Source organism: Homalodisca vitripennis, unplaced genomic scaffold (assembly GCF_021130785.1).
Source record: "Homalodisca vitripennis isolate AUS2020 unplaced genomic scaffold, UT_GWSS_2.1 ScUCBcl_52;HRSCAF=833, whole genome shotgun sequence".
In the NCBI taxonomy this organism is placed as follows: domain Eukaryota; kingdom Metazoa; phylum Arthropoda; class Insecta; order Hemiptera; family Cicadellidae; genus Homalodisca; species Homalodisca vitripennis.
In genome coordinates, this window is record NW_025776188.1 from 215,506 (window position 1) to 287,594 (window position 72,089).

General features: G+C 38.2%; 2 protein-coding genes across 2 annotated transcripts; one reads left to right on the forward strand and one right to left on the reverse strand.

Moving 5' to 3' along the window:
* The first annotated feature begins 29,816 nt into the window (after positions 1-29,816).
* LOC124370233 lies at positions 29,817-32,464 on the forward strand. The gene is made up of 2 exons (XM_046828522.1): positions 29,817-31,183; positions 32,449-32,464. Exons 1-2 carry the CDS (start codon positions 29,817-29,819, stop codon positions 32,462-32,464), a joined length of 1,383 nt encoding a protein of 460 aa, XP_046684478.1.
* A 9,833-nt stretch (positions 32,465-42,297) lies between these two features.
* LOC124370234 (transcription factor Adf-1-like) lies at positions 42,298-44,677 on the reverse strand. The gene is made up of 2 exons (XM_046828523.1): positions 44,536-44,677; positions 42,298-42,632 (listed from the first exon to the last, which is right to left on the reverse strand). The coding sequence occupies exons 1-2, from the start codon at positions 44,675-44,677 to the stop codon at positions 42,298-42,300; spliced, it is 477 nt and encodes a 158-aa protein (XP_046684479.1).
* Between the last annotated feature and the right edge of the window lie 27,412 nt (positions 44,678-72,089).

The following is a 72,089-nucleotide window of genomic DNA, read 5'->3' on the forward strand; positions in this document are numbered from 1 at the left end:
TGAAAATATTGTTCACAATCAGCTTATGGCATTTTTAGAGGAACATAATCTATTAGACGATAACCAGCATGGTAGATCGACATTAAGTGCAGCAGTAGAATATTTAGAGTTGATAATAGATTCTGTTGAGAAAGGGGAATATGCGCTAGGTATTTTTATGTCCTATTATTTTTCAATTGTTTTGGAATAAATTTAAAATGGTTATCTATTACCTTACTAATAGATTTCAATATGTAGAAATTCCTTTGATATCCTTACAAAATAAAATCTCGAGAGTATCCTCCGAAATTAAAACTATAATTTTTGTAGTTCCGCAAGGATCAATTTTAGGACTATTGCTATTCTTGTGTTCCTTGAAAGATATGCACCTAAGTTTAAAACACATTCCCCAGGAAAACCTTTGTTTTGCAGATATCCAAACCTCAAACTATCATCTGTCAGTAGAAAAAAAATGATAATTTTTCAGTTACGAAACTATGTCTCTTGTACGACGATATTACAAATTGATTTCACCATGTCTTTTAGCTTTGTGTACCAAAATTAAGTGCAAAGTGCATTGTGGTCTTGCAAAGTGTTTTTTTGTTCACAGTGGCAGTCTTTTGTGGTGAAAGTTGCAAAATTTGTGTAGTTTGTTCTGATACCAAGAATAAAGACTAAGACACTTTTTTTGTTTTTTTAGACTTCTTTTGCAAGGGAATTGTCAAAGACGATCCAGAAATTTTAGAAGAAGTCATTTAGAATGGTGGTCCTTCTTCAAAATTTAAGAACAAATTCATGGTGAAGACATTACAGCTACTTGCTAAAAAAACACAAACGAACTTTTACATGTAAATCTCATGGTAACGGTGTAGTGGAAGGAGTGGGTGGAAATGTCATATGCTAGGTGCGAATAAAAAAATGATAGTCCAAGGAGAAAATGAGTGCCCAATACAATTGGCTATGTAACTCCACTGAACCAGCTTAAAGAATTAATCAGAACTTCCGATGCTTTTGACTCAGGTAAAAGAACTACTCACGTGGCCATTGGATTTGATTAAATAAGTTTACTTTCGAATCTTTACTCACTAATACAATCGGTCTTTAAATTCATGCTATAAAATAATACAAGAAATACTTTAGAAGCAAACTAAATTTAGAAAATGATTTTAACCAATGTTACATTAACTACAGAGGGAGAGAGGACGCGGACCGAGATGTTAACTACCTATAATTTTATTTTGAACGCGACTGACGATCACCGACTCAGCAGATCAAGCAGCGGTCATCGCCTCAGCTGCTGTGGCCAATCAAAAAGGACTAGGGCCTGTGTGAGAGGCTAGCTATCCCTGGAGTTGAGCAATTTGTATCAGCAGTGCACAAGGCTAGGTGCACAATTTCAGCTCCATAACTTTTTTCTATTTCTATTGTAATAATATTCGATTCCAGTTTCTGGGCTCAAACCTTAAATTACTTAGTTGGTGACGGGTCAAATTAACTATTAATATTTAGAAAATGGATTTCTTTTAAAATGGAAAAATTAGGTGACCAATAAATATATAGTATATTAATTTTGAAATCATAGTTAACATATATTTTGTCTGTCGGTAACGATTTACCAATGGGGCGTTACACTCCCCCCTTCTTTAGTCCATGCTGGCCTCAGCATGTTGTTGACAGCAACAGGCGGCTTCAAGAACCTTCAAGTTATGTGTATGGGATGACTTGACAGCAGGATCAAAGTCCCTTGATGGTTAATTAAAGTTTGGTTAAAATTTATAATTTGGCAATGAAATTCTAAATTCTAATAATTAGTTAGTGTCTCATAAAAGGAATAAATTGTTCAGTACCGGTAGAATTAGAACGCTACTACCTTGGTCTGGTTAAGCCGCACACAAGCGTTTACTTGGAGCCACCGTCGGTCTGTCACTCCTCGTGCGTGTCAAGTCCTCAGTTCAGATTGTAGGTCACCGCTATCAGCTGGATACTACGTCAGCAAACACCCCGCACAGTGGAACCTACAGTACACTGTGTCAAACCTCTACAACATAACCTATGCATATCTAGTTTAAATTAAATATCATACTTATAACAATGCTCTTACATTGCATTGACCTATTATTATAGCTTTCCATTCTACAAACTTGACAAAGTACACAATCCTTACACGATAACTTTACAACATTTATTTTCTAAGAACTCATTCAGAAAAAAACTGTATTCTTTTGGATCCCTCAATATTAACATGCTTAACTCAACTGGACTTAATTTACTATAGTAAAACACTTATAACAATGCAAGGGCAAAACAGGTCTGGTAATCTTAATTCAGCTGTCTTGCTGATGGGGTCCGGAATATCCCTCCAGCAAGGCATTTAACACTCACTTTCTCGTGATCATCCGCAAAACTAGTTTCTTACCTTTTTTTTATCGGGTTCGCTTCTAGACACCCTCAGTCCAGTCTTGTGGAGTCGAAAGGATAGGGTATTAGGGTTGGGGGTTGGCCATACCTTCCTGAGGATATCAGATGTGACCTCATTAGTCAAATATTAACTTTATCATTATTTGCTCCCTTTTTTTACCGTCCAAAAATCTAACTTTTCAAATTAATGTGAAACCAAATAGAAAATCCTCCATTACCAGCCTTTACTTGTACTTTACACATGGAATAGCGATATTATAATTCAAAATTACTATTAATATTATTAATGATTAATATTACAACCACGTTACAACTAATATAACTGAACTAAAATCATCCACAGTTCCCGAGTCCATTCAGTACGTCTTCACACATACTACTACTCAAACTTCACAGTTTTCCAACTCTTGTGAGAATCTTGTCATCTCAATGACATATGCAGGGCGTCCCCCACCGCTCATCTCCTAGTGCGCGGTTCGGTCTTGGCACAATGTCCTTTGCTTTTATTTAGTTTAACCCGTATATGTTAATTAAAAATTTGTTCTGTCCACTCTGTCTCTCGTTAGGTTAGTCCACTCACGACGCTCCTGGTATCCAAATCTATGGTTCACCAGCGGTAGTTACTTCCGGGCTGCAGTCCCCAATTCGTCAGTTGTCTGGGCTCCACCACCCATCTCAACATCAGGCATCGCCGCCTCGCTCATCGCCAGCACACTAGTCAAGAGTCGCTGCTTTCCGCTCTCGTATACGGAGTCTGGAGCTCTGGCACCAGGTTGCAAGTCTCGCCCAGTGTCTTTAAAACACACACAGCAGGATCAGGCTCAAAACAATACAGGTTCCTATCACTGCTACTACTGACATTTTCTGTACCCTGCGCCTATAGTCTTGGTGGGACCGCAAATGAAAAAAGAGCCCATTCTAAGGGATATTCCCTAACAACCACGGAACCCAGCTCATCGTCCAGGACCTCTAGAGTGGCGTTCACATCAACAGTGATAAAATTCGTCTTATCGTCAGAGAACATCGATCTTAGGTCTGGGATCACCATTTTCCCTAACTGTCTCACATGAGTACTGCTGCCGTACATACGGGCAGGCACTTTGAACTCATCCGTGATAACATCACATTTGTACGATTCCGTAATTCCAACGCCACTCATCAGCAGGGAAGTCACGTTTATTTTACCGTTGCTCTCATAACAATTTAGGGTTACTCGGTGTGGTTCAGAGGTGCTGTACACCCACTGGTTGGGTGTCTTCAATAGTACAGGGGATCTTAATCCAGTTATTAACTTTCGTTCATAGCAAGAGGACATTTTTCTGATAAACAGCTCGGACACACAGCTCGGTCGTTTGGCCACACTCAGAACATGCTCCAACGGACACACAATGAGTCGCCCGTTTAGGCATTCTTGACTGAATTTTGTCTCATCATACAAAGTATATTGCAATCTATCTTTACTAACAAAAAATTTTGTCTTCTCATATCCCACTGGGACCATTTTTTGAGTGTGTGGTCGTATATCGGATAAGTGTAAACATTATATACCTGAAACAATTTATCGTCACTTTTTAGCGGCAACTGCAGCACAACCCTGAGGGTTTGCTCTATTACGTAGCTACGGACAATGACAACCGAATAATACTCATGCATATTTTCCAGCTTTACTGGCAAATGCAATTTGGACGACTTTTCCACTTCCTGCAGAATCTTTAGAAACTCTAGCGGCGAAAGTAAGTCACTGCTTAACTTTCTCCCTTCCTATTTTTCGATTCCATTATGAAACTGATTTATTTGACGAATTGCCTCTAGGATTGTATTCTTGGTTTCTGTAACTGCCAAATTTAATTTCACAACTGAACAAATTTTTTAACTGGTGTTACATTATTTGGTCATTTTTGAAAAGTCTACTAAGTGTTTGATGCATTACCGCGTGGTAAGCTTTTACGGTTGATAATATGGAATTTATTGTTTTAGAATGACTCACTAATTCTGACTGAACGTTGGACAGAATAGTTATTTGTTCCTGACTATTATGGATTATACTGTCAGAAGCGGCATACAGATGTTTTACATCGCTGTTAATTTCTTCCAAATCGCTACTACCTAAAGTACCAAAAAGATATCTTAGGACGTGACCGCCCGCGTCCACTAGACCACGTTTGCACGTCGTCTAGGAAGTAAATTTACTAACTCACTCACTTCCCGTAAATACTCTTTTATATTCTGTTGGATACCGGTAAATTCGTATCTGAAACCTGCCTCGAGTTGAGGTAGTGGGGAATGCATACTTACGTTATCCCTCAAAAGTTGGTTGTAGAATTGGTCCAGATACTCTTTTACCTCTATCACCAGACCACTCAGATTTTGGCCTTGTACTTGAAGTTCTGTTAGGTTGTACCTCAATGATATCTTCCAGTGGCTATCCGTCAAGAGGACCTCCTGCCCTCCTTCGAAGATTATACCTTGGTGGAAGCAGCTCACCAAACGGCACACTGCCCCCAATGCTAACAAAATGATTCATATAACAGATTTTTCAAAGTTACATTCAATTTTTAAATTGTTCCTCTATCTTCACCCTGGATTCCCCCAAGCGCCCATACACCTCCCATGCCTAGCTAGTGTAATCAAGGAGATATCCCGGCCTCATTCGGACCCTTTTTGAACTCATCGGGACGGGTTCCGTTGTCTCTAGTGAGACAGGAAGCTCGTCCTTCTCGACTACATTTTGTTCATCGACCTCCGTCGTATGTGGGCCCTTCCACAATTTCGACAGTTTTTTAACCCTGTGACGTCCTATACTCGGTACATGCAACACGACCATCTGACCTCCACGGTACTCGACTTTATCCGTCTTTTTGTTATACTGACGTTCGTACCGTTTACGAGCAGCACTTTTAAGCCGTGTCCACACTATGCCGCGGCTGGCTTTTGGCAATGCCGCGTTGGCAAAGCCAACGCGGCAAACCTAATTTTGGCTTGTCGTCTACACGTGAGTTGGCATTCAGTCGCAAAATGTCTGACGAGGGAGGAATGTACTAGTTGCTTTAGGCGCGTTTGTAATTATCAATCACGAAAAATTGCGTAAAACGACGGTTTTGGGTGCGTCCAAGCCTTCAAAGTAGAAGAAAATACGGAACTAGTGAGTTGATGAAAGGATTTGGTATTGGATGATGAAGACGAATTAAATCTCGAGTACAGATATGGATGTGGTTTCAAAAACTTTTTTTCGAATGAAAAGTAGTGACTTTGAAGATCTTCTAAATAAGAAAGCTCGTATCATCCAGAAACGAGACACGTCCTTCAGAAGTGCTATTCCTCCACATGAACGCCTTGCAGTTACTCTGCGGTTTTTGGCAACGGGAGACTCTTACCACTCGTTAAGTACACATTCAAGATTTCAAAGCAAATAATATCAACCATCATCCCGACTGTTTTGTGAAAGCAATTGTCAGTGTATTACAGGATTACATCAAGGTAAGAAAAAATTGTTATTAGAAAAAAAAAACCTTTATTTGGTAGACATGCGTCTCAAGTATTCCGAACAAAACACTCTCCATTACAAATGAAACCCTTATTTACTTAGTTAAAATGAGTATTAAGTTAATTACAATAACAAAAATGAACAAAAGTCTTAACTCAAATTTTGAATTTTGAAGAGATGAGGTGTAAAATTCTCTTTTATTTAAATTTGTAAAATTATTATTACAGGTGCATCAATATAGATTGTCGATAGAGTCATTGTCCGTATGGGTTGATAGCGAGGAGCTTATGACTGAATCTGAGAGTTTGCCTGTGTGATTCCGTGAAAAGACAGCTGCTCACTACATGGGTTTGGATTGGGACAAGCTGGTGGCATCGGGACAGAAATCGGTTGTTGTACGTAGTTCGGTGTTGGGTAAATGGCTGTGAGTAACTTCCGCCGATTGGGTTGCCATAGTCGTACTTGCCCATTTCGCTTCAAACAGAATATTACTAATAAGGTGTTTATGTTTTGCAATTTTCTGAGCATTTGATGATGGAGGTCTTTAATACGCAGTCCTACTTGCTCTCCAAAAGATTTGAACTGATCCATACCTTTATGCCGACCTTCGGATACTTCTCATAATTGACAGAGCTTCTTCTGTAGCTGTAGTCTTTTTTTTCTTTTGTGGGCCTCCGCCTGGCCGATCAACTGTTCCTTTGGCAAACTTACACGTTTTCGAGGCGTTTCTTTCTCCACTTGGTCCCAGCAACTTGGTCCTGGTTGACAGTTTGCGATTGGTTTGCAGTATCTCCATCTTTATTTGTATGCTCGTCCTAAAAAAAAGGAAAAGATTAATGATTGGATAATGAATATTGCTATATTGTTGTCATTTGTTTCAGATGCCAAAAACAAAGCAGAGTGGAAAGTTATTTCAAAAGAGTTCAATGATAAGTGGAATTTCCCAAACTGTGTGTGGGGGCCTTTGATGGGAAGCATATTGAGTTGCAAGCACCTATCCATAGTGGCACAGAATATTTCAACTACAAGGGGTTTTTCAGTATAGTTCTATTTGCGGTGGTAGATGCGCACTACAACTTTATCTACGCAAGTGTGTTGGTTGTCAAGGAAGAATATCAGACGGAGGTGTGTTTTAGTCACACAACATTCAGAGATTGTCTGAGGAACAACACAATGCATCTTCCTCCTCCTACACTCCTCTTCCTGGAAGAACAGATAAAACACCGTAATGTTTTTGTGGCCGATGATGCTTTTCCTTTATCGAAGCACATCATGAAACCATATCCAGGTATTCAAAAAAAGGACTCTAAAGAAAGAGTGTTCAACTATCGGTTAAGTAGAGCACGTAGAGTTTCTGAGAATGCATTCGGCATAATATCCTCTGTGTAAACCGCATACTACAAAGACCTATGCTATTAAAACCAGAATGGGCTACGCTGGTGGTGTTGGCAGTACTTTATCTGCACAACTACTTGAGGAAAAGTAATTCCAAATCAGTGTACAACCCCGTGGAACATTCGACTCTGAGTGCTCAACTACAGGTGAGATCAATCCAGGACATTGGAGACAATCCCCTTCAAATCAAGCTTTGGTCAACATTCCTCGAACTTCAAGAAGAAGCACTGATGAGGCACAAGCCACTAGAAAAGAATTTGCAGACTTCTTCGCTTCCCCGGCTGGAAAATTATCCTTTCAACAAGACAAATAATTAGCCCTAACTATGTAATAATGTGTTTTGATATGAACGTAAAAATATAATTACTAATACTTACTGTGTCAATATATATTTACCTGCGTGATTGTGTCCGTCGTTTCGTTAGGTGTATTTCGATCCTGGAGAAATAGCAATGTTGTTATAGCAAAACCATTTACTCTTGTACACATCAGAATTTCCCGCACCAGACTTACTTGAGTCTCTCTCCTTTTTTATTTCACGTAAAAAATGGCACACTAGGTTTTTAATTTTCTTTTCCACTACTGCTTTGTCAACACCAAAAACATCTGCTATTTCTTGAAGAGCATCTTGTTTCTTGTTTGTGTCTTTGTACCCTTTCAAGCGACAGTCCCACAGAACAGGTTTATCACGGTAGAGCTCAATAAGTTGACACACTTTATCGTTCGTCCACTCCATGACTGTACTCGGCACTGTCTCAGCCACAACTGAACCACGTGCATGCCGCGTGAAGCCAACGGTTGGCTCGTCCCCACTACCGGCTCTCACCGGCTTTCCTTTGATGGAGACCCGACACTAGAGCGATTTTCGTTGGCAAAACCATTGGCTCAGCGGCATATGCCAACGGCCCACGTCTACATTGCATTGGCTTTGCCAACGCGGCATTGCCAAAAGCCAACCGCGGCATAGTGTGGACACGGCTTTACGCTTCTCCGCTAGTTCAAAAGTCTCCTTTACTCATCAGGTCCTCCACGTGTTTATATACAAATCGCTGGCCTTTGTAATGGTCAAATCAGCCTCCATAGGAATCTCCATTTTTCGACCGAATACCATCTCGTACAGGGAGAACCCTGTAGTCTCATGGGCCTGAGAGTTGTAAGCCATCGTCACGTAGGGAATGTACTCATCCCAGTCAGTTTGATGTCTGTTAACGAAATGGCTAAGCATACGTGCAATCGTTGAGTGCACTCTTTCCAGTCGGCAACTTTACTGTGGGTGAAACCCAGTAGTTTGAATTTTGCGTATATGTAAGAATTTACAGAGATGACATATTAAATCAGAAGTGAAATTTTTACCCTGATCTGTGATTAGTGATTTTGGGACTCAAAACTTTGTAATCACGCGCTGTACAACTGCTCGCGGTACACTTTCTGCCGCGAGTAGGGGAACGAACTCACAGTACCTCGTGAAATTGTCCATCACACTCAGAATGTACACATTTCCCGACGCACTAGTAGGCAAAGGGCCCACCATATATGCAGCGATTACTTCAAATGGAGCCTTTGGCTCGTTGAAGATGGTCCCTAGGGGAGCCTTTGTTTTTCCATAGTCTGTGCGTTGACTACAACTCCTGCAAGTCCGTACATAATCCAAAACGTCTTTGTCCATCCCCTTCCACCAGAATTTCTCTTTAACACGTTTCTAGGGTTTTTGCTACGCCGGCGTGTCGGCTGTAGGCAAATCGTGGTTTAATTGAATCACTTCACTAGTTAAATTGATTGGTACCACTAGACTTTTCTTTCCACCATTTACTCGATATAAGATTTTTTCAGGGCTCATCTTGAAACTCTTTGCTTTTCTAAGCTCTTGGCATTGAGGATCATTATTCTGGCACTCGCGAAGCGTGGCTAGGTCGATCACAGGGACTCGTCCCTGCGAACCGCTGCGCACATAGTTCTGCTGAGCCCATCAGCATTCGTGTTTCTTGCCAGGTTTATGCTCTACTGTGTAGGTAAACTCTGCTAGTCGCAAAGCCCATCTCATCAACCTACTACTTGGATCTTTCAACGACAGCATCCATTTGAGAGCTGCATGGTCTGTGATGACCGTAAACGACCTAGGAGGTAGCATCTGAAGTACTTGGTACTCCACACTAAACTAAGAAGCTCTAACTCTGTCGTCGAATAATTATTTTCGGCTGGAAAAAGTGTCCTTGAACAGTATGCGACGGGGTGTTCTTGCCCGTCCACTACCTGGGATAAGGCAGCGCCCAGAGCTTGTGTGCTTGCGTCCGTGGATAAAATAAACTGTTTAGTGAAATCTGGGAAAACCAAGACAGGCGCGGAGATCAGCATATGCCTTAGCTCGTCAAAAGCTTTCTGGCATTCTGGTGTCCATATAAATTCACATCCTTGTTTTGTTAAGTCAAATAGAGGCTTGCTAATGGTCGCAAAGCCCGCTACGAATCGCCGGTAATATCCCGCTAGCCCTAGGAATGATCGGACATTTTTAACAGTTTTCGGCACGGGAAAATCACGCACAGCAGACACTTTGTTCGGGTCTGACTCCGCTCCTCTTTTAGTAATTACATGACCCAGATAATTCACTTCGGCAGACATGAAATTACATTTACTGAGTTATTATACACTGAGATTAGTTTCTCTTAATTTTTTCTAAAACCTCCTTAAGCGCTGCCAGGTGAGATGGCATGTCTTTGGAAAATATGATTATATCGTCCAAATAGACCAAGCACTTTTCGCCCTTAAGGCCCATCATTACCGAGTCCATTAAACGCTGAAATGTAGCCGGGGCGGTACTAAGACCGAAAGGCATACGCTGGTATTCGTAATGTCCACCAGGCACGTTAAGGGCAGTTTTAGCCTTACTTTCTTCATCAACTTGAATCTGATGGTACCCAGCGCGAAGATCAAGCATCAACATCCTCCGAGAGAATCCAATGTTTCGGTGATATTTGGTAGGGAATACACGTCCATTAACGGCGGCACGGTAATCCACACAAAAGCGGTATTTCGATGTTTCATCTGGAGATTTTTTTTGGAACTATCACTACCGGAGAAGCCCACTCACTGTGACTGGGGACTATGATCCCCTTATCCAGCTGATCATGAATCAATTTATCCAGAACAGCTCTCTGATGGTAAGGTACGCGATATGCTTTCTTATATACAGGAGCTGCGTCTCCGGTGCGTATACATGGTTTACCGCAGATGTACACCCTCAGGGTTGGTCGTCGCTATGCGCGAATACACTCTTATACTCACGGAGGATAGACTTCACCCGCTCTCTATCTTCCCGCGGAAGGTGGTTTAACTTCGCATCTAAACAAGATTCAAAGTCTTCATTGTTAATTTTTTCCACCCTGCCAACCCTAGCGACACGTTCTTTCTGCCCTACTAAAATAATTTCACGTATAATCTGAGCCAATTTAATCTTGCCTTGCTCATTTAGATGTAGTCCGTGTTTGGTATACATTGCCTTGGTTAATTGTTTCTGGATGCCGTAAAACGCGATGTCTCTCTGTTCTTGTGTTGCTGCTCTTTGGACAAGCTCCTTGACAAGCTTATTTGCATCCTTCAGCAGGCCCGGCGACAGGATTCTCGGGCCCCTATGCAATTCATGAAGACCGGGCCCCCCCCCCCCCAAAGATTCAACAGCAACCAACCTAATTACATTAAAATTCACACCCCCCCCCCCCAACGTTAGAACAAAATTCCCATATTGGTTATATTAACATAGCAAGCATTATTTTATTCCAAAACTTACTACTCCATTACTTGATTTACTTATTTGTTAAATGATTCACTTCTTCAAAATTATGCCAAATCCGTGATTTTTCCTGTATTTACTTCAATTTAAGTTTATATAAATAAATGTTGCTAAACAAATGGAAAGAATTGAGGTTTATAATTATGTAGTGATTATTTTTTTACTATTAAATCAATACAAAACAAAACTCACTGAACTTAATTAAAATCAAAAACACCATCCTTAAAAAATATACACTTAATGAACTAAATGGACAAAACATAATTAACAAAGAATAAAATCATTAAAATTAAAGTTCAACTCGTGTCGCTCTCCTTTTTAGTAGAAAACAAAACTTAATGATAGGTTCCTGGAAACCTAATGAAACATAAAACTAAATATCATTGAACAATTCACTTAACGAACAAAACTAAAAAAAAATTAAATGAACAAAACCTAATGAACATTGTACAAAACATAAATTGAAAATTAATAAAGAAACATTGGGCTATGTTACTCACTAACATTAAACATGACTAAAACACAACTCGTCGGGCCTTCTTCCCAGCAAAGTCTTCTATAATGTCGTCATATTTCAAACTACGTGCCAAATCTGACTCCATGGCTAGAATACTCAGGTCATTCATGCGGTCTTGCGTCATCGTAGAAACGATTTGCACTTTTAATTCTTTTCATCAAACTGAAGCTCCTCTCCCCTTGGCTGACAGATACAGGTATGCAACAGAACAACCGGATCGCTGTAGTGATATTTGGAAATAAACTATCTAGTTTGTTCTTCCTTAGAGCGTTTATTAGACTTAATGGTTGAAGAGTTTGTTCCCCCAAGTTAGTGCGATGAATCGATTTCAAATGTTTAAATTCATTTAAAATTTCCCATCTCAATATCCTCTTTGTATGTTTTGACACAGACTCAAACATTGCTGCTCAATAAAACTGTCGTCTTCCTCAATATATTTCCAAAGACATTGGAAAAGGTTGCTGATTTTTCCAGCAAAACTCGAATCTCTGAGACAGTCCCCCTAAGACTGAGTCTAAGATCTTGAAGAAGACATCAATCCTAAAACGTTCCTCTTCGTTTTTTAATTGATGTTCCGTGCCGTCCCTTGTTTCGTCATGAAAAATCTTTCTTTTCTTTAATCTTTTTTCCTTAAAATCAGTTTCGCAATCTACACTCTCAGCCATGTTGCCTGCCACTAGCTTGGCCTCAGTGTAGAGATTGCTCCATCTGTCTCTCAGTACTTTTAGTTCCTCTATTAAATCATTCAGATTTTTTGTTTCAACGTCTAGAGTTGTTGATCGGGCTTGTAATACTTTATTTTTGTTGTCTATTGCAACAAGCACCTTTAGCCATATTGTCGACATCATGATACATTCGAACGATTGTAGATATTTCAATAGCCCTTTCAGATCTGTCTTGCATTCTGCAGATAGATTCAGTTCTTTACAATCATTGAGGGCATTGATGATGAGAGGCAAATGCTTTACGAAAGGGCGCACACTATCTACTCGGGCTGACCATCTCGTTTGAGAAATACTGTGCAGAGAAGAGCCTATTCTTGTTTTCTAAGTACTCCCATCTTTGAGGGCTTCTAGAAAAGAAGTTATACGTCTTTTGCAGCATGCCAAAAAATGTTGTAGCTTCCTCGCAGCATTCAGCAGCATTAACCCCACACAGGTTGAGGCTATGTGCGGCACAGTTATTATAAAAAGCCAAATTGTTGGTCTCCATTATGATGGCTTGGGCACCTTTTGTATATTCCAGCCATATTGGATCCATTGTCGTACCCCTGGCCTCTGCATTCCTTCAACGGAATTGAGTGTTTGTTTGAGCTCGCTAATAATCAACTTAGCCACATCCATTCCAGTTTTTTTTGTTACAGTCAACAAAATTTAAAAATCGTTCGCAAAATTTTAAATTCTGATTCACAATCTAAGAGATATCTCAAGATCAACGTTGTTTGCTCAGTATGTGAGTGCATCGGGGGTAGAGTCAGCAATAATAGCATAATATTTTGATTTCTTCCTTTCTTCCAATACCTTCTGTCGAACTCTTTTTCCCCCACAAACTTGAATGAATTCATTTTGAGAGTCTTTAGACAGATAATGAGCTTGAACACGTTTTCCCTCTTCTTGGGCCTTTTTTACTTTTGCAATATGTTCTCTTAGTAAAGGGTCATATTCCGCTAACAGCTCTATCAGACCCAGAAAGTTTCCATTGTTGGGATCCCCAATTTTTTTCAGAGGTCCCTCTGAGAGCTAATCCTCGCTCTCCAAGGAACATGACCACGGAGAGCAATCTTTGAAATATATCCCTCCAATATTTGGTTCTTGAAGCCAGATCTGAGTCGAGTTGAGAATGTATGTCTGATCCATCACTTAGCCTCCTTTCTAACTCTCTCCATTGGATGTAGCAATTTTTGTGGGAAGCGCTGGTTTCATGCAAAGGTAGCTTGTTGTAAAGCTTCCGCCATCCATATTCCTTTTTCCATCCATCGTTACTTAACAAAACTGACTTATTTGAATCGTGTTTTTCACCCCCACTATTATTATTGAAAAGTCTACATGGAAAACAAAATAAGGACTCAGCAGTCCTCACTCCATACAAGCCAATTCTCTTCTGACGCTCTCTCCGTTCGGCCTTTTTGAAAAAAGAACCGTTTTTTGGAAACGCTCTTTTTCCATCACTTGGCAGATCTGACGGCATCAAAGATGGACCCATTTTCACTAAAGTCTCAATCACACTGTCAGTCACCACCTTGTTTTTCAGAAGTCCCAAATCTGAAACTGGTAATTTATAGTTCCTAACCCCGAATCTACATTAGCATTTAGAATGTCACGATTGTGATCTTCCAAAACAATATCATCTTTAGGATCAGGTTCTGAGGTAAAGCTATCTACCATTGTTTTTCTCCTTCATCAGCATTAGGCCTACAGCTTTCAAGATCTTCGCTGTCTTCAGTATTAGGGTGTTCATGAAAACTGTGAGAAACTTCGCAAAGTTTCTCCCTGGCGGCGCCAGGGTCGTTAGGGCGCTGTTAGAACTAGTTGTAGCTACGTCTACTTTGATTCCAACGTCAAATAATGTCCTGGATCCTTTATTTGAACTTTTCAATTTTCTTTTGCCTTTCTTTACGTTTTTTGAGCACCAGATTTATGTTTTGTAAGTGTCCATTTTGAGATATAACGGTGTGGTTTTTTTATGCGAAATGATGATAAAATACTGTGAATGGATCCTAAAAATAATTATCTTGGATTAGTCAAGAATAATAAATTGATGTGGGCAGATCATAAAATAATATTTGAAATAGAATTTTAGAACCTAAATATCAAAATACAAATTTAAAAATGTATCAAATTGATCATAAACACTATTAGACAATTTAAAAATTAGTATTGATTACTAGGCCTAAACCGAGCAGTTGCTAAAATAAATACGGAATGTAAATTATCAAACGCTGCGTTTAAAGTAGTAATGTATCTCAAACTGGGCTAAACTAATCAAAAAACCGACAGGTGCAATCACAGGACACGTGAGGGGATGTGATGAGTCATTGAGCTATTTTCGGATACTGTATCGCTTGCTGCGCTCTCACTCAGATTTCCAAGGTCAAGTTTTTTTTAAGACGTTCACCCAGCGATCTCTATTGTTTACCTGTCTTGCAACATATTGGGGGTTTACTTCCTGTTTCTCTCTCTGTTTATCCTGTCCTCACTCCCCATTCCCTCTCGTAAACTGCGCAACTAGTGATGCGATGCGTCGCCTCAAGTTGGGTTGTCATAACAACCAATATATCAGCCAACGAGCCAACCACGAAACAATACCAAACTATGTCGTCATTGAATAATATTTTCTACGTGCTAACGTGCATACTGCATACAAGCATGTGAACAACCACAAAAGAGTGAGCGATGAGCCGTCGTTCTCTCTGATTTAATAGGATAAACTTGATTAATTGAAACTTAAAAAACGACGTTCAGTAGCAGTAGCAAACCGAATTTATGTGTTGTTTTTTTAATTTTTAACCATCCTACTCCTCATATGTTTTAGTTTAGATTTAGATACACAGTAACGTCAGTAACATTTATAATTTCACGTCTTATTACATAGGTACGTTTATAAGACGATTACAACGTCTCAAATTTTGCAGCCCAGTAATAATTAAGTTTATTTGTATTTTTTGCTGTTATGGAACCTTGTTGATCGTCTTAAAGGTTAACCAGCCCTTGGATAATCGGGAGTTAACTGTAGCCTAATTTATTTTATGAAACTGATTACTGTATAATTCAAATTTATAATGAGGGGTAAAAATCATGGCTCCACATGGGTTGGGCTGGTGGACCCCTGGTCCCAGGCCTGGGCCCCTGGGGCCCGGCTCTGTCCCTAATTTTTATATTTTTACAATTTTTATTTTATTATGTTTATATTATAATCATCAGTTAAAATAAAAATCTGCGTTACATTAAAATTAAAAATCTCATGTTTTAATTATGCCCTACAGCATGACAAGTGAACAGAAGGAGCGGGCCCTGAGCCTGATCCTGGTAACAGGGCCCGCAATCAAATGTGGGATCCATGGTAAAATTTATTCAGTTTTTTAATTTTTTTTCGGAAATTTGGAACTTATTTTCTAAAAATTAAATGATAAAAATATTTATACTAACTCACCTGTATGTTTCTTTAATTCACGGTTAAATCAATCTCAATCTCCTTACAACAACAACAACAACAACAAACCTAATTAAGCACGACAACAAACTAAAACTAGAAGTGTACAAAACAACCAATCACGATAACTTAATAAAAACCATTACCACCAGCAACCAGCATAGAAATGCAAGATTGAAAGAAACATTAGTTTATTATCGTGTCGGTATCACTGTCATCCGACGCTCAGGTTGCAACTTGTAGTGAGCAAGGAGGGGAGGGGCCGGGAGGGGAGGGGGTGGAGAAGAGTCACTGCCTTCGCGTCTGGGCGATGCGGACCCCGGGCCCGACGTCTGACAGCCACAACCACAACGGTTCGCGCCACCTCAGTGTTTACAATTTTTAATTGGTTTAAATCGGAGCAAAGAAAGTAGTTTAAATTAACATTGCATGTTATTTCCTGAATATTTTCACCGCACAGGCCCTGGGCCGATGGTAATGGGCAATGATAAAAAAAATAAAAATACATATTTTAGTCGGCCCGGGCCCCCTGTGGCCCCGGCCCCTATGCATTTGCCCCCCTTGCCCCCCCCTGTCGCCGGGCCTGTCCTTCAGCTCTTCACTGATATTCACATCATGTCGGTCAAAGATAGAAAACACAGCTATCCTCGGCCTCCACGAGTCAGGCAAGGAACGGAAAGCCTGATGTAGCGTTAGAGCATAAGGTGCAGACTTGTCAACGTCATTAGTTCCTCCAATTATAACAACTAGGTCATTATCAGTTAACTGTAGAATCTCTTTTTGTAAATTAGATACCACATGTTTTAATTTTCCGTTGGGCCTAAACACCACACGTACTTTAACATCACTCGGTAACCGTTCGGACAATATTTCCTGTAGTCCACGCCCGTGGCTATCAGCTAAAATCAACACCTTGCTTCGTGTTTTCTTTGCCTCATCTAACTCGACAAGATCATTATCCAGTAGGCCTACTTTGATATTTTTAGAAAATAATAATTCCTCCTCGCTGACGTTCACTACTTTGACCCAACAGCGGTTTTTTACTACTTTCGTGAGAGTTCTAGCCAGGTATACACCATGAATTGCGAGCGCTACTGGCTCAATTACAACTTCCCGCCCTTCCAATTCGTTAGTGTTGGCCGAAATCTTGTTTAATTTCACTTGAATACGTTTTTTTGCATCGGAGAGGAATTTTAGTGTCTTGGCAGCAATAAACATAACTCTCTTTCGTTTCCACAGTCAAGTTTACGTTGGGGGCTGACAGAGGGTGGGACAGGGGCTGGTTCCATCTCGTGGACAGGTGCCTGTGCCCTCCGCCTCGGATCAGGCACGCTTTCGCCTTTATTTAAACGGTTTAGCCAAATTTCTTTTCCAAACAGTCTCATTACACCTTTTTCAACATCGATTGCTGCAAACCCGTCGTGGAGTATATCACAACCGAGAACAGCTATGTAACCTTTCGGGAGATTACTTACCACATAATCGCCAGGCACTTGCACTCCGGGTTTCAGTGACAACGACACTTTTTGGCGTCCATACACCTTCAGAGTGCGCCCTGAGATACCTCTTAGTATCACGTCGGGTTTGACCATTGGGGCAGAAGATGAACCTCGTTTTTGAGGGATACTTGAGCACCGGTGTCTACCAACACCTTGCCTTCACATGCTTCTATACGCCCTATTGCTACTAATTCCTGAGGCAAGTTTTTTACTTCAGGGACCACTCTGACAGATTTTTCGACCATTCTACAATCTGATTGTTTCGCCTTGGAGACACCCTTAACTGGTTCTCTTATTGGTTGGACCCGGCTGTGGCGACTCGGCTGGGCCCGGTCCCGTTTCCCGCCGTCTGTCCAGAGGAATACCAAGGCTTTTAGGAGCGGCAGTCCCTCCTCACATGCCCTAGTTTGCCACAACCCCAACACTTCAAGCTTCCTCCTTGTAACGGTGGAGGTTTTGCGTTGTTTTCACCCCTACATTCTCGCGAAAAATGACCCTTCTTATGGAACTTAAAGCAAACAGTCTCGCTGTTCGTTTCCGAACGAAACATGCGTCGTTCAGGGGTGGACCGAGTAACGTCATGGGTTGGCCTTGCTATGTTTTCAATAGCGAAAGCTAGTGTTATCGCTTCTCGCAACGAGGTAGGGAGCTTTAGCCTCGTTTGCTCACCAACGCTACCCATCAGACCCCTCACGAACGCATCCAGCGCACGACGGTCAGCTCTGAGAGCTTTGTTAACCTCGTTGTCGGTGACGCGAATTTTTTTTTTCATTTAACACACGGACTCGGTCAGCAAACGCCTCAATGGTTTCGCCTCGCCTTTGTTGTATCACTGCCAGTTGCTGGAAGTAGCAGTGACTCGGCGCCTTGTCGCTGAATCTGCCAGTTAAATAAAGAAGCCCTAAGGTTAGCGTATGTCGTTAAATTTGTTTGGTCTTCTGTCCGAATAAATTGCAAGGCCGCTCCGGTCAATTTTAATTTCGCAATTCGCAGCTTATCACCCTCGTCCCAGTGACATAAGTCACTGACATTGTCTATACTTACAAAGAAATGCGACAATGATTCTGGCCTTTCACCGCTGAAGGATTCGATCGATGTTACTAAGTCGAGACTTTTTCTCGGAGGAGCCGGTTCCGCGGCCCCCCTAATAGTTTGGTTCAGTTCGTCCAGCGTCACCGCTATTGCCTCGCGGCGAGACTGACGAAGCTCAGTTTCCAGAAGCGTAAGGGCTTCCTGGAGTTCCATGTCCGTTCCACCGAGGCTAACACGGCGTGCCATATCTGCGGTGTCGAATTATTGAAATAAATTTATAAAAAAAATAATTTATGGTCCACGCCTCCTTTTACTTAATTCTTAATTAAATGTTGACAAACCACAGTTATCTGACACAATTGGCCGGTTAGCGTCGAAAATCGAAGATAAAGATCTTCGATAAAAATTTTCAAAGGCAAGACAGAGTAATTCACAGTATTACTCCAGTTCAATATTATTCACACAAAAAAATACTATTATCAATCAAGTCTATCTGTGTTTTCTCCTTAGATAAACCATTAAAATAACAGTTATTACTTATATTAATTTCCTACTTAATATTTCCAAAGTTCGATTCCCGCCATATATTACAAAAATAAAACTACGGCTAAGTGAAACAAATACCCTGGAGTTGGTGACCAGAGCTTGAAGGTATGGCACAAAATGATCGCAAAATTTCATGCAATCTCTTTCTAGTAAATTGATTTAATATTACTATATTTTTTCATGAATTTACGTGCCTCCCTTCAAACACGCTTCCAACTATTCACCCAGCGTACTTAGAATCACTCTTAACTTACTTTAAAGTAATGTTAATCAGCCCCAAGCAATTTGTCTTGTTAGTAAAAAGTACAACTATAAATATATTCTAAGGTTTTATCTAGTAAAATTGATTCAGATATGAGATTAGTTCAATTTAAAATATTTCTCAACTGTCGATATAGTTAGCTAATTAAGAAATTTCATCAGAATTCTATATCACATTAAATTAGGATACTACACAAAGTTACAACAATAACAATCTAGATGGCAGTGACGGCCATCTTAATCTACAAGATTACAAGATAAAGGATTTGTATAACACTACTCGTTGTAGAGGGGGATAGACGCTATCTTTAAGCTTTAATAATGGCGGACATCCGTCCTTCTTCAACTCATATTTATATTTAAAATTCCAGAATAATTCAGAGAATAGAAATTTTATCTCGAGAGTCAAAATTAATTTGTTTGGTTAAACCAATTAAATAATTGCAATAAACTTTTATTTATTTATTTACTTTACGTTACTTGTATGAAACTTGTAAAAGATTGCACCACGTGTTCAAACAATTTGGTACTTACCTTTATCCAAAGACATCTCAGGTTCAGCGCAGATTTCACGATTTCTGACGATTTGTCCCGATTCTTGCACAGGACCCCACACCTGACACCACTGTAACTCCACTGAACCCGCTTAAAGAATTAATCAGAACTTCCGATGCTTTTGACTCAGGTAAAAGAACTACTCACATGGCGATTGGATTTGATTAAATAAGTTTACTTTCGAATCTTTACTCACTAATACAATCGGTCTTTAAATTCATGCTATAAAATAATACAAGAAATACTTTACTTGATGAGGCATTTAACAAATTTTCAAATGATAATTTTTAAAAACCAACTTTTAGATTTAAACCTGTGACTGCTAGGGATGTCAGTAATGTATTAAGCTCACTGAAAAAGAATTATTCAAGTGGAATAGATGAAATACCAGTTATACTTTTGCAATCTTTTAGAGAACATTTGTGTGAAATACTGGCAGACTTAGTAAATACATCCTTTATATCTGGCATCCTCCATGATAAATCAAAAATAGCCAAAATTTGTCTGATACATAAAAAGGATGACAAAAAAGAAATGTCCAATTACCGTCCTGTATCTCTACTTCCCTCAACATCAAAAATATATGAAAATATTGTTCACTGTCAGCTTATGGCATTTTTAGAGGAACATAATCTATTAGACGATAACCAGCATGGTAGATCGATATTAAGTGCAGCAGTAGAATATTTAGAGTTGATAATAGATTCTGTTGAGAAAGGGGAATATGCGCTAGGTATTTTTATGTCCTATTATTTTTCAATTGTTTTGGAATAAATTTAAAATGGTTTCAATATTACCTTACTAATAGATTTCAATATGTAGAAATTCCTTTGATATCCTTCCAAAATAAACCTCGAGAGTATCCTCCGAAATTAAAACTATAATTTTTGTAGTTCCGCAAGGATCAATTTTAGGACTATTGCTATTCTTGTGTTCCTTGAAAGATATGCCCCTTAGTTTAAAACACATTCCCCAGGAAAACCTTTGTTTTGCAGATATGCAAACCTCAAACTATCATCTGTCAGTAGAAAAAAATGATAATTTTTCAGTTACGAAACTATGTCTCTTGTACGATGATATTACAAATTGATTTCACCATGTCTTTTAGCTTTGTGTACCAAAATTAAGTGCAAAGTGCATTGTGGTCTTGCAAAGTGTTTTTTTGTTCACAGTGGCAGTCTTTTGTGGTGAAAGTTGCAAAATTTGTGTAGTTTGTTCTGATACCAAGAATAAAGACTAAGACACATTTTTTGTTTTTTTAGACTTCTTTTGCAAGGGAATTGTCAAATACGATCCAGAAATTTTAGAAGAAGTAATTTAGAATGGTGGTCCATCTTCAAAATTTAAGAACAAATTCATGGTGAAGACATTACAGCTACTTGCTAAAAAAACACAAACGAACTTTTACATGTAAATCTCATGGTAACGGTGTATTGGAAGGAGTGGGTGGAAATGTCATATGCTAGGTGCGAATAAAAAAAATTATAGTCCAAGGAGAAAATGAGTGCCCAATACAATTGGCTATGTAACTCCACTGAACCAGCTTAAAGAATTAATCAGAACTTCCGATGCTTTTGACTCAGGTAAAAGAACTACTCACGTGGCCATTGGATTTGATTAAATAAGTTTACTTTCGAATCTTTACTCACTAATACAATCGGTCTTTAAATTCATGCTATAAAATAATACAAGAAATACTTTAGAAGCAAACTAAATTTAGAAGATGATTTTAACCAATGTTACATTAACTACAGAGGGAGAGAGGACGCGGACCGAGATGTTAACTACCTATAATTTTGAACGCGACTGACGATCACCTACACAACAGGTCAAGCGGCGGTCATCGCCTCAGCTGCTGTGGCCAATCAAAAAGGACTATTGCCTGTGTGAGAGGCTAGCTATCCCTGGAGTCGAGCAATTTGTATCAGCAGTGCACGAGGCTGGCTGCACAATTCCAGCTCCATAACTTTTTTCTATTTCTATTGTAATAATATTCGATTCCAGTTTCTGGGCTCAAACCTTAAATTACTTAGTTGGTGACGGGTCAAATTAACTATTAATATTTAGAAAATTGATTTCTTTTAAAATGGAAAAATTAGGTGACCAATAAATATAATAGTATATTAATTCTGAAATCATAGTTAACATATATTTTGTCTGTCGGTTACGATTTACCAACGGGGCGTTACAGCTTGATACTTTGCTGCTGCAGACGCAGCACAAAGTGCACAAAGAATGCAGTGTGGTTTATAGGAGAGGACAATATAAAGGAAAAAATCCTTACAAATGCTGCATTTTAAGTTTACAAATAATTGTAAAACATACTAAGCTTAGTATCTTTTAGATCACACTAGCTTTTTTATGTTTGCAGTTTATTTAAGTTAATTGAAATACTACCCATTGCAAGTACCTAAAAGTATTGTAATAACACACACATTATACTTGCATAAACATTTGACCAACTTTTATTGATTTACTTTTGGTAATAACTTTCACACAGCAATTATGTTTTTACTTATACAGGGTGTTGAAAATGTGCGGAACCACCATTTCATTTGTTGTTAAAGAAAAAATTGAGATTTTGTATATGGGTATACTACGGTTTTACCTATCTTTAGGTGTTTTATGTAATTTTTTTATAACATCTTGAGGAGGATGCAGTAAAAAGTTCTTATGGAAGCCTATAGTACGGTAAATGAAACATCATATTAAAGGCCATTTTTTTATGAGTAGCCACAAGTTTCGTCTCAAAAGGACCGCCTTAGCAAATATGACGACTGTTTGAAATTAAAACACATTGGAATCTTATTTGGCATTTCTGTTTAAACCAAGTTAGTAAAATAACACAAATAATACATTAATTTAGTCAAATGTTTTTTTCCAGTAAGTGTTTATTTAATGCACAGCAATACAATGGTGCTTACTGGTATAATCAATTTTCCATATTTGTAAGTGGATTGCGTAACTTTTAGAATGGCAATAACATGTCGAAGTTCCTGTTAACTAGCAGCCACTTTCTCTTAGCGAAAATGTTTGCTTGTTTTGGAATGTTGGGTTTTCCAAGGTCGTTAGATGAACAATAAACTCTTCAGTCTGTTACTAAGTGGATTACAGACCAGGTAGTATGTTGGAATGTAGAACTGTGTTGTTGTATTCCACAATGAAATTAACTGAAACATGAACGAGTGACGCTATTAATGATGCAAGGCTATGGTGACCATAACAATTTTGTGGAGTCGCCTGATGAGGAAACCTTCGGTTTCTAAAGGCCTTGCCCAAAAAATAAATAAATTGGAAATGTTATGTATTCTTTACATTTAGTAATACTCTGTATATTAATAACAACAATTGTGTAACAGTCCTTTACGTGACAGGTGTATAAACATTTTTTTTTCTTACTTATTTACAGTATTTATAAATATGTTCATAAATAAATATGTTGCCAGTACTTGTGATTTCTTTTACAAAAATTACACTTAGTGTAATTTTTATTATTTTTATTAGTGCATTTTTTATTTTTAGTGTAATTATTTGAGCTGAAATTCAGCAATGTGTAGGTAGTAATTTTTTTTTTTTCGAGAAAGGGAAGTTCCAGAATTAATATTTTATAAGACAGCTCAAAAATACATCTTGAATGTCTTTTCAATGAGATTCTACTTCATATATAAATATGTTACTCTAAATGTGCATAATTAAACATTTAAATGTTTAAAAAAGTATGCAAACGTCCCGTACGTGACAATGGAATTGCCCTGTAATGATATGTCAACTACTGTCCCTTGGACACCAGTTTTACTAGCGAACTGCAATGTCGGGTAAAATGGAGACATCCCCATTTTATACATCTCATTTGGATGGCTCTGTGTTAATTTCTTCAATAGCATTCTGTGTTGGGTTTAAAAGATAGTTTGAGAGGTTACACGTATTTTCCAGGTATTTAAAGTTTTTTTATATATTTGTTGAGAATCCAAAATATATTATAACTTCTTAGAAGGTAGTAACAGTAATTATTTATTTTTTTGCAGATGTCAACATGAGTCGGTACTTGAGGGAGAACAATAGGCAGAGCTGATCTAAAGAAAGTATTGCTGTAAAACTTCAAGCTATATTAGATGGAGAAATGGGATACAGAAAGGCCTTTTAATGTACATCAAACCACACTTGTGAGGAAAGTGGAGGAGGCAGAAGAACTCGGAATCCCGTCGGTGGAAGCTGCTGGAAAAACTTAAGATTCAAGATACAAGAATACAAGATACACGTTCTTGAAGATACAAGACTGTGTTTTCGGAGGCTCAGGGAAGAACTCCCACAACATGTACTAATTTTGAAGGAAAGGCTGTATGGTCTCACTCTGACTTATTTACGAAAATTAGCATTTCAATTGGCTGAAGAAAACAAAATAGATCATTCTTTTAACAAAGAGAGACAGACTGCTGGTAAGGACTGGCTATATGATTTTCTTAAAAGGCATCCTTTGCTTTCATTGTGCGATCCAGAGAAAACATCGAGGGCACGAGCAAAGGAATTTAACCATGCTGTCGTAAGCAAATTTTTTGATTTAGTAGAGTATCTTATTGAGAAGCACAAATTCTACTCCAAATGATATTGTGGTGATATAAAATGATATGAGACTGGCATTATGAAAGTACCCAATAAGCCGTCGAAAGTATTTGCTCTTCGTGGTAAGAAACAGGTCTGCACTCTTCCTTCAGTGGAAATAGTAGTGTTAGTGACTGCTGAGACTTGTATGACGGCAGGACATTTTATGCCCGTGATGTTTGTTTTTTCCCATAAAGAGGGAAACCCCTCTGTTAATGGATGATGCCCCTCCATGATCTATCGATGTGTATCATGAAAGTGGTGGGATTAATAAGGATTCTTTCTTGGTTTGGTTCAAGAAATTTATAGAATATTCAAACACATCACCTGGAAAGCCTGTCTTATCAATACTTGATGGACACAGCTCTCATGCAAGGAACCTAGAGGTCATCCAACTAGTCCTTTTAACAGGAATATACGTATTTCCAGACCACTTGTTTGCTCCATCTGAAACCACAGAAAGGCCAAGCAATGCCATCTACTAATAGTAACTCTCAAACATAAATGACAGAGCGGATGTTTCTAAATTAGTTACTACTGAGTCTGCACTATACCAAACCACAACTGTAGAGGGGTTTATACCTACTTCATTAACTTCCAGGCCATCAACTTCAGAGCTTGAACCTCAACCAACACAATCTGGTTCTAGATCTCTGTTTGACTCTTCTTTCAATATTTCACTGAAAACCCTAATGTCTCCACCTCAAGTGTGTGAAAGAAAACAGAGAATAAATGACATGAGAAGGGACAAAAGAGCTATTCTGATGTCATCGCCTTATAAAATTGAACTAGACGCGGAAAGAGAGGGAGGAAAAAAGTAAAGTAAAATAAAAAAGAAGATGTTTGATTTCCTGGAAAAACCTCTCATTAGTAAATCTAAGGAATTAAAAAAAACTGTAAAGCGAACAACTAGGCCTACTTCACCCAATGGGTGAAATGAATAAAACCTAGCATTTGCTAAGTCTAAGAGATTTTTTAAGCTACTGCTTGGTTTGGTGTGAATAAAAAGCTAGCAGTTGCTAGGGGGTAGGAGTTTGCTAGGATTTTTCCGGAAACCTAGCACTTGCTTACAATACCGAGTGAATAAAAACACAACTTCTCAATTTAAAAGCTAGCAACTGCTAGGCTTTTGTTAAGTCAGCACCGAGGCATGCTAGCTTTTTACTTAGTTGTTTGTTGGACATCAGCCATGGCGGAGTTTATGCAAGTTCGACAGCATAAACATTATGGTGCTCGACGAGAGATAAATAAGTGTAAGGAACTGTTAAGGTTTGAGTCCGAAAGTATTGTGATTTTTTAGCCGCGGAGTTTTTGAATGAAACTGACACTCGTGGCGGTGGACTTTCTCCAAGGAAACAAATGGAGGTTTTCTTACGTTTCGTAGCCGATCCTGGTTTTCCAGTCTGGCATAGCCGAGGGACGTTGGCGTTCACAGAAACTACAGCATGCAAAACTGTAAGCTATGTTATGGATAAGATTATTGATAGAGCTAATTTTTGGATACATTTTCCAGCAACAGTCGAAGAAATTAATGAAGCAAAAATTCAATGGCAGAGAAATTTCCGTTTTACCAACTGTGATCGGGGCGCTAGATTGCACTCACGTACAAATTAAAAAGCTTAATCTGCATGGGGACGAATATGTAAATAGAAAAGGGTGTATTACAATAAATGTACAGGGTACATGTGACGCTCTTGAAAGATTTACTAGCATAAGTGCAGAGTGGCCAGGGAGTGTGCATGACGGACGAATTTGGCGCAGAAGTCCCAGTTAGGGAGATCATGTCACGTTTTGATGTAGTAGAGTATGTCTTCTTGGCGATCCCGGGTACGGAATATCACCATGGTTAATAACCCCTTTCAAACCACCAACAAATGAAGCAGAAAGGCGGTTTAATTTGTGTCATTCTAGGGAAAGAGTTGTGATCGAAAGGTGTTTTGGACAGATAAAAAGAAGATTTCCGATACTGGGTAACTGTGTTCGTGTGGCTTCGGAAAAAAGTGCCTAAAGTAATCGTCTGTTGTGCAGTCCTACATAATATTGCCAAATATCTTGGTGATGTTTATGATGACAATTTTGAGATCAATGGTGACGATGAAATTGAAGAAATAGACGTACAACATGAGAATCCAGGAAACTACTGGTCGAGGTGCTGACAAGCGAAGAGAAATGATGTTGTTTGTAAATCAATAAAGTGAGTATTTACTCGAATTACCCATGTCTTGTGACCGTTTTACAAAATACACAAATGGGAAAAAGTTGGGCCAGTTAGCTGGTACTGTTTAATTTTTTTTGGTTTTTTTTTTGGTTTTTTTGTTTGTTTTTTTTTTAGGGATTAGGGATAAAGGTTGAGTGGTATATTTATTTATTATTTCGATAACAATTTTTACTACTTAGCTAGGAAATATTAATTTATAAGTTTAGGTAAACATGAAAAATCTTCATTATCAGTTTGAGAAGCAACATCTTGAGAAGAAACTTTTCTTCTCATTTTCAAGTTTATTTTTTTCTCTTTTCAGTTTCAATTTGTTCAACTGCATTTGCTGCAGCAAAACAATCCGTTGAAGTTGAGGTATAGAGAGGTCCTTTGTTTCATCACTTTCATAGGCCATAACGGTTTTGGCACTTTTTCTCACTTTAGTCACAGTTTTTTTTTTTCCGCCACAAACAGTTCCTTCATTGCTAAGGTTCTCGTCGTCGGACTGCTCAACTTCAGCTAGGGTTTTCGTCGCTGATGTTGTAGGATTGCTTGATGTTCCAATATAAATACTCCCTGGTACTTTAGAAAATACAGGGTTGTTTCCTTGACTTAAAAAATCATGAAATTCGGTTTCCCATGATTTCATCTTTATTGGCTTGTTCCCAGTTTATTTTTTGTCTGTTTTTATTTTGATATTCGACTTCATATTACTCAACAGCTTATTTAGTTGAACAACTGTTACAACTTTCCCTGTAGCTGATGAGTAATCCTTCACTGACAATTTTCCAGGCATCTTTTTTGGCCTTAACAGCAGATGGAGTTTTGCATTTTTCAATTATTACTGGGTGTTGAGTCACCAGTTTGACAAACAAAGCCCTGTCTAAATATTTATCGTCACCAACATCTTCGTCGCTGGATGACATGACTGCTGTGATGGTAACTAATTTCCAATCAAACAGTCGAAATAATTATCCTGAACACAAAGCGAACTACAAGCGAACTGACTAGTGAGTAGTGACAAGAGACAAGACTGCATCGAAAACGGAGCGGCGCGGCGCGGCGCTGCGGCGGAGGAGAGAGGAGGGGGGAACAAGTCACAACATGAAACCTAGTTGTTGCTAGGCTTAGCAAGTGCTATGCCTAGCAGTTGCTCAAGTTTTTTCCGGTTACTTCTTAAACTAGGGTAGATGTTTCTACCTAGACCTAGCATTTGTTTATTCACTCCGATTTGAGGAAGAGCTAGGACTAGGGGCTAGGTGCTAACCAGTAGATTCTAGGTTTTATTCACTCCACCCAATAGATCACATAAAATCCCAAAAGAATAAAAGATGAAAAATCCAAAAGAAGCAAAGTCATCATCATCAGATGAAAATAACTGATCTAAACCAGCTCTCTTATAACAGTTTTGTTACCATCACACACGTCAGTAAACTATACATTATTATCTTTTTATTCATGAAAAAGAAACTGAAAACGAAAATTCTTTAAATTTATAGAGCTTGCAAATGACTCTAAAAAACATGAGAATTTCTAAGACATAACTACCTAAATGAAATAGATCTTATATAAGTCTTGTAACAGTTCTCTAGTAATGCTTACTTGCATCGGACTAGACTGTATACATGTGACAAGAAATTTAAAAAAGTCATTTGATGGGATACTGGACAAACAGCAACAAAACCAGAGAAAAATAGCACGCTTAGTAGTGAATAACAACTCTGAAATTTTCAACACCTGGATAACAAAAGCCTCTTATGTCATCTGGGTAAAAGAGCAAAAATGTCACAGAATATGGTCCAGTCCAATAATTTAAACTATAAGGCCTGCAATGGTAGAACAAAAGAAATTGTTAAGAATGAAAGAGGAACTACTCCTTCATAGATACTCTAAATCTTTACCAGGAATACAATCTAGGTCAAAGAGGCAAAATTACCCAAGAAACAAAACTATTTTGTCCAGTTTCAAAGAAAACTATGGCCTTCTCGATGGCTTTGATGGGGCACACTTCATAGAATTAATAAAACACAATAACACTAAATACTCTGATGCCCCTAACACTTTAATCACTTATTATATTATTTTGGTATCTGACAATAAACAATTAATGAACGATTTAAGATCGTTTAACAGTGTAAATAATGTTAGAATTGAGGACATACCTGCCCTTGTTACTAAGTTTAACCTAGTACAAGGTATGCCAGGATGTTGAAAAAAATATTTTATTTTGAAGAAAGTGACGTAGTTCTGTATCCAGCCAAAGAAGGAGCAGCAGATTTCTTAGATCGCCTAAAAGCAGCATCCTGAACTTCGTGGTGACCCAAAGAATTATTGCAGAACAATTCATTCTCTACTAATTAACTCAACTAAACATGAAAGAAGGAGGAGTTTATAAACGACTGACTGTAAATGAAGCACTCATGCTACATGCAGGTGAAATTTTGTTTGATGTTGAACATTCACAGACTAAGGAAGTCATGATGATAGGTGACATGCATGAAGTAAATACCCTACAATAACAGAATTAAGAACTGCACAACAAAAGTTGATGACATCACTAAAATATCAAACATTTCTCAACAATTAAACCACTCATATTAAAGGCCCATAAAGACTCATATAGGTGTACATTGAGCACTGCCTGTATTCTATATAAATACTGCAGTGAGGAGATGACCACTAGCAGCCTTGTGAATAGAGAGCTTGTTAAACTTCCTTTTGATAACATTGACCAATTATTTACATGGAAGGATGACATAAAACGGCTGTTCTTCAAACAAACCGAAAAACTACAACTTGCAAAATTAGGTCACAATGTGTCAACTATACATGAATATCAGGGTAAACAAGCACCACATGTTGTTAGGTTGTCAACTTGTGAGGAAGACATTTTACAACTCACTCCCATACTTCCTCGTTGCAATTTCCCGATATACGCCGTCCTGGGTATGACGTTAAACTGCCTCTTCCCACCTAACCATTTCCCAATTTCTACCAAATCCCCCTCCAGGGTCTTATAAGTACCCGTCCTCTGACCGTTCCAGTACATGGCTCGCTGGGAGTGCTCAAGCCGGTGCAATATGCCCTATCTGATGTCGGTGGGAGCTGATATGAGTTTGTCTCTGCCGAGGCGTAAGTCATGTGCTGGTTCAGAAGCCAGCCACTTCGATGTCCTTGGTCAGGAAGTGTGTATTGAGCAGGAGTGTCGGAGCTCCTGCTGCAACGTGCGAGCCCAGGCCGTGCGAGCATACCCAGCCTGGTTAAACGAGTCAACACCGGACCCCGGGGATCTGGGGTAGATTAACCTGGGCTCCCACGGGACCCAGTTTTATCGAGGGCGTGCCCGTTCCCGGTGTATCTCGGCCTGCACCCTTACACACGATGCGCTGGTTAAAATACCTATGGAAACCGAAACCACCCCAAAACTAGGGCAAAGCGTTGTAAAAAGAGATCACAGTGATCTGGAGAAGAAACGGCATTTGTCTGACTCAGAATGTGAGCTTCATCAAAACAAGCAAAGAAGAATGGAAAAAGAACAAACTGACGATGAGATAAATATTCCTACACCTTTATTTCTTGTGCTAAGTCATAAGGAAGATGGAAAAACGACTAAGGTGAGCCCGTTCCTTATCCACAAATCTTTAGTAGCCTGTGGAGGGCAACCTAAATCTATAAGGAAGCTGAGGAATGGAACTATCCTGTTGGAGGCTGCAAATTGCATCCAATCCAAGAAGTTCCTTAAAATGACGAGCTTTTTCGACCAGGTAGCGATTACTGTCCAGTCTCATGCCTCTCTGAACTCTTCCAAGGGAATCGTTTTCTGTCGAGACCTTATGGACTGCAGTGAAGAGGAAATAAAGGATGAGCTGCAGTGCGAGATGGTGACTGATGTGGTCAGGATTGTTCGGACCGAAAACGGGGTAAAGGTTCCTACCCCGGGTCTTATTATAACTTTTGCAAAACCCCATCCGCCAGAAACCATCAAGGCCGGTTATTTGTCTCTGTCTGTGCGGCCGTACTTTAAAAACCCCCAGCGGTGTTTCCGCTGTCAGAGGTTCGGGCACTCCAGTAAAGTGTGTTCGAACCCGGAGACATGTTCCCGCTGTGGTGATGAAGGACACCAAGAGGAGGGATGCAAAAATGAGACGCGATGCATCAATTGCAAGGGAAAACATCCGGCATACTCAAGAGAGTGTAATATATCTAAAGAAGAAAAAGAAATATTAAAAATTATGACTATCGAAAAGCTTTCATTTAACGAGGCGCGTAAAGAGTACAGGAGGAGGGTCGCCCCAACTCCAAAAAAAGGAGTTTCCTACTCTGAAGCTGTATCTGTCCCTGTTCAGACCGCACAGTGTTCCTCATGTACAGTCTTGGAGGGTATGGTGCGTGCATTAACTGAGCAGGTGGCTGCTCTGGTTCAGCACCTCGCCGCAGGTGCTGGGGAACAGTCTGTGGTCTTGCCCAGTAAATCTCCCCGAGACGTTCAGACCTCCTCTAAACCTAATGCACAGTCTTATGTTAAACCTTCACCAGGAGGTCTAACGTATAGAGATAAAGTTCAGCAAAATTTCAAACCTGCCTTAAGTTTAGAAGAGAGAAAGAAATTGTCAGAAAAGCTTAAGAAGAATATTCAAAGTAAAGTCGATAACAGGTCAAAAGCGCCTGTTAGGAACCCTAACACGTCTTCATCTAAGTCATCTCAACTGTCCATCAATGATGATGACACAGCTGAGGATCCTTTGAAGTTCCGGACGGAGTTCCAAACGTTAGGTGGAACTTTCCGCCCTGTAACAAAACAAAGAAAAAAAATCACTATGTAGTAAAGAAGTAAAATATTGTATGCATTATAATCTATATATATATAAAAATGAATGTTTGTATGTTTGTCCTTTATGGAATCGTGAACTATTGGACCGATCATGATGAAAATTTGTTCGTATATGTATTTTTCCACGGAGAAGGTTTGTAAGCTATGCCCATCCCTTTCCCGATTCAGGATTCCGCCCCACTGGTTACAGAAATACCCATAAGAAATGCATTGCAGCAAACATATGTTAACGTCTTTTCAAATTTTTAATCAGCTGTTCTTTGTAAACATATATTACACTTATAGTTTTAAAGCATAGAGTAAGCTTAAGAGAAACGACAAATTTTGTTTAAACTGTTTCTGCAATCACTGTTAAACATAGACTTTACTATCCAGATAATACAATTCAAATTTGACGTAAAAATTCACCTTTAACTGCAATATTTATTTAATATAAACGATGCTCATGCTTGATCAGAAGAGCAATGCAGATATCATAATTACTATCTTACGTTGGCTACAAATATAAAGAATGTTATAAAATCAACCTTAGTTGTTTTTTTTGACAGAAGTATGGTTCTCAAAACTCCGTGTGTACATATTCTCTCGATCGAGACAACAAAGCAAGCTCAATCGTGGCATCGGAGATATAACTAATTTAATCTAAAATTTATTATAGTAAAAAAAAAAATTTACTAAGTAATATAAGGACTTCGGTTCTTAAGATTTGCGTGCGAAGCCGTGGGTAACAGCTAGATAGAGGCAGGAATATGGTACATACCTTCATAATACGCCCAAGAGGCTCACGATGGAACGACTATCAATTATCTCAGCAATGTTTAGAATGTGATAGAAAAAGAATAAGTGAATATAGTGTACTGTTTTCAACGGGAAATTGCGTGCGAAGCCGCGGGCAACTTTTGCAAAAAATTATTGAAATGCGCAGCAAAGCGCGCCGGGCCCGCTAGTACTAAAATAAAAACATGCTTATTCAATGGATAAACGCTGATAAACAAAATATAGTATTGTGTTAAGTTTATCTATTCCGATTCTTAACTGTTGTTAATATTTATTAATTTTATTATTTAATTTTTATTTATGACAGCTGCCAAATTAGCCCCTTTACAGCTACCTCGGTGGCAGTAAAATTTGTTAAGTTTTTACAGTTTATTTAATTAATGTTATGTACCTTGTCCTTATTTATGTTCTATTTATATTTTTAGCTCCTATATGGGTTAATACCTCTCTACAGTCTTTCCCTTGTTAGGGGAACCCGGGGCGGAATGGGGTACTTAGTAAATATATATTTTTTTCATGTAAAAAGGGTTGATTAAAAAGTTTGAAATATTTTATACATGTTTATTGAACATTAGCACACAACAAGAAAATATTCATATCTTAACTAAACATCAATAATTTTTTTTATATTTTGAAAATTACACCTATTACAATTTCCCGTTCTGCCCCGGGTATCGGGGCAGAATGGGGTGGTCATTAAATACATGTCAACATTTTTGAAAAACTTCCCTCCAAACGTATATTGTTAATTATAACTACTAAAACGTGTTTTGTCATAGCTTTTTTTCCTAAGGCTACTTAAACTAACATCAATTGTTTTCAAATCCTATTCTCAGTCCTCATCGTCACATAATTCACATAACAATACAGCTTCATCGTCCTCACTGTCTATGCCTGCGCATGAATTGTGAGCCCACTTTTTGCACCTACAGCACGATACCCACCCTTCTACTGATTTTGAATAGAACTCTCCACAATACAAACAGGCACAGTCTGCATCATCATCATCATCACTGTCATCATTGTCTTCATTTTTCTGCTCCTTCTTTTTTTCAAGTTTCTTCAGGTTTTTTTTCTTTAGTTTCCTTACTCTTCGATTTGTTCTCCTTCTTAAACAACCTCATTCTTGCTTTTTCTTGCTTGATACGATTTTTTTCTTCCCTTTCATTTATAGCCTCCATAAGTTCTCTTTTGTATGGCGATTCTGTTAAGATCGCAGTCTTCCCTTTTTTCCGATTTGACCTCTTTGTGGTGGCCTTAACTTTGGGAATTGGCATCACAACTTCGGGTGAGACTACAAATTTGGATGTTTCCCCTAATTGAGAGGCCTGGTTACCATCTACCCAATGAGAGCATCCAGGGACACTCAATCCATCATTGAGCCGGGGTTTCTTTGCCGGTGTTTGCTCCTTATCAGTGCAAAAAACTTCATCAACATCATTTGAGCTTGCTGATTGGCATTTTTTAACTGGAATGTTCGGAGAAGGCTCTTGGATAAGTTCTTCACCTCCTTGGTTAAGATCTTCACCTCCTTGGTTAAGATCTTCACCTCCTTGGATAAGTTCTTCGCCTCCTTGGATCAGTTCTTCTCCTGGTGATAAGACAGCCTCTTGGGAAGGAGGTATTTCAACAGGAATGTCGGTTACGTCTGCTGGGAGAAAATCTTCCTCTTTGAAGATGGAGGGATCAGTAGGCCATATTCCTGTAGCTTTAAACGCACTTATGGCAGTTCTCATATTGGCGCATTGAATATAGGCTGCCCCAAAAATAGTCGATATCTGGAATAAAGTTACCACTTTTCCTGGATTGCTCCGAAGCCATTTTCGGAGCTCCTCGCTGTAGTATCGACTTAAGGGGTTCATAAATGCAACATCAAGAGGCTGAAGCCTCTGGGAGCAATGCGGTGGAATACATAGCATGGAAACTCCATTGTCCCTAGCATAGTCAATAACGTTCAGGTTTTTAGTGTGTGTCGAGTGGCCGTCAAGGATAAGAAGAACAGGCGATGTTTTAGATGCATTAGAGAATGTAACAAACTTCTTGAACCATGCAAAAAAAGTATCTAATGTAATCCACCCCGAGCTGTGTACCTCTGCCCAACCCCCAGGAGGCAATCCCATCTCAAACTCCTGCTGCATTCTTTTCCTAGGAAATATCAGCATAGGAGGCATGTACGCTCCACTTGCTGACATGCAAAGGAGGGCAGTTACAGTTTCTCCTCTGTCTGCCGAAGTTAACAACCCAACCTGACGCTTTCCTTTTAGGGCAATGATTTTTGAATTGCTCTTTGGGTTAACTGTAATTCCAGTTTCGTCGCAGTTATATATTTGGGAGGCAGTTAGTTTGTGCTTGTCCACTACTTTTGTGAGTAACAAAAAAAATTTGTCAACAGACACTTTGTTGAACCCCATAGCTCGTGCACCAGATGTTGACTCAGGTGTCCGAAGAGTTAAAGTAGGATGTCTCTTAAGGAAGCCTGAGACCCAATCTTGTCCTGCGGTTTGATTATTAAATCTATGGCCAATGCCATTCCTTACAGCTAATTGATAAGCTAATTCCCGCAAGTCTTTCATTGACAAACCAAATAACCTAGCCTCCATAGATTTTAAGTAGGTTACTAGCTCTTGTTCCTGCTCATCACTAAATACTTTTTGAAATTTTCCTGCTGATTTATTAATTTTATAGTCAGGGTTTTCTTTCTTTTTTTTTACATATCTTTCCAAAGTTGATTGGGGCACATTGAACTGTTGAGACGACTTTTTGTAACCGAATTGGCCGGAAATAACTGCATCAACTGCGTTATTCATAGACTCGTAGGACCATGATTGTCTATCCGTTTTTCTTTTATAGTCTCGAACCATCTGAAATATAAAAAATAGCCTAAGTAATATGGTCACCAATAAAAATGAGTATGGGGCAGAACGGGGTACTTCCCCGTTCTGCCCCACCCCGTTCCGCCCCAGTGATATGTTTTAGGTTATGGAGGTATGGTGACTCAAAAACGATTTGTAAAGAAACATTCTACTACACGTAACATAAGCTAATTAAATGTACTTCAAGTATCCACTAATGATAGTTGAGCTTAAAAGCTGTAAATTGACCTTACCTTGGTTCCAATACCGATCAAATTTGCAACGCAGAAGCACGAAAACTATCATCAGCACACTCACTCCGCAAACATCAACGAAACTAACTAAACATGGCTGCCGGTGTCGAGCCGAAGTGGCGTGATCTAGTTACAGTGATTGCCGCTAGGTAGAAGCACGTGCTTGACCTCAAAAATCTACATCTTCATTCTGCCCCGCTACCCCATTCCGCCCCGGGTTCCCCTACAAGTAATGTTATCTAGTTCTAAGGTTATTTTAAATTATTTACTCACCTACTTGCCTTGATTCCTATTTATATTTTTTCTTACAGAATGTAATCTATGTTTGCCTAATTGACACCACCAAATACGAGTAGGTGCCAATTTTCTCTTGAGGGCGATGATAACCGCTGCGTTTTTCGCCCCTTATAAAAAAAAAATCTGATGCCCCTAACACTTTAATCACTTATTATATTATTTTGGTATCTGACAATAAACAATTAATGAACGATTTAAGATCGTTTAACAGTGTAAATAATGTTAGAATTGAGGACATACCTGCCCTTGTTACTAAGTTTAACCTAGTACAAGGTATGCCAGGATGTTGAAAAAAATATTTTATTTTGAAGAAAGTGACGTAGTTCTGTATCCAGCCAAAGAAGGAGCAGCAGATTTCTTAGATCGCCTAAAAGCAGCATCCTGAACTTCGTGGTGACCCAAAGAATTATTGCAGAACAATTCATTCTCTACTAATTAACTCAACTAAACATGAAAGAAGGAGGAGTTTATAAACGACTGATTGTAAATGAAGCACTCATGCTACATGCAGGTGAAATTTTGTTTGATGTTGAACATTCACAGACTAAGGAAGTCATGATGATAGGTGACATGCATGAAGTAAATACCCTACAATAACAGAATTAAGAACTGCACAACAAAAGTTGATGACATCACTAAAATATCAAACATTTCTCAACAATTAAACCACTCATATTAAAGGCCCATAAAGACTCATATAGGTGTACATTGAGCACTGCCTGTATTCTATATAAATACTGCAGTGAGGAGATGACCACTAGCAGCCTTGTGAATAGAGAGCTTGTTAAACTTCCTTTTGATAACATTGACCAATTATTTACATGGAAGGATGACATAAAACGGCTGTTCTTCAAACAAACCGAAAAACTACAACTTGCAAAATTAGGTCACAATGTGTCAACTATACATGAATATCAGGGTAAACAAGCACCACATGTTGTTAGGTTGTCAACTTGTGAGGAAGACATTTTACAACTCACTCCCATACTTCCTTGTTGCAATTTCCCGATATACGCCGTCCTAGGTATGACGTTAAACTGCCTCTTCCCACCTAACCATTTCCCAATTTCTACCAAATCCCCCTCCAGGGTATTATAAGTACCCGTCCTCTGACCGTTCCAGTACATGGCTCGCTGGGAGTGCTCAAGCCGGTGCAATATGCCCTATCTGATGTCGGTGGGAGCTGATATGAGTTTGTCTCTGCCGAGGCGTAAGTCATGTACTGGTTCAGAAGCCAGTCGCTTCGGACCTTGGTCAGGAAGTATTCAGTAGGCAGGGGTGTCGGAGCCCCTGTTACCATGTGCGAGTCCAAGTTGTGCGTGTATTCCCGACTTGGTAATCGATGGAAATCGGGCCTCGGGGAACTGAGGTAGGGTTGTCCCCCAAGCTACGGTCTGTGGGACACCCGAGGGTATGCCCGCTCCCGGTGAATCGGCCCGCACTACTAAACACGATGCGCTGGTGACCTTATCTATGGACATCCAAACCACCTCACCCTTAGGGCAAGAATTCGGAGGAAGAGATCATAATGATCCAGAAAAAAGCGACAGTTGTCAGATTCTGAACATGAATCATATTTCAAACGAAGGAAATTGGAAGAAAAAATAAGAGCTGAAAATATGAACATTCCAACTCCACTATACCTAATCGTGAGTCATAAGGATGAGGGCAAAACTCTAACTAAGGTTAGTCCTTTCCTTATTAACAAAGCACAGTGCAATCTCGCTAATCCAGCAGTATATCGGGATTGGTAGTGTCGGATTACCGAAATTGCCGGATTAATGGATGTATGGGTAAAAACGTACGAAAAACATACAAATGTACATTGAAATTATTAGAAACCAGTTAAAGTATAGTTTAACATAAGTAGAACGCAAAAGTACAATTGGAAAATAACTAAATACACAATAAAACGTAATAAACAAACAGTACAGTATGCCTAATCTGGCTGTGAAATAAACAACGGAAGGATACAGTAAAAAAATTTGAAAATCAATATGTGAGTAGGCCATTTCCAAAACCTGTTATTTAGAATAATTTTTGTAATTTTACAGTATTCATTAAAAACGTATAAAAACATTACTAATTAACATATCTTTTTGATTTTTTCACCAAAAATTTTAGAAAAATGTCCTTTTTTATTTAACAAAGTCTGTATAATCACAAGACTTTTGTTTTTTAGTAATTAAATATTGAGTTTTGGATATAGCTGGTTTTGTAAATGATAATGAATATAACTGGTTTTGGAACTGTACAAGAAGCCATTTTGTTTTTTGGTACATTTCCAAAACCAGTTAAAATGATTTTAATTTCCAAAAACAGTTAAAAAGTTTTTGGATAAATAAATTACCTGTGACAAATTTTAATTTTATTCATATTTATTAATAAGTACAAAAGACTTCATGATTTTATTTTAATAGTGCCTTTTCATGGTTGTGAAGACTTAACGACAATATAAAAATAAAAAGTAATTAAAAAGAACTTAAACCAACAACATCATGAAAATGTCACTTTACTGTCCACAATATCAATGTAAAAAGGTTTCTATGCAACCACTTCATTTTCATCCTCCATTAAATCGAAGTCAATATCTTCATGCTCAATAGGTGTACCGGTATTTAAGTTGGCTTGCTGAACAAATACATTTGAATAGTATTGCAAAAGTTCGTTTTGGCCCCATTCTTCTCCAAAATGAAGTTCTAGAAGTCGTTTCACATCATCAAGTTTGGCGGATTTTACAGGAATTCCTTTGCTCACCTTTTCTGATCGTATATTCTTCAAAGTTTTTCCCCTTCTGCATAGAGTTTTGCCCTTCCCACTTTCAAAATTATAAAAAGGTTCTCCTCAAACCAAAACAGTTGTCAACGTTTTGTTTCTTCTAAAAACAATCTTTTTTGACTTTTGGAATTGAAAATGCCAGTCAGTCGTCCTCTTCAAAACTTCATCTGAAGACTGTTTCCAATCAATAACCTCACAGTCTTCTCCAAGTTGAATAACTGTTGTAACTTTCCGGAACATTTCAAGAGATTTATCAGGATTTTCAATAACACTATTACTTTTGAACTGTCGCTCAAGGATTCCGAAAACCCTGTCAGGTGGGATAAACGAATGGCCAACGATGGGAAAAAAGAGAACGACTTCTTTGACGTGTTGTGGAGCTGTATTTAATAACCAGTCAGACAGCATGAATATTATAGTGCTATTTTTATTTTGGTCACCACAACCGTCGGAAAAGAGATGGACAGATGTGATCCCATTCATATCTGTAGAACATAGTCTATGGTTCAGGGCAGAAGCAATTTGAACTGATCCCTTAGCATATTCATTTTCACACATACATAAGCAAGTGTTTTCCTTATTTAAATTGGCTTTTGAATCTCCTTCAACAACTGTGAAATTGTACAAATACATCTGGCGTCGATAATATGCTTCCTGATCTGGTATTTTAGGAAGAACTAAATTTTTTTGGCAGTCATAACTTAAGATTAACACATTTTCTTTCTTTTCTTGCAATGCTTTAAAAAATGTATCAGCTCTTCTTTTGTGAGCAAGAAGTTGCAGCTTTAGATTGTCTCGTTCTTCTTTGTTGCGTTCTAAGTTCAGCTTATTCTCAAGACTAGTGCAAGTAGAGCATTTGTCACTATACGGGGGCATGAAAACTAATATTAAAATTTTAATTGAAAACATTCCTAAAAAATTCATATTCAACACAAAGATTTTCATCTTTTTCCCTAGCTGTATACATCTCTCACATTTTTTTTACTGATAGTTCACTTGGTAGATATTGACGTATTTTAATTTTCCCCCTTGAGTAATGATTCTGAATCGGCTGGAATGTTTTTATAAAGTCTATTACATTTTCCCTTTTTTGGAACTTGTCAACTTGACGGGCACCTCCTCGTGTTTCTTGGGGAACCTCACCTGTTTGCAGATATTTTTTACATAACCTTTGTAAGCGATCACGCCCTTCTTGTATTATTCCCAAAAAATGCAGTTCTGCAGACCCTTATTTGCTCGATCTCTCCTTCACGTTGTTTGGGTAGGAAGTATGAAGTGCTTACACGAGAGCTGCCTGCATCATTGAGCTTACCTCTTTTTTTGGCAGATGAGATTGATACATGCCGCAGGATAAAATTTTTCTTCGTATCCAAATTTGCATCTTTATAGTACTTTTGATGAATTCTCCGTGCATCCTGTAGTGATAGTTCATTGCATCTAAACATGCTAGTTCCTCCATGTTTGCATTTGGGTAACTCGGGGAATCCTTTTGGTAAATGTCTGAAACAACAAAACCAATTATTAGGTTATTATTATTATTATTGTTGGCTTAAGACGCCGACTTCAAGACAGGCGAATATGAGATGAATGGTGAGTGTAGAAAGAGTGTGGCGCGATCTTGTAGTCTTGTTACTAACTAAGGTCGACATTAACCTTAGAGAGGACTGTTAATTAATAGCCCAACAGCCAATGGAAACTTACGGGACCTACAGTTTATGTTAGGTTCCATCTGGTTAGGCTAACAAACGACCAACTGGCTAGTAAACAGAAATTATCCAAATACTGTAGATTATGGTTAAAGTCCAGTACATATGGATTAGAAAAACAAAACAAAAAAATCCTTTGAAGTGTTCAGACTATGAATTGGCATGTTGTGCATTTATTTTGTACATAAAAGAAATCCATAAAACAATAGTTAGGTCCACTTATTAACTTTAATAATGTTTCGAAATGCAGTATAGCTACAAGGGTTTTAGGCCTGAATAAAAATCAGTTTAGTTACCGGTAGAAAACAACTAATAAATATAATGTTTACAGAACTAACCTTGCTTTCTTTGCAACGTTCTTCTGCCAATCGTCGGGGTACCTTTTCCTTTTCCTTGCTAGTTTAGGCGTTGTCGTTTGAACATTTTCCACAATATCAGTAGACCTACTATTTTGTAGATTATCTAAGACTATCCTCAGATTCCATTAGATAAAACTTAAAAAACAAACTAAATAACTGAGAACAATATAATTTTCAACTTAACCACAACAAACAACAAACGCTGTTATAGATCTTGATGTTGGCGGCAAAATTAAAGCACAGCTGATAGAAAAATACGTTAAATATTTTGTTTCTGCAGTATTGCCAGCACTGGTAATAAAATATTTCATAAGTAAAACTCAAATAATTATTTTATAAGAGTGCAAAAACTTCATTTTGAAATGCGCCTAATCATATGAGTGAACGAAATAGCTGGTTTTGGAAATGTTTTACTTTGACGACATTTACATTTATTGATATATAACATTTATTGATATTGGAACAGTAAAGATGGATGAATAAATAACAGATTTTGATACTGAAGCTTGAGTGTAAATAACAGGTTTTGGAAATGAAATCAATTTTTAAATCCAATTTTCTTGCTGTTTTAGCAGGTTTTGCAACTTGAAAATATTTCAAATCGGTAGCAAATTCACTAAAGTTACCATGGTAATCATTATCTCAATTTCGATTTTTTTGACGGAAAGCTGGTTTTGGAAATGGACTACTCATGTAAACTTACAGACCGTAAAATGAAAAATCTGCATAGGCGTATTCGTTTTTTTGTTTTTTAGCATCAAACGAATGCTTCAACACTTTTTCTTGAAGTCCTTGAGTGTAAGGAGTTCAGAAGCTGACACACTATTTTCCTCCGCCCAAGTTATAGCCGTGGTGAACGCACGCAGCGCCTGATCAGTGTGGAGCAGCTGCGACACAATCAGTTCCCCTCTCCCCTTCGTCAGACGCCAGTTAAAACGACCTTGGAGCGTACTGTGCACTAATGTTGAATTTTAGTAATCGTGAATTAGCTATCGTGGCTATTTGTTTGGATGAAGAAGATCAAAATAATAAACAGTCATTTATGAAGAGTAGTGGAAAACGTGAATATTGGGTACATAATGCATGGAAAACAAGACAAGAAAAAGGGGAGTTTACCACACTTTTACCTTATCTGTTGGACGACGAGACGAAATTTTTTCATTACTTTAGAATGCCGATGCATACCTTCAATCAGTTGGAACTTAAACTCAAAGAACATTTAACCATGCAAGACACGTATTTTAGAAAAGTAATCACTCCTAGACACCGCTTGGCAGTATTTTTAAGGTAAGATACTATCCCATTTACAAAAAGTTCTCTTGTCAAAAGGATTATTTATATTTCTAGGATCGATATATCTAGGATTATTTATATAGAACATTTTATTTTTTTAACCTTGCTTTATGACAATTATTTTTCCAAATAAATTTGAACTCTAGTTGGATTTCAAAAACGCACAATAAGCACAAGAAAATTACCAAAAAGAAATTTATTAACATTAGATTACAATTTCACAGTCAATATATGAAATGTTTAAAGAAAAAGATATTAATAAAAAAACTTAAACATTCTACATCTTTGATGAATGATATATTTAAAGTTTAAAAAATGTAGTGTAAGTTTCTTCATTATATGCAGGAGATGTTGATGCAGGTTGAATACCTTTTGAGAAATCCGCATACGATACAACTCCTTCCGACAGTGTAGACGTTGTAAGAGACGTTGAATCAGAGGACATATTGTTTGGAGGAACCATGTTAGTTTGTTGGTTGCTATTTTCAAGAAGCTCCTGTAAATTCGTACTCTTGGACAATATTGAAAATCTTTCCTTTAGCAGAATGAAAACGGACAGGATGCAGTGATTTCAGAGTTGTAGCGATTCCGGACAAAAATGTATCGACAGGGTGCTGTCCATGATTTTCACTTCACCCTTTTTTCTTCTCAGCCAATATGTATGCCATTAGCTGAGATGATGCAGTCTCTTGAGGTTTTGCTTCAAGCTTCCTTTTGCCTTTTGCAGATAGAGGTCTATGGTCGACTTGCTGGAGTTGTAGGTGTTAGCAACGACACGGATTCTACACTCTCCTGAGGTTCAATGCCATTGACATCTTGTGACTCCTTGGTGGAGTTCTGCTGATGAGAGTCATTGAGTTGAGTTTCATCACTTATGTCCTCTTCATCAGGAACATTACTTAGGCCTTTCCGTTCACCGAGATGAGGAATCAAGAATTCAAGGATGGACTCAAATTTGTATTTATTGGTTAATGTTCCCGCCTGTCCAGATTTGGTTTTCCTTTTCTGTCTAGCTCTTCGCAGACTGTCTCGAATTCCGTTCCACTTCTTTTTACATTCCTCCTCTTGTCCTAAAAATGATAGAAATTTATTAATATAAGTTGTTTGTTACAGGTTTCTTGCCACAGGCGATTCTTTCAAAACCATATCATTCAGTTACAGAATGGGAAGAAGTACAGTTGGTTCCATTGTTCATCATACAAGCAGAGCGGTAATTCAAGTACTTTTGAACGAAGTAATGCCAGCTCCGAATGAGGACAAGTGGAATGAAATAGCAATAGAATTTTGGAAAAAGTGGCAGTTTCCCAATTGCATTGGTGCTATGGACGGTAAGCATGTAACAATACAAGCTCCAAAATCGTCATGAAGTCTCTATTGGAACTAACAAGAAAACGTACTCCATTGTTCTTTTAGCTGTAGTTGATGCTCGGTACAACTTCATTTTTGTAGATGTCGGAAGAAACTCAGATGGTGGTGTTTTGTCTAATTCCAACTTTGGTAAAAAGCTATCTCAAAACCAACTTAACATTCCTGAAAAAAAGTGTCTCCCAGGAACAGATACTGAACTTCCCATGGTTATAGTTGCCGGTGAAGCTTTTCCCCCTCACAAACATTATGAGACCATTTCCTGGGAAGAACTTGTCTAACGAACAGAGAATTTTCAACTACAGATTGAGTAGAGCACGTAGAATATCGGAGTGTTTGGCATTATGGTGCAAAAATTTAGAATGTTCATGAGACCTCTCCAGGGAAGTCCTGACAACATAATGAGAATTGTACTTGCAGCATGCATCTTACACAACTTCATTCGAATTTATGAAGACTACAAAGTGCCTGAAGCAACCCATGATACTGACACGGCTCCAGGGGAGAAATCTCGTCTCCAGCACTTTCCACGTCGCAGAGGAGGGGAAAATCGTGAAGCATTTAATATAAGAGAGCAATTCAAACAATTCTTCAATTCTGAAGAGGGTAGTGTGGAGTGGCAAGAACGTCGAGCCTTTATAAGTTGATAAGTTTATTATATTATTTCCATTGGAACTATTCAAAGCAATGCATATTTCAGTTTATATTTTATTAATTATTATACTAAATATTTTTATCTATTAGAAAATATTTTTGAGAACCTGTGTAATCTGAAGAAAGCCTATAACGTAAAATAAAAATGATAAAATGATGATAAAATGTTTCTACAGTGACCCAAAAAGCACTATTTACCCATAAAGTGCCTATTTTTGCACTTACTATAGCACGTACAATAGTCTATTCCTACACCAGTGCGTAAAGTTAATTATTTGAGTACATAAAATTATATTTTACTTATCCCATATTTGCAACCTGGAATTCAAAACAAGATTTACAGCCAAATTCACAACACAATTAATAGTGAGTACCTTATACCCAGGTTCCCCCTATTCAGCATTCAAAAATAAGTTGGCAGTCCTGCTTCAGTACACAAAAAATATTAAGAACCATAGTCTAATAAATACACAGTTGCGTCACTCGGATACAAAAATTTAATGTGTAATTTGAGTGTAAGGTGTTGTAACTGCACTCAAGGAACTTTTCATTCGCCTCCGGCTCGTGAAAAAAACTTTCTCACGGTGCGGTAATCGTTCACTTCACACTCTAGTCACACAAATAATTAAAGCGGGACAAAGTCTACTAGTATTACGTAGTAAATTGTATAAACCAAAACAAATCTTCTGAATGAAATTAATTAATTTAAGTACAACAGTTGCGGCCAGTTGCACAAAAAGGAATTAAATTTAATCATGGTAAGATGACTTCATCTTACCGTGATTAAGTTTAATTTGTTTTGTACAACTAGCTGCATGTATACCAAAAATATGTAGTTGTACCTACATATGACAACATGTAAAACAAGTTATTGTTATAAGATATTGTTAATGATAACTGATAAGCGATATTTTGGTACTAATAATCTGAGTATTTATCTATTCTAGTTCTCACCTTCTACGTTCAATTCCTTTGCAACTTTTTTCCAAATAATATCCTTATAGTCAGAGTTTCTATATTGTTCTTGAGTCTGATCATACAAAACTGGAAAGTTTCTTACACTTTCGATCAGCTCCTCCGCTTTTATAGCCGCCATTTTAGCCACCAGAAAACACAAAAATATACAACAGCTAACGACACGCATCCCGCATCAAGTAAACGAATGGTCTGCACTGTCGAAGCATGATCGGACAGCGACATCGGAGAAGGGTGGGAGTAGGACAGGTCACGTGACGGACGGGTGTGGCTTGCCGCATTCAAGGCCGTTGTCTGTTCAGCTGTCATACAGTCGTCCGTCTGTATGACCGTAGTCGGATCGGAACGCTGTATGACAGGTGTGTCCCCGCCTTATGTCTGCTACTATCTCGTCGTCTGTCATTATTTGGTACAATTGTTCTTCTTCCTCCCCGGTGAACCAGTCATTTATTTCAGTTTGCGTCATGTCATTAGGATCATCCACAAGCTGCTCAGTAATTGCGTCTCTTAAGTCATTTAGCTCAGTTTCGTCGTTTTGTTGTTCAGAGTAACTTTTTTCTGTTTTTCGTAATCCTGTAGTAACGTCAGAGTAGGCCGCAATTTTTTCCATGAACAGACAATGGTTTTCGTTTAAAGTTTTTCCCATGCACTAGCTAAGTTAAAAACAACGTCTTTAAGGTTAGTGTTCTTTAGTGCTGTAACAACACTACCCTCTTTTGACAAAATCCTGTACAAAGGGGTTTTTTTGTAACTTGTCTTTACGGTTTGGATAACGTTTTGATCCATAGGTTGTAGTAATGGAGTAACATTTGGGGGCAAAAATAGTGCACAGATGTTGCCATCCCTTAATTCGTCTGCATTAGGATGCCCAGGGCAGTTATCGAGAAGTAACAATGCTCTAAGAGGCAACTTCTGTTTTTTCAAAAATTTCTTGACTGATGGAACAAAGCTGTTATGAAACCATTCGTTGAAGAGAGTCATTGTCATCCAGCCTTTTGTTTGGTTTGTGTATGCCACGGGTAAATTTACGTTCTTAAAACACCTGGGGTTTTTTGATTTACCGATCACGAGCATTGGTAATTTATGAGTGCCACTGGCATTACAGCACGGTATAAATGTGATTCGGTCTTTTGCCAACTTGCGGCCAGGTGCGCTTTCTTCAGCTCTGTGAACAAACTTCTTTTTTTTGGCAAAATAAGCCACTCTCGTCCGCGTTATACACTTGATCTGGGGTCAAGTTCATTTCTTCAACAGTTATGAATTTTACTATAAAGGGCTCAACCGATTCTTCCTGGCACGAGAAATAGGTCACCTGAAATAGGTGTATGCCTGCTTCTTTCTTGCATGAACCATGCAAAAAGTGCATCTTCAACTTGGAGAAACACCTGATTTTAAGGTTTTTCTTGCAACAGCAGATTTCTCACTAGGCCTACTTTTGAAGAACGATTCAATTTTGTCCTTTTTGTTTTTAATGTCGTGTATTATTGCACGACCAATGTTGTATTCTTTGGCCAAATGAGACAACTTATCACCTTTCTCTAAACTTTTAAGAATTTCGTACTTTTTATCGATTGTTAATGTCACATGTTTACGTTTTTCCGACATCGCACTCAACTATTATAAAATATCGTAATAACACACACGAGCACACACGTGAACGAAACGCAAACACGTCAACGGAACGAAGCTGTATACAGTAGTACTGTAAAACAAGAGCGCAAGTAGGCAAGTAACTGACGAGTGACTAGTGGCGGCGCGGCGGGCCGGTGAGTCATCCGTGCTTGCAGTGACATGAACCGAAGGGCATTGACCCGACCCGTCATCGCTCGCACAGTGCCGGATTACTGGACGTGCCGTATTAGCGCACGGCCGGATTATAGAGACTGCACTGCATTTGTTTCCTCAGGCGGTCAGCCTAAATCTATAAGCAAATTAAGGAATGGAACTATCTTGGTGGAGGCTGTCAACCACATCCAAGTCAAGAAATTCCTTCAAATGACGAGTTTTTTTGATCAGATGGAAGTCGTCGTTCAACCCCACTTCTCACTGAACACCTCCAAGGGGATCGTCTTCTGCCGGGACCTGATGGAGTGTAGTGAGGAAGAAATTAAGGACGAACTGCAATGTGAAATGCAAGAAGACGGATGCAAGAACGACGTCAGATGCGTGAACTGCAAGGGTAAACACGCGGCCACCTCGAAGTAATTCACAGTTTACCTAGAGGAAAAGGAAGTTTTGAAGATTGTTACTCTAAATAAACTTTCCTTTAACGAAGCCCGCAAAGAGTATAGCCTGCCTCCTCGGACCCATACATCCCCTGATAATAATTTTTGGAAACTAATATGATTCTTTGGTTGCAAATAAATCAAGAAACTCATATTATTTTTTCCAAAATTTTTATTTAGACCTCAGTATGAAATCAAGCATGTCCCCTATAAGGGACATTGGGTCCCGGCCAACCTCAAAAAATCAATGGTATACAAACTGAAACAATAAACATTATTACAAAATAAAACAGGTTGATAATAATGGATATTGCATTAGTTCTCTACATTTCATGGAAAACTTTATAACAGTTTCTTGCACTATTCAGGCACAGGAAAACTTTACATGTGCTGCACTGCATCCTAGCTTTTTTTGAATCGCAACCTGGAAATCTGCAGCGGTGATCCTTGTTGTCTGGTATCATGGGCATGTGCTTAGCTGCGGTCTTCCTTCGGATGTCAAGAGGGATGTTGACGTGTTTTTGACGGTACTGGCAGTGGTAAAATATCCACTTCATCGATGTCCTCCTCTGGTGTTTGGTTGTGAATCAGATGGTACGCTAGATCGGTTCTGTATTCGAGGTAATCCATTCTATCCTTCTTTGGTGTTTGTTCAGCATTATCATACCGCCTTCGCATTATCCAACCGAAAGCAACAACAAAGTCTATCATATGAAAAGTCAGACGTACTGTCCATTTTTTTGTTCTTGCTGATAGACAGTAGTAAGAAATTGTGCGATCAAAGAGGTCGACGCCACCCATTTTGGCGTTGTACTGTAAAATTATGTTCGGCCTATCCACATCAATGTATCTCTTCTCCTGCTTTGACCAACGTCTACATTTATCTTTGGGACTAGCTCCATGTACACTTGACGTGAGAGTAACGGGCTTGTTATCACACCATTTCACAATACTAATTTGTCCGTCACCCCTAACCACTTGGTTAACAAACCCACGCCCTCCACGACGAACCTCAGCATCAGAATAGAGTTGGGAATTAGGCGGGATGCGGTTGTCTCTCAGGGTGCCGGTTCCTTGATAACCTCTTAGGTGTAGTTCATCTAGTAGTTGAATGGAAGTGAAAAATCTGTCCATGAAAATGCTAACACCCTGTGGGATTTTACTTGTTAACCCTTCAACGTGTTATTTTTTTCCATAGTCATACCCCCTCCTGCGTTGATGTTTCTGGCGGTTTCTTTAGAGATTTTGTGTTTTATAAATAATATAAGCAAATTACCCAAGTTTATAATTATTTTATTATATTTCTATGTTGTTAGTGTTTAAAATTAGCCAAAATAAACAAAATTAACCTACTTTAGGTTAGTTTATTAACTTTACAATGATTCAAACTGAATAACTTACATTAGAAGTCTGATTTTGTGTGGTAGTTTTTAAAACATTCTCCAACACAAAGTCCTGCTTCACAATCAGGGCACCAAAACACAGTGTCTTTCCTCTGTCCATGCTTGTAACACACAACACACCTTGTTTTTTGGGGTTTTGCTTTTCTTCCAACAGCAGGTATTCTGTCGATGAAGTGACGTTCAGTAAGGCGCTTTAGTGGTGGTTCAGTTGAAGGTCTTCCAGAAGTTTTTCTTGGTACACCAACTTGAAACCTCTCTAGCAGTTCTTTTACTAAAGTCAATCTAAAGTGTAAGTGCTCTGAATAGGGATTTGCTACTTTCCAGATTACATAGCAATTCAAAACAGTGACATTCAATAATCGCTTGAAAACCTTTATATACCACTTTGTAACCCTTTTTCGTTCCATCAGATAGCTTTGCAGCAGTTGATCTCTCATGTCTACCCCACCCATGTTGTTATTATACTCAACTACACAAAGTGGTTTTAGTATTTCTTCATTTTGTTTGGTTTTGCATGGTACCATCTCTAATTTGTGGTAGGTTGAGATTATACTTACAACCCGCTTGTCACACCACTTTGTAATGGTAACATGATCTGAGTGCATTACACACAACTCTCCCTTAGAAAGTTTCTGCTTTTTTATTTCAGTTGGAACTGTTTTTCTGTTCAGTCGCAATGTTCCAACACAGTCTGTTTTTCTTTCTTTCAAAAATATTGCCAGTTCTGGGTCATTGTAAAAGTTATCCATCCATAATGTGTAGCCTTTGTCCAGTACTTTTTCAGCTAGGCATAGAACAATAGCTATGGTTTTTTTTACAATTATTGGGGACAATAGGAGACTCCAAAACCATACCTGAGCCAGTATATAGCATAAGATTCCATGTATAGCCTGTTTTAGATTCACACAACTCATAGGTTTTGACCCCAAACTTGGCCGCTTTTAGCGGGATGTACTGCGTTCTTTCCATAAAAGTAGGGATTCATCTATTGATATGTTTTGTGATGGTATGTTGGCCTCTTGAAATTGTTTGTTCAGATGTGAGATTATTGGGGAAATTTTACTAATTCCCTTATTACCTGAATCACTAAAATGCAAAAACTTAGACAAAAGCTCAAAGCGGTCACAAGACTCGACAGATGAAAATATATTAGAGTCCAATATCGGGTTCTTAGAGTAGTATGACCTAATTGAAGATTTCACTACAAGGCTCATATTCATGTAGAGAGCAAGGAAAACATAAATTTCATTTTTTGTGCAAGGGGTCCATTTCCATAACCTAGAATGTTGCCTAATAATCATGCCTTGTTTGGCCATTTCAGCATCAGCATATTTGTTGGTCTCCAATACAATATTGTCAACTAATTTGTCATCGAAAAAGAAAAGAAAAATGTCCAAAATACTTACTGGGTTGATTTTTGGACCAGAATCCACAACAAACTCCTCCCTTACAGTTTACAGGATTATAGTTGAACAAGTGTTCCCAAACCATTTCAGAACCATAAGAAAAACCAGGTAGGCCTAGGCCTACATTTAGGTCTGCATCACATCCTCCTCTTTCAACAACATTGAACTCATTTTAGACTACAATGTTTTCACCTAGCCTATTTTCAATATCATCATCACTATTTTGTCCAAAATCTAATACTTCAAACTCAGCTTGAGCAAAGTCATTGTCATATCCATCGTCGTCGAAATCTTCATCTGATTCAAGGTTCAAAAGTCTGTCAATTTCACTGTCTCTTTCCACTAGGTGTCCTTCAAGATTACTCATTTTCAATTGATTTTAAAACATTTTACAAACACGATAACAGTTTTAAAATAAATTCCCTAAAATATGCTAAAATATTTACCTAAAAGCTAGCTAACCTACAAACCATTCCCAACTCATGTTTATAAAACACAACAAATTGTTCCTGTCAAAACGGGATTTCCTTCTTAATGTACTCGGTTCAACAAGATAACATCGGGCCCGGGGAACTGGGGTAGGGTGCCCTGCCAAGCTTTGGCTGACAGGTTCCCGAGGGTGTACCCGTTCCCGATGTCTCGACCTGCACCTTTAATCACGATGCGCTGGTTCAAATATTGAATGGCTACCTAAACCCTTCTCAAGCACAAACAAATTATAGAGTTGTAGAAAGAGATTCTACTATGGATCTGGAAAAGAAGCATGCCCTCTCTTCAGAATCTGAAGTGGAAACAAACAAACAGAGGAAAACTGCTTCTTTTTCTAGTATTCAAACACAAAGATGATACTCAGAACTTGGCAAAGGTGAGCCCCTTCCTTGTTAACAAGGCTCTAGTCGGAGTGGGCGGTTCGCCGTCTTCTGTTAGGAAGCTCCGTAATGGAAGCATCTTGGTAGAGGCTGCGAACGCTCCACAGGCCCAGAAATTTCTGTCCATGAGATCCTTTTTCGACAAAGTAGAAGTCGTCCATCCTCATGAGACATTAAACTTCTGCAAAGGAATTATATTCTGTCGCGATATGCTATGTTGCTCAATTGAAGAATTGAAAGAAGAACAGAAAGATTGTCTTGTGACTGATGTGGTGAGAATAATGAAGGTTGAACACGGTGTACCGACACCTACACCAGGTCACATTTTGACTTTTGCCCTTCCTCACCCACCAGCCACAATTAGAGCAGGATATCTTACTCTACAAGTTCGTCCATACTTTAGAAATCGTCAGAGGTGTTATAGATGTCAACGTTTTGGACGTTCCAGCAAAACTTGCAATAACCCTGAAATATGTAGTCTTTGTGGCAAAAGTGGTCACAGTGACAAGGGCTGTGCCGGTGGCGAAGAGCAGTGCGTCAACTGCAAGGGCAAGCATCCTGCAAGCTCTCGTAGCTGTAAAATATACTTAGAAGAAAAGGAAGTGCTGAAAATAGTCACTAGCGAGAAATTGTCTTTCGGCGATGCTCGTAAAGAATATAGGAAACGACTTGGGCAAACCCCCAAGAAAGACGTATCCTATTCTCAGGCTGCCTCTGTCCCTGTGCAACCGAAACCGTGTTCTTCCTGCTCAGCTCTGGAAGGCATGGTTAGAGACCTAACCCAACAGGTTGCTGCTTTGGTACAACAACTTAGTGCCAAGACTTTCCTACGTAGTGGAGGCACTGATGTATCAGACCTTGCACCTTCTGTGCCTGTAAGACCGGCTACACCTACTCAACCCAAACGATGAAACACTTTAAACAAGCAATAGTCTACTGAAGGGCAGGTTGCTGCTCAATTTTAAAAAACCCCTAATGCTGGAGGTTCCAGCGTGACGGGAAAGAAAAATTTATCTCCGGAAGTACGCCAAAAACTTGTGTCAGGGCTGAATCAAAAGATTGCCTCTAAAGTGGTGGAACGGTCAAAGGGTGCCAACAGAACCCCTCCCTCATACCAGTCCTCTAAATCCAGCCTAATGGAGGAGGATTTGTTTGATGACGACCTTAGGCCACATTCAGAATTAGAAAAAACGACTGTAAATTTCAAACAAAATCAAGGAAAAACAAAAAACAAAATTACTTTCAAAACCTAATTTTATATGAATATTATACAATGGAATATTAATGCGAAGCCATCTGGAAGACCTAAACCTACCAGCATCACAAATAAAACCAAATGTCATATGTATTCAGGAAATCAAGCTTCGCCGTGCATGCCAATTTTCCATCAGGGGATGGGATATCTTCCGCCATGACAACCATAATGACGGACATGCATGTGGAGGAGTTATGGTTCTCGCAAATCCTTCTCTGAATACAGTGGAGGTACCTTTGAACACAACTCTACAAGTAATATGCATAAAGCTAGATATACCGTTTAAATTACACGTCTGTTGTGTTTATATCACCCCGCCACCAGAATGTCTTCCAAGAGAAGATATATTGGACCTTGTTAATCAATTGCCTCATCCTTTCGTACTTGTGGTCGATTTCAACGCCCACCATAGTTTTTGGGGCTCTACCACTTGCTCTCCAAGGGGTAACATGGTTTCCAAGGTCCTTGATGATCTGAATCTTGTTTTATTGAACGATGGCTCGCTAACTTATATTTGCCCGAGAACAGGTTCTTGGTCAGTATTAGACCTAACCGTGTGCACACCATAAATTGCTTACCGCTTCGATTGGTCAGTTTCCTCTGACCATGCACCGGTCATAACTAAAGTTCTCGGCATTCCAGGTAATGTGCCCCAAAGACCTAATGGGTGCTTGATAAGGCAGATTGGGGCAAATTTAAACAAGTTTTACAGGCACTAGATGTTTCAACATCAGTAGATATAGACTCCGTCGTCAACAATATAACACTTGCCATTTCAAGCGCCGCTCTGGAAAGTATTCCAAAAACAACAGGAATCATCAAAAGAAGAAACGAACCTTGGTGGACAGAAGAGTGTAGGATATCGCTTCGTGAGCGCAGGAAAGCCTTGCGGATATTTAATAGATCTCCGACCGAGGAAAACCTCGCACGATTTCGTCTTGCCAGAGCTAAAACTCGTCTCATACTTAAAAGATGTCGACGAAATTCGTGGAAGGAATTTACTTCTTCGATTAACCGTACCACCCCTTTATCTCTGGTGTGGAGGAGACTAAAGGCAGTTTGCGGAAAACAGCCACCTCTGCCTATTCTTGGCTTAAGGGTGAACGACATCATATTAACCGAGCCGAAAGATGTGGCAAACGCTCTGGCCTCGTCCATTTCTAACGTGTCGAGGACGACGTCGTACAGTCCTTTGTTCCAGCGATATAAAGTACAACATGAAACACAGCCCATACATGACAATAACCATATAAATCCCTTAAATCTATTGTTTTCCCTTGACGAACTAGAATCTGTTATTTCTCCCATTATAAACTCAGCTTCCGGTGCTGACGACATCCACTATGCCATGTTGAGTAACCTTCCTGTAGAGGTTAAAGCATGCCTCTTGTCCCTTTTCAGTAGAAATTTTCAAGAACGCAGCTTTCCAAGTTCATGGCGTAACTCTTACGTTGTACCATTATACAAACCTGGCCAAGACAAGTTCTCCCCTACTAGCTACAGGCCTATCTCGCTTACCAGTTGTCTTTGTAAGATACTGGAGCGGATGGTAAATCGTAGACTGGTATGGTTCCTAGAACACAATAATCTCCTGTCTCCACAGCAATGTGGCTTACGTCAAGGCCGTTCAACTCTAGACCACCTAGTATGCCTGGAGTCGTCAATCCTGAATGCTTTCCTTAAACGGAGGCAACTTGTTGCTGTGTTTTTCGATATAACAAAAGCGTATGATACAGCTTGGCGTAGGGAAGTTATAAACACCCTTTCAAATTGGGGCGTCGGCGGTAATATGTTATATTTTATTAAAGGTTTTATGGATGAACGTTCTTTTAATGTAAGACTAGGAACTCATTTGTCCGACACCAAAACTCTTGAGAACGGTATGCCTCAAGGGAGTGTCCTTAGCTGTACTCTCTTTGCTGTGGCCATAAACAGCATCACTTCCTGCGTCAGAGCTCCTGTCAGATGCTCTCTATTCGTAGATGACTTTGCTGTGTTTGTTCCTGCCATGAGGCTGGCTACTGCAGAGAGGTACCTTCGGCTAACCATCCACCGTCTTGAAGATTGGAGCAACCAAACCGGGTTTTATTTTTCTCCTTCAAAGACTAAATGTATAACTTTTTCTCGACTGAGGAACGTCGCTGATCCAACTCTTAGGATAAATAGAATAATAATCCCAGCGAGTCGCTGTGTGAAATTCCTGGGGTTGTGGTTTGATTACAGACTGACGTGGGTTCCGCACATTAAAGAACTTAAAGCGAAATGCCTAAAGAGACTTAACGCGATGAGAGCTTTAAGCGGAACGAAGTGGGGTGCAGATAGAAAATGCATGCTTCAGTTTTAAAAGGCATATATATATTCGATCTTATATTGATTATGGATCTCAGGTTTATTCTTCTGCCAAGCCAACAGCTCTTAAAATGTTGGACTCAATCCATCACTCTGCTATCAGATTGGCTACTGGAGCTTTTCGTTCCAGCCCCGTTGTCAGTCTGTTAGCTGAGAGTGGTGAGCCATCCCTATCTTTCAGACGTGTTCAATTGGCTATGAACTATTTTTTTAGTTTAAAATCAAGGCCAGAAAATCCGGCCTTTGAGGTAGTCCTAGACACATCGCTTGCTCCCTTGTACCACAATAAACCTAATGCCCCCGCACCTTTTGGCATTAGAATCTTGTTACATCTCGCAGACGTGGACATGAGAGCGATTGATGTTGAAGTATGTCACGAGATGGATAGGCCACCATGGACAGTGAGAACTCCCAATGTAATACTGTCGTTATTACAGTTGGACAAGCAAGACGCATCACTGTTGTCCACAAGCTCCTGTAGAGAAATATTGTCATCCTGTTCACCCTGCGATGTCATCTACACGGATCGCTCAAAGAGTGAGGCAGGAATGGGTTGTGTCTTCACTCCATGTACTCCAAACATGTCCTGGTTCGTAAGATCCGCTACGCTTTGAGCGAGATGATGTCGTGGGATATCGCAATTACGTTACTATGGGTACCTGGACATACCGGTATACCTGGTAACGAGATCGCAGATAGGGCAGCAAAGGAGGCAATATCTCTGACTCCATGTATTAGGCGATCAATCGCGTCCGATCTAAAGCCGATTGTAAAGTCACGACTACAACATCAGTGGAATATATCGTGGGATCAAGTGGCCAATAACAAACTTCGGCAGATTAAATACACAGTAAAGCCTTGGTGTACTGCTTACCGCACTAACCGTAGAGAGGAAGTTGTACTGTGTCGACTCCGTATCGGACATACTCGCCTCTCTCACGGTTTCCTAATGAGCCGTGGTGATCCACCGCAGTGTGCGGAGTGTAATATGGCGTTAAACGTCAGCCACGTGTTGATAGACTGCCGCCTCTACGCCGGGCAGAGGAGAGCTTATCGTTTGCCAGGCCGGTTAGATGAGTTGCTGGGTGACAAAGAAGATGTTTTAACAAAGCTCTTTAGTTTTCTGGAGAGCACCAAATTAATGTCCAGAATATGAGTCCTATAGTACCTGATTAGTTTTAGTAAACATTTTAACCGCTAGTTTTAGGCAAGGGTGAGCCCTTTTACAGTTCACCCCTGAGTTGTTATTTATTGTTATGAGTTGTTATTAGCACCGCCTAAGTGCAATCTTTTAAATTCCGTTAGGAAAATTTCTGTGTTTTAATCAAGGGTAAGCCCCTTTACAGTTAAAAATTTCTGTGAGGTGAGAGATACCACTATCTTAATATGTAGGTGTCACGTAAGGAGACGGGCAATTTTGTACTTCTATTTATTTGTTATTAGTGAGGGTGGGTCCCTTTACAACCTTACCTTCACTAACTTGCCTAGTTTTAGCATTAGATTTTTGTTATATTTATTATCGTTATTATTTATCTCACGTATTTTAACTAGTGGGCCCCTTTACAGCCTCTCGGGTATTTTTGTTATGTAGTTTTAGTCCTCTGTTCACTGCTGTTATTTTTCTTATTGTCTTAACCCTAGATTGGTAACGCTCCTAAAACTTACTATACTGGTAAGGCTTCGTCAGGGAGACTACTTTAAGAAAAAACAATTATTTTTTACTATTTTATTTTACAAAAATGAATTTTTTTGTTTACAGAAGTTTTAAAATATTACACAAGGTAAATAGTTTCAGTAACACTTACGTTTAGATTGTGCATTCCTTGCACCATTGTCCTTGATGCTCTCCACACATCGCTCGGTAACAACGCTCGCAGAAGTGAGTTGTCATCCGGCGTTTTTTGAAGGGCAGAAACTGCATATTTTCCGTCCTTTGCTGTTGGACAGGAACTGGACGAGCTGCTGGTTCTTCTACATGAAGAATTCTCGCAATGGATTGAAGAAGAGGTTTGCTTAAGTTAGTCATTTGCAAACGATGTTCCATCCAAGGACGGAGAAGCTCACAGCTGAGTTCCTTTGCAAATTGCCTTCTTGGAATAGGTTTTTCTCCTTTGGACACTTTGTTATGAACATATATAAACGTAGGAATTAACCAAAACTATATTTAATACACCATAAAATACACAAAGAGGCCAGCGCCTTGTTTTTTTCGGCTGGTCGACATTTGACAACACATTTGGTCTAAGGAGTCAACCCCTCCTTTGGTGGAGTTGTAACTCTCAATTATTTCTGGCTTGTTGCTTTTATTATTGATACTGGGTTGATCGTGCATCGTAGATAAAAGTAAAACAACTTTTTTTGTTCTTAGTTTTGTAAGACACCATGGTTTTCTGACCGTCAAAACAAAACATTGAAGAACCAATTTCTCTAGTTCCCGGATCTTTCATTTCTGGAGTACTTCGGGTTTGTCACGGCGCAATGTCCCGACCAAAGTCAAAGATATAGGAGGTGCTAACATTTGCTCAGCTAAAGGGATGGACGTGAACCAGTTATCTAATGTCACATTTCGGTTTGTACCATAAATTGGCCTCATCAATTCTTTGGCGAAATATAGAGCTTGAGGAACATCTCGTGGGGTGGTGTTCTTGCCTAAATAAGGCATTGCATTACACATATACTTGGTTCCCGAGTCACACATCATAACTAATTTTTATGCCATATTTTGCAGGCTTGTTTGGCATGTACATGCGGAATTTACAAACCGCCTCTGAAAGCAAGGAGTTGCTCATCAATCGTAGTGTATGATCCAGGTCTGTAGTTTTCTTTACAAGAAGCAATGAAAAGTTCCCATATTTCTCGTACTGGAGCAAAGCGGTCTTCTCTGCTTGTCTCTCCTCTCTCGTCTCTTTGGCATCAAACCTAAGACAATTCAACAAAAACGAAAATCGTTTAGCACTCATTGCTGCTTTGTATCTCTCCCCACAAAACTCGCTATTAAATAGTTCTTCAATATGAAGATGATTGTCCTTTTGAGCAGCACTTAATACAAGAATGCCTAAAAAAGCATCAAATTCCTCGTTTGGAGTCTCAGAACATGTGGATGTGATTGAAGCATAATTCTGTTGCTGCCTTAGTATGTTAGCGTTTGTATGTTGAGTGATAATTTGTTTAATTTTGTTCAGTCAGAAACAAAGAAAAACATTGTAAAGGAGTTATTTTATTTCTTGCGTCACCAGTAGGACCTTGACGAATGTGCACAACATTTCGGGCAGCGGCTCGGGTGTTGTGTTGGGAAGGAATATTTTTCCAAAATTTTACCATTTTTTCCTCTCATGACACGAATAGGGCAGACAACGTGTTTTGGATGAGACGATTCTGAAGTTTACTCGTAGGCGACTGGTTAGCAGAAAGGGCCGGAGGTGGTGGTGCTTCAGCAGCAGGCGGGTGCTGCTTCAGTAGAGGGCGATGGTGCTTCTGTTGGGGGCGATGGTGCTTCAGTAGGGGGTGGTGTTGCTTTAGTAGGGGCCAGTGGTGCTTCAGTAGGGGGTAGTGTTGCTTTAGTAGGGGCCAGTGGTGCTTCAGTAGGAAGTGGTGATTCCCGAGAGTAAGTTTTCAATTACACATTCAATAGTTGCGGAAACCGAGTTTTCTTCATCCAACTCCATGTCTTCCACCTGTTTCAGCACCAGGGAGTGGAGCCTCAATAGTCTGAACAGAAGGAGGAGATGGTAATGGAGCTTGGTTTACAGCTAGAGGTCCTAGTTCCAGCAGTACAATTTTCAGCTTTAAGATCTGATGATGCATAACAATATTTTCTGATTACAAATTCAAATCGTTGTTTTAACAGCATCATCTTCATTCTTTTTGAGTCCTCTACTATACATACTAAGTCTTCATCAATCACTAAGCCCGCTACCTGGTTCGTAATCAGGGTCGGCATCTGTATCATCACTACAAATTGTCTAAACCCGAAAAATATGGTCTATCATCACAATTCGGCAGAAACATCACTTTCTGAGTCAGTGTTCTCATTTAGGTAACGTTCAATACACTGTAGCCTTTTTAGTTCATCAGAATTCATTTTGAAACCTGTCAAAAAATTATATTTACTTTGGATAGGAAATAATAAAAAAACCAACCGCACAAAGAACACTACACAGGTCAGTAAACATATAATTTAAACAGAACAATAGTACCGTTTCGTCACTGTGACGACGTAACTAACACACAAGAAGTATTGCTTCGTCAAACAAACGTTTCTATGAAACAAGTAAGGATTCGTCCACAGAACTACGCAATATAAACTTAAAAACTTACTTACACGGTAAGGGTTCGTCGGAGTGACTACTAGACCACTTTACGCACAGATACAACAGGGCTAGCGCCTATCCCCTCCACTCACGCACCCGGATCAAGGTCAACTGAGTTGGCACTAACGGGACACGTAAAACAAACAAACCGTTTCCGCAGTACACACAAACTGCTGTTTTGCGTTCGTCATCAAGACGACGCCTTACCAATCCAGGGTTAATGTGATAATGTTATTTGACACAGCAATCCGCTGTCTATTCCTTGTGCTGATAACGTGACACCATATTTTTAAGTGTAGGTGTCCGTTAACCCTACGGGCATTGATAACCTCCGTGTTTTATGCCCTTATAAAAAAAATAACATAAAAATAACTTCTTTAAAACTTCCAGGTAATATTATAAACACCCATAAACAATCTCACTCATCCGGTAAAATTTCAAAATCAGGTTCACCTCCAAAACCATCTACATCATCCTCGACTTGAGGTTCAGCAGTGAGTGAGTGATAAAATCCATGATTGTTCATTGGGATGAGATGAAACATAGATTTTAAGTCTTTTAACTTTGCCTCAGCGATGGGTTTTCCGTTAGGTCACAAAGGTACAAGTTGTGTCACATCTATCGTCGACAGCTGACGCCCTCGCCTTCTTTTCGAAATGTTTAGTTCCTAATGGGGTCCATCAAACTTATTGCTAATAAATATAGCCAGAGGGTTTTTTTTCCTAATAACTATTTCTCTTGTGTTTAACCAACTGACGTCTCCTTTCTCAACATCCTTTTTTCTGTTAGTAATACTTTTTTCAATTTCTGACCATGAGAAAAAGTCTTCCTTATTCATTCGGACAACTGATAGAGGATTTTTATTTCTGCAGTTTTCCATGATACGGAAGTAATCTTCAGGACAGTACAAATATTGCTGTCTTTTTAAGACATTTTCAATTTTTCCAAAATCATCGTCATGTGGAAGAAAACTGTGACCAGGGATCCGATATCTCTGTGTTATTGTTTTCAATGTCGGATGATCCTGGAGGGCAGTTTTGAGCATCAACACTATCTTTATGTTCCGGTTTTGTCCCCCACAGGAGTCACTCCATAAAATCAAATGCTCTGTACCCACAGGTACCTTGCTCCGAATATGCTTTAACATGCAGGAGCCAACCTCCTGTGAACCTCTTCCTGCCTCACCTTCAACCCAAGTATAACAATACCCTTTATCAGTCTTCCCTGAATGTATCCCGCAGTTCTACACCCACAGCTGCCTTTTATAAAACACAATGTTGGTAGCTATGCGAGGAAGTGGGAGTGTTTTTGAAGGTCAAATGTGGCATTCTAGATTTTCATTAGAAGAAGCAGATTTCATATCTGTCTTTAGTCTTGTTTGTGCAAATTCTTCTTTTACTATTGAGTAGGAACGTTTCTTTGGAACTTCTTTTACATTGGCATTAATGTACATGTTTTGGCCATTGTAGTTGCCAAGGTCTTTAAATTGTTCGAACTCCTTGTGATGAATATCAACAGAAACATTCTCTTTGAATTTCTTGATACATTGGCAATCAAAGTCTACAAATATTTTGCCGGTACTGGTTTTTTAGCAAAATTAATAAACTCTTCATACCTGTATTTCTTTGTTTGTCTTTCATTTCTTGTTAAGTTTCCATACTTCCGCTTTCTACCTTTTTTGGTCTCCCAGTTTCATTGTCATTTTGTTCCTCTGTAGTGTTGTCAATTCCATCACCTTCCCTTATGTGAATCTGAAACAAGATACAAATTATTGGTAAGGTATTCATATATTGCCATATTTATAAGAACTAGTTACCTAGTGTTGTAAAAAATTAACACATAAATGGAAAAGTTAAATTAATTACGATGACTGCCATGAACTTGGTTATCTTATCTAAAACTGAGTGAAAATGCCATGGAATTTGAAACTTGTGTTATAAGATTCACGTGTTATTTCACAAGTTATTTGAAACAAATCAAATCAGTGAATACTATAAATCAATAGATATTTTGTAATGAAGCTTGTGGAATTATAATGACGTTTTAACATAAAACTACTTAAGTTATAAGAAATGTGGATGCTTGCAGTCATTAAATAATACATACTTGTTCATCATCAGACGTACTTCCACTCTAAGATTGGCCAGGAGGAATATACGAGGTCTGGGTCTTGTAATTTCTCTTGAACTTCATCACTTATTATTGTACCAAGATTTTCAATTGAGAGTTCAACAGGACCATTCTCAAAATTTATATTTCCGTAATATGTCTCTGTTGCCTGACTATTTGGCAGCGATACTGTAACTGTTACTGCATCTGGAAAATAACATGTTTGTAGTTTTTTAATACAATCCATGTTCCTCTTACAAAGTAATGTTAGATGGCAATTCAGAATATTAGGTGAAATTATGGCAAAACAGCTGCCCAGTGAATATAAGTAAATTGGAAATTACCTTGATTATGGATTTGGATAAAACATCCCTATCTGCTACCCCCTAATCCCTATTCTATAAATTGGAAACAATATATAGTGGAGGTGTATTAAAACTAATTAATTAGTTATTCATACCTGTTGATAGAAGTTGATCATCAATATCAGAAAAGTTGCTGTCTCCAATATTGTTCACAAAGGAATTGCTAACTTCATTTGGATTCAAACTCTCATTTTCCGAAGCCAGTCCAAGGTATGTTTCTCCCAAATTACTTTTGATTTCTTCATCCGTACAAACATTATTATATTCAAGATCATCAGGTATATTACTGTCAACTGAAAAAATAAATGACTGAGTCATTTCGAAAAGGCCATATATTCCATAATGAAAATTTTTCTGGAGAAGGGAAAACGAATTACCTGTAATGAAATACAATATTTTTCATTTTTAATTCATAATTTATACTTGGGTTGAACAGAAATTAGACCCTATTTAGCTATTTTATTTTAGTTTAATTTTTTTACAGAAAATTAAATTAAATATAAAATTAAATACAGTCATATTTTGATACAAGAAATAAAACATATTTATTTTTACATGTTTTTACTTCAAAAAGTCCTTACAATTAAAAGTCTTCTTCCGCTGTTTCTTGAGTGACATTGGTTGTTGTAGGCCATTCAAATATTTTTTTGTAAAATCCTTTCCTTTCTTCTGGACTGTACTGAATTAAATTTTTTTATGTCTGATATGTTTTTTTCATTTATCGGAGTGTTTTCTTCATATGCTCTACGTTGTGGTAACAGTGGCGCTGAGCTGACATGTTTTGCAAGCTAAAATTCATCGGTATGCAGCCCATCAATCCACAAACGAGTTAACAGTACTCCTGGTATGGTTGAAGTATACTGGATTCTCTGTACTGTGATACTTTGAAAGATACCTTCTGATCCTTTGGAATCCTTGCAAGGGACCTCTTTGATAGTACAGTTTTTCTGTAATGTTCTTTCGAACAGTTCTTATAATCTACAATGTCTCTATTTTGTATCTCTAGTACTTCAATTTTTTCACTGGATTTCACTATCAACAGGTTGTACTCGTCTGGACTGTATATTCGGTCTCTTTTTCGAATATGTCTTTTTGCCGTACCAAATGCCCGATCACACGGCAGAAATGAATGTCCCCTAATAGGAAAGTAATGAAAAACTTTATCAAACCTTCAGCTAGATACTGTGGCCAACAAAAATCTAACAACAGTATTGTTCTTATTTTGGCTAGGGCATCCATCTGAGAATATATGCAGCTCCTTGACATTTTCTGGCAATCGTTCAAAAAAGTATTGGTTTAGAAAAGTGCATATTTCATTTGGCCCTTTCAGGGCCTGGCCTTCATGGTAAAAAAAGAATGTAGATTTCCCATTCTTTAAATTTACTACACAAAACTCAAATACCCATAACTGTCTGTAATAAGAAACTTCTTGAACGGGGATGTGCGGAAGTGGGAGATTTTGCATAAAATCTATAGTAATGGCGCACACGTCATCACGTTCCATAGATAATTTTGTCATAGCATCAATTTTTTTTATAGAACTTTTTAGCTCTAACCTTATGAACTATGAGCTGTGCAGTGGCCACTCGTTTGGCATTGTCAATTTTCTGACTGAGTTCTTCACATTTGGAACAGACATCCAAATTTGAAATTAAAATTTTCTTTGAAATATTTTAAATAGTACTTGTAGTTTACCTTTGCTTCTGCATGTTTTTCTTTAAAGATCTGGTGCATTTGCTTGACATCCAACGATGCTGATAAATATTTTGTAGTATGATTATTATAATATCGAATTTCATACACGGGAAATGATTCTATGTGTTCTTGAATAAGAGAACAAACTGGTCCAGGTATTAGGTTATGCCGCGACCCTTCAGATTTCCCCCTCATATCTGTAGGTAACTGCCAACAAGCAGTAAATGATTCAATCGGCGAACATGCTTTTCTCCAACTGCATGCACGCTCAGGAATGCAGATTTACAAACCTCTACACGTGTTCCACTAATATTAACATGGTACTTAAAATTCGCTTGTCTCACTTTTGGGTTTTTTGTGTCGGACTTTCTCTCCCTTTTAATTTATTTCACTTCAACGAAAAACGTATCTTGGGATAGTTAATCATCGAACTTGTTTATATGAACGTCCTGGGTATGACGTTAAACTGCCCCCCCCCCCCGCCAAACCATTTCCCTAATTACTACCCAATCCCGTAAACTGCCTACCCTGTGTCCCTTCTCTTCGTACCAGGGTCTACTCTATGGTCTGCATTTCTTCTTTCTTTGTGCAGCCCTCGTTTTTTCTTACTTCTTTCCTATCCACGTTCTATTTTCTTTTTCCATTTTTCTCCGTAGGGGAGCGGCCTGCCCGGACGCTTTAAGGTTGGCGACCTTTCGTACCCCTGAGCTGGTGCCAGACTATTGTCCGAACCTGGCACCTCATCCTATCTAACCGACAATTCCTAATCCTGCCCCGACTGGGTCGTGTTGTTGTTTGCTGGGAGTGCCAGAACTGCTACACAGATCCTCGAGCATGCCCGTGTTCGGGGCTGTGTGGTAGCAGAAGGCTGATGTGAGCTAGCTCTGCCGAGGCATAACAATATACATGAATCCTGGTGCTAGCCACTTCGGTCCCTGGTCAGGAAGTGAGTAATGGAAAGATATGTCCATTGTCTGAAATATCAAAATTATACTATTCATACTGTATATATTGAAATTTTTATAATATAACTATTTTATTTACATTCAAGTATATACAGTAGAAACTAGTATTATTATCGATATGATGTATAATTTCGATATTTCACACAATCGATGGCTGGGCCGCTTATGAAAGTCTACTCTGTTGAGTTTCCAGGCCTACAAATAGCATTTTCTACTAACTCATTATATTTAAATAACAAAGTTATGCTGTAGTACCTGCTAGTATAGCTTCCATACTTTTGGTGGTATTTGCGATACAGCTCTCACTAGATGAAGACTGATAATTCTTCTTAATTAGGCCTAGATTCACAGTTATTGTTTGTGGAATTATTATTGTTTCAGTATGAAGGCTATTGTCTTTCAAGTCAGTTTCAGTAGGATTACTCTCATTTGAAGGAATAATGGTGGCTTCTTTAGCGAAACAAATGCCTGTTACCTGAAAATAAGACCAACGTAGTTGGCTGTAAGATTAACAAATCATTAAATAACCGTAACTTGTAATGACACATTTAATAACATATTTACATTTAAAATCGTTTTAATTTAGGATGATTTACTAATTTTGTGTAGTAAAACAATCGCTTTCATGCAATCTGAAACTTTAAATAGCTTTAGGCTAATATTTAAAACCATTTATTGTGTATACAGTAGAATAAATAATATATACTGTTTATTTTACATTATTAATTTTTATAAAACTTTACAACAATCTGCAGACCAATACATCATAATACAGCTTATAGACACTACAGATTAAAGCCATTTCTTGGAGGTTATGTTTTGGAATAATAAAATCTGTTTACTTACCCTTAAAACTTGTAACAATTTCTTTCTCCTTTTTAATTTTTTCTAACATTAAAATTCCTCTTGATGTCATCTTCAAGTATCCAATCCGAGATACTAGATTCAAACTCACTAAATGTTTCAATTTTAAATTAAACAACTTATACAAATCAGACACAACCAGCACTAAGACTTGTTAAGCAGCTTATGTAAACAACAACAAATTGTAAAATAGAACCAAGCCACATAATTCTAACAAATAGACTTGTCTCTTAAATTTTGCAAAGAAGAACCAAACATGAAGGGTCTCTATCTAGTTGTGCATTTGGATTTCACAAACAGGAACCAAGATGCTTGGTCATCCTTATAAAAGACGTTTTATTAATTTGCAAAACAGAACCATGCCATATGGTTTCATGGTTATAAATAGCACTGGCATTTTTCAATTAAGAACCAAGCCTATTTGGTTGCATAGAGAAATTATAAAACTCATTAGATAGAAGGAACCAAAACACTTGATACCTTTTTGTAAAATATAGAATGGTGGTAAATAAAAAAGTCGATTTTCATATGATTTTTACTATTAATACAGCTTCGGATTTGCAAAAAACATAGACGTCTGAGCTGAATAGCATCGTAGTCCTATTTCATAATGCTTAAATTTTTGGGGTTGATCCTTTTTGCATAACTACGTCCAATTGTGGAAGAATATTCTTCACTTGCCCCTTCTACTGCCAGTCGGTTGCCAATTGCTTTCATTGAAAATTATGAAGCTGTTTGCTGTAGCCATCATAAGTAAATGGAAGAAAACTTTCTTCCACCACTTTATCGATTTTCTACCAAAATTATAGTAGAACAGAAGCTGGTCCATGTGGTCAACACCAGTATTTCCCTTGTTGTGTAATCTATATGACATCAGGCTTTACTTTTTCCACCATACCTGTTCTACTTCGTACTTGCACTGCTGTTGAATGGAATTGGTGCCTAGTGGATAAAGCCAGAACGTACCTAGTGTCTCGCCATTTCACCGCCAGAAGCTCATTTTGCCTCTGAAAAATGGTTTCCCTACTTCTCAGTTTGTTTGTCTTGAAAACTGGTGGCAAACCCTTCCTATTCTTCATAACAGTTCCAACTGCTAAAGTATTTTTTTTTTTGAAAATGTATTTGAATAGGGAGGCGCTTGAATAAAATCTATCCATGACAATGGTGTGTCCTATTTCATAATAATTCATCGCTAGTCTATCCACGATATCCTGAATGGTACTTTTACCTCCTGATGAACCAACATACATTTCAATATTCAAGACATATCAGTAATAATAATTATAAAACTTTATGCCATGCATACTTATTCCGTTTGTTCTTCATGTAAACTCGAAAATTGGTTCGTTCCCGGAGCGGACACTTACCTTCATCAATGGTAAGCCATTCACCTGGTTTGAAAAATTGATTGCCCTGTGTCACAAAGAAATAAAAAAATGGCCTTACTTTGAACATAGGGTCATAATTTGGTTGTCCCCTTTGCACATACAAAGAATTATTATTTAGGTGCAGCATGAACAGTATCGCTTTAAAGCGGTCATAGCTAAATAGGCCTGAAGCAAATGTGCTGTGAAGTATCGGATCATTTTGACCAATAATCATTTATTTGTGGTTTTTGAACCACACACACGTGCATTATAACAGCAAAAAACTTATTCACTTCACAAAGTTTTACTGGCTTCCACTTATGCCACAGTGAATTTGGTTTCAGTTTATTTGCTCGCCTGAGTTTCTCAATGCACTGGCCGGCATAACGGTTGGTTTAAGTTTTTACTAATTTTACCATTTATTTGGAGAAACAAGAGAAAAACAGTCAAACTCATCTGAGTGGGGGTCCATAGAAACACAGACTCCGATGTCTTCTACGAAGACTGACAGGTCCATAGCGATGTCTTGGTCTGACCAGCCATCACCACCATCAGCATGTCTGTGTCGCCTCACTCGAACAGGTTCAGGATCTGGACAAACAAAAAAGAATATTACAAATATAGAAAGTGGGCTATATGTCCAGAGCAGATTCCAAAATAAATAAAACTAACTAATTTATGTAAAAATAAATGGAGGCCAAATTATAATTTATACTAAAAATATTTTTAGCATTGATAGAAATTTTATTTACCAATATCTGGTAATAATTGGGGAGCTCCAGTTACTCCATGAATAGATAAAAATGCTTTATAACATATTAGGACCTCAACTAATTTACCTTTATTCTTAATTCTAACTTTGTAGTTATATGTTTTTTTTTCATTGTAGCTTGCCTCATTCTCGGGTTTCCTCGACCTGCGTGTTTTTATATCATGAACACTAATTAGTCCAGCTAAATAAATCGACTCGACATTAGTTGATTCTAAATTATTAAAATCAGAAATTAGCCTTTTCCTCTCATCCTCATTAATTCTGTCGAAACATTTCAATCTTTTGCACCTACAATCTAGTCCAGATTCGTGAGTTGAAACTTGTAGTTTTATCATAACATCTCTTACCCTGCCATGTGAATTCCTCTTTTTAGTTCCATGTTTAATAACATTTTCACCGGAACCATCACTTGTGTCACCAATATCACTCATTTTGATCACAAACAAAACTGCACAAAAACAAATAACACTTCTTCAAAATATGTTAACCTCAAATACTATATTGAAAACAAAAGAAGCAACATATCAGCTGACGACCGTTGCCAACCTGACAGCCTGACTATAATCATATCGTCGCTTAAGAAGTGATACCACGTATCTCTAAAATAGCTACTTTACAGGAGACACTAAAAACTGTGTTAAAAATATATTTTTCTCAAACAGATTTTTATTTTTAAATTATTTAAACTGTAAAACTATTGTTTACGAATCAAACTAAAAAAAAAATAGTGAAAATATATAATACTACAATTTTTAAGAGATACGTGTTCTCACTACCATTAAAAAAGCGACATACGTGGAATCACAATACGGCTCAATTACACAGACATCACAGAAAATGTAAAATTAAGTTGAGATTGATGTGTTAAATAAATAAACAATGTGTTTTTATAACTCTTGAAATTGTGTTTTATTGGTAAAACAAAAAATAACCCGTGATACAACAAAAAAATAAGTAGCTAAGCTAACTAATTTTGACCCGAACGTCCATTCTTGTTGCTTTTTTGTTTACATGAGGCAGCTGGTGAATCTTAAACGTACTCCAAACTGTTATAGAAATGGTGGCAGTCGGTTAAGATAACTGTTTTGAGTTCCTGTAGATGTTGCCATTTAGTTTTGGGAATTTTCAGTCTATTTTGATGCAGTCTTGGAAAAAAGTTCATCATTTTTAGATTGTCTATCCTTTTTCTTTGCGGAAGAGCAGAAAACTCAGATTCAAAAGATATTTTACACTTTATTTCCCCTGAGGGTAAATATTGAATTGCTCTGATATCTGTAACTGTGGCATCGCCAGGCTTCTTCCCTGGTCTAATACTGTCGTAAACCATTCCATTCTTCACTGAGTAGTCTTTAATCATATCAAACGTTACTACCTTTGTTTCATATCTAGACTTATTTGGGTTTTGCCTTGCTTCTTGTGTATAACGTATGTAATCACTTGGCAAGTATATGGGTTTATTTTTTATTTTTCTTTCGATGGCTGCGTGGACTGAATCCACTTCCATTTGCGTATGGCTTTTTTCTAAAAACCTTTGAGTTATTACAATTTGTTTCTCACAGCTGAAGCACAGCAATGCGTTTGGGAAAACTGCATTTCTATTTTGTGATGTGCATCCATCACTCCATATGATTATAGGTGTTTTGTCAATACAGATATCATTAAACAAACTGATTACACAAGAAGCAAACGTATTAGCATTAAGATCTGCTTGGGTCTCATCAAACCAAAAACACATTTTGTTGTGCTTATTTATATCAAAAACCGTAAAATTATGGCAAATAAGTTTGGTTTTGTAGTAGAGGGCGGATGCATTGAAGCTTGGGCACACTTTAACTGATTGGAGGTCTTGAGTTAGTACGATGCATTTTCCCTCTTCTCCCATACTTTTATCTGTGTTTTTCTCTGCTCTTGCAGCCTCTTTTCTAACAATATGGTTATTATACATGTTTTGATCCACTTGGCCAACTTCATAGGAAATACAGAGATCGCATCTATCTTTTTTTAGGGGGTTGGAATGTTAAGTCTTCATTATTGTTTCCTTCTTCATCTGGTTCAACGTCTTCAGCTGTTAGTGGTGTCCAATCAGGATCATCCACAGTATCCTCTTCTTGTGGATCATTATTTTCAAAAGCTGGATGTATAATAGAGACAGTCTTCAATATTATCATCTTCAGAATTAGGATTTACAGGAATGGAGTTAATATTTACAGTAGAGGTGTTATTATTTACAGTAGAGGTGTTATTATTTACAGTAGAGGTGTTATTATTTACAGTAGAGGTGTTATTATTTACAGGAGATAAGTTTAGCACCCTCAAAGATTCATCGATGTTACTTTCAGATACTTTTTCTAAATTGTTAATATTTACAAATTTATCTGCAATGTCAATATCATTTTGACCCTCTTCCTCACGATTTGGTGATTGGATTTGTGTACTGAGACTTTGTTTCTTCTTTTCAGAAATTTCAGCGTTATTTTGTTCAATGTCTTCAAGTGTTAGTGGTATCAAATAAAGACAGTCTACATTAGCATCATTATCTTTTGTGGTTCATTATTTTCAAAAAGTAGGTTACAGTCGGGGTCTTCAAAATTACCATCTTCTAGATTAGGATTTACACGAATGGAGTTATTATTTAAAGGAGATGAGTTTAGCACCCTCAAAGATTTATCGGTGTTACACTCAGATACATTTTCTAAATTGTTAATATTTACAAATTCATCTGCAATGTCAACATCATATTGACCCTCTTCCTCACAATTTGGTGATTGGGTTTGTGTAGTAAGAATGGATTTCTTCCTTTCAGAACATTCATCGTTAACAATAGATCCAGGAAAGTAGAGTTTAATATTTTTTATGATGTCATCAACGGAACTTTCATCACTGGAGCTGTCCCTTGGATTAAATTCTTCTTCTTCTTCCATTTCTTGCCTGAAAAAATCGTTGTTTTGAAATGCAGCAATAAAGTAAGATACCGCATGTGTCTGTGTGATTAAGCCATTTATATTATATTCAGTAATACGCGAAGCAAAAACTTTGGATCCCTTTTTACGAAAAATGCGCGGACCGATTTTTATGGTTGAGGTGTCTATGAACACGTTTTTATGCGTAGGTGTGAAGAAACACATTTAAATTTTGATTTACAGTAAAAAAAAGCAAGGAATCACATAAAGTCTCATACATTTTGCCCTTAGTGACATTGACATGTTGTTAATATTCTAAACAGCTGTTTTACAAATTGCAGAACTATCAAACATATTTTCAAACTTAAAACTTTAAATGAGTTAGCATTGAATTTCGACCACCTGACGGCCTCTAGTTAAGGTTTAACCTCTTCAGGGACGTTTTTAATGAATTATTTTACCAAGCACTTATTTTTTTTTTCTTGTGACATTTGCAGTGAAATACACAAAATTCATGTTTTTTGTTCCAAAAACTGTATTTATATTATAATAATCAGCTAAAATTCATTTGTACTCATATGTGTACAAAGACCCTACATCGATAACCATCTGATTTTTTTTTACTATCGTACATGGTCAACGGTTAGTTTTTAGTACATTAATATTTTACAGCATATTTAAGTAGCTTGATGTACTATGTGAATTATTTTTAGGTTTAGACAAATTAGTTAGCGGTGATTTGTATTTAGAAATATTTTAAACCTTATATTGGATAAATACATGTTTAGTAACCTACTTATTGTAAAATATTGACCATGTTTGACATTTGGTAACAATTTTTAGGAAATAGAGAAATAACAAATCAGTACAAGAGAAATATTTATTAATTATAGTGTACAATCTAGATTTTAAAAATCTGCATTTTGTCAAAATAATAATCTTAGGATTATGTAATGATCATATAATAGTATTATGCAGTTTTAGTTTGCTTTATGAAAGTTTTCCATACATTCTGGGCAGACAGGAACATTACACTTTCCACATTTATATCGGGTTCTGCTCGTGCAGGCTTTTTCCCTGCAGCGGCCAGGATTACTTTTGAAAGGATAGTGGTCTTTTCCATCAAACCGAACATCCTGTAGTACTCCTGGGCGACATCTTTTTTCAAAGGCGGGGTGATGGAGGGTGGCCTAGCAACTTTTCTCTTGTTGCAGGCTGTTTGAATCATTGCATTAGCAATACTGCCCTTAAAATCTACAAAAGGCATCTTTGAGTTGGTTTTCTCCTTAAAAATTATCCAAGCATTTACTGCCGCAACATTCATTAGATAAAAAAATATTCTAAGGTAGAAGCGTTTGCCTTTAAGAGAGTGGGGGTAGTGGGCAACCATTCTGTCACTAAGGTTAACCCCTCCCATAAACTTATTGTAGATTTGTACACAATAAGGACGGTCTACCATGACATGTTTTTTTTTCTGTCTTGTCCCATCTTCTAACTAGGTCTGTTGGCTGTATGCCCGCAAACGTTGAGCCAACATAAACAATTCCTGTGTCCTTCCACTGGACAATTGTTATGTTGTCTTCAGATGTAACAACATTCATTGAGCCTCTTTTCATTTTACCAAATTGTTTGGGTTCTTCCAAGCTTGCATCTGCTCCATACAGTCTGTCACTACGAAAAACGCCAACAACCTCAATGCCTTTGCCTTTCAATATTTTGAGCAATTTGTAGTTGGTGAACAGGTTGTCCAAAAACAATTTGTGATTTTTTCCACTGATATTTTTTCCACAGTCTCAACACAGTATCACTTATATAACACCCATATCAGACGTAGATTCTTGCCTCTTTCCCTGATACATTTTCAAACTTACAGACATATCCGTTGGAAGCAGCTAGCATCCAGGATTTAAAACCCCACTTTTTGGGTTTTTTCTTTAAGTACTGCTTAGCTCTTGATCTACCCTTGAATGGAATTATGGCCTCGTCTACAGCAAGAAATTCCGGGGGAGACATGCATGTTTGAAATGTTTCATTAAGGGCTTCAATCACGGGTCGAACTTTGATGAAAAAATATTTGTTGTCATCAGGAATTTTGTCATTGTCCACAAAATGGAAGAAACGTTTTAATTTTTTCGAATCTCTTCAGTGGCATTGAATCAGCTATGAGGTCCATTCTCAATGCAGGTAATGATGACCAATATAGCCTAATGTTTGGATAATGTATGTATGTCATGATTAGGTTTATTGCTAGGAAAACCTTAATTTCTTGGCTACTAACAGTGAAGTCTACGTCTCCATTTTGAGATGCATATCGAGTTGTCTCTCTCGTAATTAGATCAATAAGTTCCTCTGTAAATAAATTAGAAAAGAAATATAGTGGTGATTCAATACCATTAGGATCAGTTAGGTTAAACTATTTTTGGCCCTGAAATGGTGGAATATTTACATTCAAATTATTGTCCTTAGCGTCCCAAACAGGGTGATTAGCATTGGACTTTTTTTGTCTCTTCTGTTTATTTGTTTTAGGTTTAGAATTTTGAATATGTAAAGTTGTAGATCGTTGTTGAACAGTAGGTGCAGTACTATACTAGGTGAAATAGGTTTATCAGGTGTTGCTTGTGGAATGTTGGGTGTAATGTTAGACACTTCATGTACACATTCCGTAATAGAGAGTTGGTG

Excerpts from the sequence above, each read along its gene's own strand:
- LOC124370233 (XM_046828522.1), top strand. The coding sequence starts at position 29,817 with ATGGAAACCGAAACCACCCCAAAACTAGGGCAAAGCGTTGTAAAAAGA.
- LOC124370234 (XM_046828523.1), bottom strand. The coding sequence starts at position 44,677 with ATGGCGGCTATAAAAGCGGAGGAGCTGATCGAAAGTGTAAGAAACTTT. Across the intron at positions 42,633-44,535 it reads AAAGGAATTGAACGTAGAAG|GACAAGAGGAGGAATGTAAA; the intron begins GTGAGAACTAGA and ends TATCATTTTTAG.